The following is a 72,089-nucleotide window of genomic DNA, read 5'->3' as shown; positions in this document are numbered from 1 at the left end:
TGGTGAAAATGCACAATGGTCCGAGTAAAGCCACTCTAGAAAACAGTTTTTTATATGTTTACTCCAATCCAGACATTCCACTCCTATATATTTACCTGAAAAAAAGTGAAAACATATGTCTACTTTCACACAAATGCTACAGCAGTTTCATTTATAAAAGCTAAAATCTAGAAACAACCCAAATATCCATTATCATCATTTAGCAGGTGAACAGATAAATAAGTGATCATACCTTCATACAATGGATTACTACTCATCAGTCAAAAGAAATGAACTATTGATATACCCAGTAACATGGATAACTATCAAAGGCATCATGCTGAGTGAAAAAAAAAAGCCAATCTCAAAGCTTACATGTTATGTGACTCCATTTATATGGCATTCTGTAAAAGGAAAATTACAGGGACACAGAGTGGTTCAGTGGTTTCCAGGCCTTTGGGGGAAGAGAGGCTTTGACTATTTAGGGCCAGCACAAGGGGATGTGTTTGACTTGCTGATACTGTTCTGTGTCATGATTGTAGTTGTAGTTACTTAAACCTGCATATGACTTAAAAGTCCTGGAACTATTCACCAAAAAAGAATTAATTTTTGGTTTCCAATTTTTTTTTAATTTAAGCAATTTATTAAAGCAGAAGGGAATATCATTTAGGTTAGAGGAATATTTCTTGGCTTCATGTCAAAGGTGAGGTTTGTGTAGATATTGAAGGATGGGCAAGATTGGAATATATGAGAATAAATAGTTTTTGGTCTAGTGATTAGCATGAAAAGTGATGAGACTAGGCATGATGTATTTGCTGGACAGGGAATAAATATGCCTTGGCTATTATAGGAGATGGTAGCCAGGAAAAAAAGTTGTGGGCTATAATTTTGAAGTAATTCAGAAGCCAGGTTAAAGGACAGAAACAAAGGGTCCTACATTAGACCTCAATTGCCTAGATTTTCACTCCATGATCCAAAGGATAGATAATAATATACAACATTCTCTAGTTTATATGACTATATTAATGAAATCTCCCTCTAAGATTTTATTTATTTATTTGAGAGAGAGAGAGAGAGACCATGAGAGGGGAGAGGTCAGAGGGAGAAGCAGACTACCCACCGAGCAGGGAACCTGATGTGAGACTTCAGGGACTCCAGATCCTGGGACTCCAGAATCATGACCTGAGCTGAAGGCAGTTGCTTAACCAACTGAGCCACCCAAATGCCCCTGAAATCTCCCTCTAAAACACTAAAATAACTTATAATTTCAACAAATATAAAATATAGTTCAGTTATGACACTCACTGCAAGCAATTACATAGTTTGAAAAACTCTGGGTCATTCAATTACTTGTAATTTCCCATATACCTTTTATTCCTATTCAAGAAGACATCTTGGAATTTTAGTGACAGTGATGCTAATCAGGATAACATTGAATCTAGCATAGGTCATAAAAAGATAAGCAATTTACAAACCTTACTACCTTGGTGAATTTGACTATGCTTTGTAATAAGCTACGAGCAACACCATTTTCGTTTATCGAAACCTTAGAATGAATTTTTAGTCTTTTCAGCCAATGTGGAAGAAATATGGCATCATTCACACTGCCAGTATGGCATTTATTCTACCACTCAACTCTGCTGGTTTTAAGTGGTGAATAAAGCAGATGTGGAAACCTCATGAAACTCTAAGTCTAGTTAATGAATGGTTGGGTCATGGTTGGAAGAAATCAAGGCTAGGAAATACAGAGGAAAAGGGAGAAAGAAACTCGTGCACCAGGAGGTAATTTGTATATGGATGGCTATATTAGTCAAAATTCTTTTTGGTTGCAAATTAAAGAAACACAACTCAAGTTAGGTTATTCAAAGGAAGGATATCACTGAATCCTGTAACTAAATGTCCAGAGCTGAATAGGAATGCTCGGCAAATTTCTCCAGTACCCTAGCTCACCTTTCCACTCTGCTTTCATCTGTGTGACCATTCTCAGACTGTCTCTTGTCACATAGGTGCTAGATGGCTACTAGCAGCCTCATGCTTCCCTCCCACCAGCAAGAGAACTTGCTTTTCCCAACTTTTCCAGAAATCACAGGGCTGGCCCTATTGTCACAGATTGACCCATAAATCATGGACCCATCTCTGGACCAATTCCAGAAGCATAGAGAGAATTGTGGGTTGAGTGGCCAGGGCCCACCCATATGTCTCCTCCTGGGCCAAGAGCCCAGAGTCATTCAAATTTGAACTGAGAGTGGGAAAGGGGAGATTTGTCAACTGAAATCAAGATTTTGTACTTGGATGGGGAAGTGACTCATGGCAAGCAATGCAATGGAAAAAGGAGTATCTTAGAATGGAATTGATACAGATAGGAGGCTCAGATCATTCTAGATCCCTTAATAAGAGTCCAGAAAAAACCTTAAGCTGGGAGACTTTTATTTCAAAAGTCTACTCTTTACAGGTACTCATATTATGAAAGTTTTTTTATTCCCACATTTATCTCAGGCTTTAATATGCTTCCGAGTTTGGTTCTTTACTGTTGTACGTCAGAACTGCAGAATTAAGACCTTCCCCAGCTGATTGGTTAGGGGAGTCATTTATTGTCCAGGGCAAAGGCTCCTGAACTTGGAGCCTGATGATTTGCATCTGAGTATCTCCACTTCCCGAACTCTCAAACCCTCATGAAAATGAAATTGGTATGAAAATCAAAGGAGATAATAGGTAGAAAAGCACTTCACTGTTTCGTGTAAAATTTTAGCAGAAGACACTAGTGTGGGTGGCTTCTTACAAGTTGGTCTTGCATTATCAGCCCTATTATGCACTCTTGGAGGGAAGAGTGTGATTTCTCATCCTGTCTAGCATCCCAGAAGGCCTACCACAAACCTGGGCAGACAGTAGGATTGTCCTAATTTCTTACTGAGTAACTCAGTGAGTAAGTGAAGGAAGAAATGAATGACTTTGGGCTTAGATTCCAATACAAATTCCTTAGAATGATTCATTTTATCATGATCAAATTTTTTAACATCAATGGGTAAAGATAAAAGCCTGATTCTCTGATCTCTGGAAATATTGTGTGCAGTTCTGGGCACACCTTTAAAAGACATGAAGAAACTGGAGGAAGTAAGGAGGAGGACATCGAAAATGATCAAGGAGGCAAGGGCAGGAGTGCCATCCAAGGATAGATCAAAATGGACCCCTTTGTTCTGGAAATGTAAAGGTGAGAAAGAAATGATCAAAGTCTTTGAAATCCTGGGGTGGGGGGATGGATGGGTAGAGGAGATTAACCCTGCCCCCAACATCCCTTAATGCCCACATCACAGACACAATTGTGGGGTCAATCCAGTGTGGTATTTCTCTGGATTTTAAGGTAGTTTGCAAATTAACAATCACTTTTGAACAGGCCATTTTCAAATCTACCTCAGAAATGAAGTTGTTTGAGTTACTTGGACACCTGAATTCACTGAAGACAAGGCTGAAGAGGAGCTTGTTCTAAAACCAGTTCATCTGTTCATCCGCAGAGGAGCATACGGACAGGGCCAATCGCTGAAGAAAAACCAACAGGATCCTAAAACTTGAGGTACTCAGTGAACAAATATGTTTGAGCTTTCACAAATGGGAGGAATTAGGGAATGTTATGCCCGGGTTTTCACGTCTGAGAGACCACCAAGGAGCCAAGCACTGATGCAAGGGTTTATTTGACAAGCTTAAGCTTGGGACCAAGTATACCTGACACAGTGGAGTAGGAACATGGACCCCGAGGTGACATGCTTAAGCTTGGGCCCAAGTATACTTGATGCAGTGGAGTAGGGACTTGGACCCCAAGCTTAGTTAAGGCAGGGGTATATATGGGTTCCTGTTACTAAAGCAGGGTAGTAGTCTCTGGAACCAAAGCAGGGTGCGGCTTCCTGGAACTAAAGTAGGATGGGGGTCTTTAGAACTAAAGTAGGGTGGGGGTCTTTAGAACTAAAGTAGGGTGAGGCTTCCTGGAACTAAAGCAAAGTAGGGGAAAGTTCAGCCCTTGGGCACAGGGGTCTGAGATGGTTGTACTTATGCTAAGGCTAAACCTAAGGTGGGATGGCCTTGATTTTTCTCAGCCTCCACAGGAACTGCCCATATAAACTCCTCCTGGTGAAATGGTAGGCTCAGTTTCTCCAGGGAGACTTCTGCAGCCGTCAGGTTTGCTGGCACATGACCCGTATCTGTAGTAAGCTCAGGACCTTGACATCAGAGTGGAGTTAAAGTACTGGATTCATGACTTTATTAGTTACGTCTCCTTTTGTGGCAAGTGATAAATGACCTAATTCAAATAGGCTCAAACCTAAAGAGAATTTTTGTTTCAAATTCACGCAATTGTAAGGACTAGGCAGGGTTCAGATAATGTCAAATTGAAATACTTCTCTCCCTTCCTCCTCCACATCCTCCCCTCTTTCCTTCTTCTCTCCTTCCCTCCCTCTCTGTAACTCTCACGCTGAGCTAAATTGTGTGTGATGGTTAATTTTATGAGTCCAGTTGACTGGACTAAGGGATGCTCAGATAGGTGATGAACACCATTTTGGGGTATGTCTCTGCGGGTGTTCCCAGAAGAGTTTAGCATTTGAATTGGTAAACTGAGTAAAGCAGATGACCCTTCCCAATGTGAGAGGGAATCATTCACTCCTTGAGAGCCCAAATAGAACAAAAAGGCAGAGGAAGGGCAAATTCACTCTCTGCTTGAACAGAGACATCCATTTCTCCTGTCCTCAGACTTCAGTGTTCCTGGTTCTCGGGCTTTTATATTCAGACCAGGACTTACACAATCAGCCTTTTGATTCACAAGGCTTTGAACTTGGATTGAATTGTACCACTGACTTTTCTGGTTCTCCAACTTCAAGACAACAGATTGTAGGACTTCTCAACCTCTATAACCATGTGAGACAATTCCTATAATAAATCCCCTCTTATATATCTGTGTCTATGTCTATATCTATATCTATCTAACCTGTTGGTTCCATCTCTCTGGAAAACCCTAATAACTCTGCCTTCTTCTCTGTTTGGCCCATAAAAGGTCATGGATTATTCTTAAATAGCCTAGCAAATGAACAAAATTAGAGCTTTTTTTTGTCTAGCAATTGTAATAAAAGTCCTAGGAGTGAGTATCATGAGAGTAACTGTCTCACATGTCCATCCCTGTGGTCAAAAGAAAAAAAGAAAAAAGAAAAAAGAAAAAGCTGACCATGCAGACCTGAGTCACAAGCTGATCCTTGAAACTGAGAGTGTGACCACCTCATTTCAACCATATGGACTTGAAGGCAGAGACTCCAAAGGAGAATCTAAGGTGTTAGCAGAAGAGAAAAGGAAAATAGGTCAAAATGAAAATAGAAAATGGCAGAAGTACATTTCAGTAGATGAGCAGTCCCAGCATCTCCCCTGAAAAGGAGTTTTCCAAGTCCCCATGCAGATTTTGCACATCTTTGTGAGCCGTGCTCCAAGAGATACCTCTCTCAAGAAGCCACCACATCACCAACCTCAGGGCTCCCTCCTTTGTCTGAATTCCAGTGGTACCTGTTTGGCAGCATACCTTCTCTTTCCCAGGAAGGTCCTCAGGGGTGGGGACTACATGTCACACTCCTCTCAGAAGACCAAAGCAACTTGAACTAGAAGAATTCAGAACATACACTGTGTACCTGGAAAATAAGCCCCTTTCTGAAGAGGGAAGTGGATTTCAACTTGAACTAAAGACGGGCTTTGTAACAGCAGAGCTCCTCAACAAGACGACGGAATGTGATGCTGCAGTGAGCAATGCTAAGTCCCCCTCTCTGGATGGAGACACAGGCTGACCTCTCCGTTTAAGGGCAATGGCGGGGACCTATGTATCAGGTGAGTATTTGAGCCTGATGACATTAGGTGTGGTCCCATGGAAAAGAAGGTAAGATAGGGAGTTGTGTACCTTAAACTGATTGGAGAGTGCCCTTGGGAGAATCACATATAGGACAGTGAGGGAGGTTGGATTGAACAGAGTGAAATGAGTCTTCAGGTAAGGACTTAGTCATTCCTAACAGGAATTCTGGAACCAGGAATTCTGGTTCTTCAGAGCTATTCCAAATTGAGACAAAATGCTGACATTAGGCATCAACCAGTCATCGGTTGTTAGAGCTGCCCCTTTTCCCCACCCCACAAGGATAAGGCAGTTTCCCATTCCCAAGGGCAACTTCCAGTGAGGGTTGCAGCTGCAAGCCAATGCAGCAGGCATTTGCAGCAACTGGGGGTTGGATATGTTGGCCTTGAAGAGGGGATGTGGATGAACATAGAGTACCCATTATATATTCCATCTAGCCTAAGATATTGTGAGATGTCCAATTGCTTTTAAATCTTAATGTGAGTTATTTGGCATTCTCAATCTCCAAACTATTCCTGCCAAAACTTAGAACCAGATGTAAGTGGAGTTTTGTTGCATGATCAGTTGCACATATCAGAGTGGAGAAAATAAGAAAATAAATGGAAAAGTTAGACTCAATCACATACCTTAAAAAAATCACTGCTACTAAAAATAACTCCTTCCAATCTGACTTTGAGTCCTTCAAGTGGATCCTCCAGTCTTCCTACCAACCCCATCTCTCATTTTACTGGTTAAGATGTAACCAACAGAACAACTTTTTAAACACTGAGAGGCTCTGGTACAAACAACAGCTTGGTCACTGTCAGAGCCATTGCCTAGCCAGAAAGGCCACAGTGCCCTCTGACACCAATTTATGTGCTATGCTGAAAATGTTCAATAGCAGGGATTGAGGGGGGGCACTGTACAGGGGGAGGAATACTTACTTCTTATTTGTAGCATTCACCTATTTCTGTGGATAAACACTTCTACCATGGCAATTCAAGCTACCAGTATGACATTGCTGAACACAAAGCTGAAAAGATTTGTACGCAATCTCTTGCAAGTCAAGACAAGCACACTACCCACTGGTATTAACTCCAGGTTCAGATTTACCAGCCAATTGGGTTGAAACACTGTGGTGTGGTTTTGAAGGATACCTAAACCTGTGGTGATAGAATCATTTAAAAAATAGAATTGATTTGCACTGTGATAAAGACACGGTCTTATTCTGAGAATTAACTTTTCCCAGTCCCAGCCATATCTTTGACATTACAGTGATGGGTATATATGCAGATTAATTTCATAATGCTACCAGTCTAAGCTAATTTATTGCCCCAAGAGCTTCAACGCTATCTTTGGGTAAAGTCCCATGGAGAGAGAGAGAAAGCATTTATTACTCAGCTCTCCTGCTCTCTCTCTCTGAGCTGGATTTCTCTCTTCTAATCTCTTTGCTTGCTCATTTCTATCCTATTACCTATTACCTCTTACCTTTTTCAACAATGATGTTCAAATCCAACTATCCACTTGACTCTCAATTATATCATTCTTCCGGGTCTTTTAGGTCTTATGATTCTATACCCTGGTACTCAAGTAGCCAATGATTTGGTCCTTTATTTATTCATTTAAGGGACTATTTGAAAATACCAGAAGAAGGCATGCATGGCTCAGGCCTGTCTGTCAGGACATGTTTGAGGAATATTGGATAGGAGCCATACAGATGTCTTCTATGAGGTCTGTCTTAGTCTGTTCTGGCTGCTATAACAAAATACTACAAACTGAGTATCTCATAAACAAAAGAAATTTAGCTCTCACCATCCTAGAGGCTGGAAGTTTATGATCTAGGCCTGGTATGTCTGGTGAGGGCCCTCTTCCAAGCCACAAACATCTTTCTGTGTCTTCACATGGTAGAAGTGTCTAGGGATCTCTGTGTTATCATTTTTATAAGAGTACTAATCCCATGCAAGAGGGCTCCATCCTTAATTACTTCTCCAAAGCTCCACTTCCTAATACCATTGCCTTGAGGGCTGGGATTTTAACATACAAATTTTGGAGGGACGCAAATATTCAGACCACAGCATCTGTCCCTGACTTCCCCCCAAATTCATGTCCTTCTCACATGCAAAATATGTTCATTGCATCCCAACAACCCCCCCCCCAAATCCTAACTCATTCCAGCATCAATTTAAACATCTAAAGTCCAAAGTCTCACCTAAATATCCTCTAAATCAGGTATGAGTGAGGTTCAAGGTATGATTCATTCTGAGGCAAATTCCCCTCCAGATGTGAACCTATGAAATCAATCAAATTGTGTGTTTCCAAAATACAATGGTGGGACAGGCATAAGGTAGACACTCTCATTCCAACAGGGAGAAAGAGGAGAGAAGGAAGAAGCAATAAGTCCCAATTAGGTGCAAAATCCATCAAGGCAAATAACAATGTCATTTTTAGAAGGCTGGGATTGGTCATGAAGACCATCTCCCAACCCCATTTTTTAAGACCCTCCAATAGAAAATGTTCTTAACCTCCTCAATCCAGACTTGTCTCATTTTGTCTCTGTTCACCCATCTCTACTGCCTTTTGAGGAGAAAAAAAAGGTCTATACCTACTCCTTACCTCATGTGTCCAGCCCTTCTTAGCACAAGTCTGGGTATATGATAGGCATTCCCTGAAGGCTTGCTAAATTGCACGTAACTATGTTCTTCTGGGCAGAAGAAAGTATTTGATGAGTTCCTAACAATGAATTGCCTTTTTCCAGGATCTGATTGACTACCCAGAGAGGCTGAAGATGGAAGGAGCACCTGCTATATGCATTCCTTGGGCAGAGCTCATCTTTCTAGATGCAGGACCCCTGGGGAAAGAAGTAATGCAGACTTCCTGGAGAAAGCCCACATTCGCTCATCCTCAAACCTGCTGTGCAAAAGCTACGTGGGGACCCTGGGGCTAGCCCTCAGATGTCCTCTCAGGATTGCTCCCTTCTCAGCACAGCCAGACATCTCTGCCTCTGGTGTGGTCTGAGCTCTTCCTAAGGTCTGGGACAATAACCACAGTCCCCAAAGGATTTTCTCCTTTATTCTATCATATCACAGACAAAGTCATTCCTTAGATGTCTTTTGTGGATTGGTCTTTGCAGTTTCTGTTTCGTCTCACCTCTGTTTATTATGACTTGAATATAGAACACATGAGACGTTTGTAATCCGTCGTAGGCAGTCACTGGCACAAACACTGCAGTGTTGGAGACATGATAGAAAGTCCTCAGAAGAGGGGCTTCACCCCACATTGGAAGGCCTTCAAGGGAGTGATTCAGGAGGGATTAGAGACAGGATGCCAAGAATATTTCAAATTGTATGGGCCTTCTTGGGTGAGAGAATGCAAACCAGTGGCCTGCAGGCTGGATCCAGTGTTAGATAAGTTTGACTGACTTCTCCAGTGCTTTTCTTTTAGCTGAATTTCTTGCCAACATTTAAAAATCAAAATATTGCAAAAATATTCAATATTCCACTTTGTTTGAAAGTCAAATCTGACAATGCTGCATATATATCCCTCAAACTAAGAAACGCTGCCTCCTTTAAATGAGACATGAGATCTTAGCTTCACCGCTACCTCATCTGGCCCACTCGCTGATTAACAAGTATGATGTCTTCATGTAAGTTGCTCTGGATCTTTCATGGAGCTGTTTTCTGTCCTAACTATTGTCCTTCTTCTCTCCACACATGTACACTCTTCCCTTTTCCCCTTTCTGAGATTTCTTTCTGCTTCTCGACCACAATGCTGTCCAGGGCTAAAGCAGCCTAGTTTGGGGTTGGGCACTGTCAGTTAGACCTTTTCCTTGGATCTCCTGTGGTCATTCCAAACACCATAGACAGAGGGGAACTCACCATTTTCCACAACCACGCTTGTCTTTCTCCACTAACTCCATCTTTCCAGACTCAAAACCTGGAAGCCATCTCTTTTTCACCTCCTGCATCAAGTTATTCCCCTTAGATTTGTTACTGCTATCTCTCCTCAAGGTCTCCCACCTTCCCTACAGCCTGTATGCTTGAACCAGCCCTCATTCCCTCTGATCCAGACCCCAGGCTTGGTCTCCTACTTGCTCTTCTCATCTTCATTTCCCTTCTGCTGACAATCATTTTATTTTTATGTACTTTATTATCGTACTTGAGTCATGTGATTTCCCAACTCACAAGCTTTAGATGGCCACCCACAAGGTACAGAATTAGGTTATACTCCTTAGGAAGGTGTTCAGGCCTCTTTACAGTTTGTACCCAGTCATGCTTGGCTTTCTAAAGGCAGGAAAGGGGAAGCCAGAAAGAGCTGAGCTATGACATAAGTCAGACTTTTCTTCAAATTCCAGCCCCACTGTTCAACCTCTTTGTCCTCATCTGTAAAATGGGGATGCAAGGCTCTAAACTGTAGTCCCCCATTTTATATCTTCCTATTAGAATCCTACCCATCTTCAAGACCCATATTTCATTGAAGCGTTCCCCCTTTGGGCCAGTATATGCCCCTCTAGAGCAAGGGTCCACGAATTCTTTTGGTAAAAATATTATAGGTTTTTTTTTTTTTTTTTTTTGAGCCATGCCGTCTCTATTCTAGCTATCCAGTGCTGCTGTTGAAACACAAAAACAGCCACAGACTTAAGCAGATGAATGAGTATGGCTATGTGCCAATAAAACTTTATTTATGGACCCTGGGATTTGAATTTCATATATTTTTGCCTGTCACAAAACACTATACTTCTTTTGACTTTCTTTCAACCATTTAAAAATATAAAACTCATTCTTAGTTCATAAGCCATACAAAAACAGGCAGGCGGTGGGCCAGATTTGGTCCATGGACCTTAGTTTGCCAACTCCTACTCTAGAGTAATTATTTATAATTATTCATTCTTATTTATTCTCTCTCCCCCCCCCCATGTCTTCCTCTCCTACAGATGCTGAGCCCCAAGAACAGCCATATATAAACTTCTCCACCACCCAAGCCTAGCATAGGAAAACCTTTCTTCAAAACCTCTACACTTAACCCCTCTGCTCTAGGACACTGCTGCCAAGTTCAGGCAGCTCTCAGAGCCTGCCACTGCCATCATGGTTTAGGTACACTCACAGGAAGCATAAATGACAAAAGAGAAAACATGTTTTCAGGAAATTTCATTTTCTCATCAACACTAGGAGAGAGCTGAGGGAAGGGTTTCCTCTAAACCCTTCAGATATCAAAATCTTGGTGCCATATTTCTGAACTGCCATCCAACCCACCACCTGGAAATGCTTTGTTATAGACTCTGCTACCTCCACCTCAGCCTGCAGCCCTGAATGGGCACGGATTGTCATCCTATTTTTACAGCTGGGAATCACTGCTGATCGAGGTTAAATAACGTTCTTAGAGGCTCAGCATGCCAAGGAAAGAAAGCTAGTTGTCTATGCAATTTTTTCCTCTCCTAGGGCTAAAGAGTTAGAAGTTCATCCAAGACTACAAGCAATTAAGTTGGGCTTCATTTGCTGAGTCTGGGGCAGACAGCCTGCTCTGCCAGGAGGGTGTTTTTATCATAAATTCTCCTCTACCCTGGGGTTATGCTCAGCATTTCCCTGGGCCTTCAGAACCCAACTATACTTACTCTCTCGGCCTTCCAAGAGTTTAAAACACATCAAACCATTTAATGCATCTTTACTGGCTCTCGAGATAGGAATACTTCATTTGCCTTTCTGGGATAAATCCCCCCTTTCCTGGTGATGCTACCTCAATTTTCTTTTGGAAGAACAACCTCTTCCTCATGCTTGGTCCATCGGTTCATGTAGATCTCATCTTGCAGTTTCAAAAGGGACTCATGACTCAGTCCTGACAATCAAGAATATGACATCCCCCTGGCCCCTGGGATCAGCTCCTAAATGGAGCTGACTTGAGTCAGCAAACTGAGGTAAGACTGAGGGTTCTGTGGGAATTACTAGCAAAGAGAAACAGCCTGTACACTAGCTGCTGAGCTAGGAGGACAGCAGCCTGGTGTTGCCAGGGCCATCTTGTGAAAAGTAGATGCACAAGGGCAGAACTTCAGGGCAGAACTTCAGGGCAGAGGAAAAGCAAGATATCACCTGAATTTCAGGAACCATTTGTGCCTGAAGCCTAACCATCTGCCTTTTAAAGAAACTTTGGGTTCTTCCTCTGGTCGGAGAGGGTTTTAAGGCCTCACACCTCTCCTTTTCTCTAAGCCTGTTACCCTCACTTTCTACTCCCTCTCATGTGACTTCCTGTGTCTTGAATTCCCCTGAGAATGCTTCCAAATCCAGTGCAGACCTTCAGGCCCAGGGCATGTTTTATGGAGCACACAAGGGATCCCACAAGCATCTGCCTTTCTCTGAATTACCATATCAAGACCGGACTGGTCCAAAGGAGATGAACAGAGGTGGATGTATTCAGAATATCTTTGGGGATTACAACAAAGAGGTTTTAATGATGGATTATACAAATATGAGACTTTGTGTGGCACCAGTGTTTTTTGATCTTGTCAGGTCCTTTTACCCTCTGTTGCCATCATTTTTCTCCATTTAAATTTCTACAAAATCAAATGCATGATATATATTAAGGATGTCTCAATTCCATCCTCATTAGCCTATGACAATTTCATGTCCTGTTATTTTATGTATATAATAAAGGGACACAAATGAAAATAACAATGACTCAATATCCTCATCCACAGTAATGAAAGTACTAAAAGAATTCAGTAAAAGTGAATATTATATGTTACACTATATGCTTAGAGCAGTGCTTAGCACATAGTAAATGTTCAGTAAATGCTAGCTATCACTACTGTTCCTATTATCACTAGCGGTACTACTACTATTTCTTCATATTAATATGATCATAAATTCAAACCTTTGAATTTATGCACTGACTTATGTGACAAGAATCACATAAAGAAATTATCCTAATGATCTAGACTATGACCATGTTAAATCTTTTATGTCTTTTCAAAATGGGAACACAAAACTTAAAAGAAGTCAAGATCCTGAGAATACAGAAATGTCAACTAGATGTGCTAAGAGTTAAGAGTCTGTGCCTATAATGTGCTGACCCAATGGGATGCTTGGGGAAGGAGTGGCTCGAAGACTAGAGCAGGGATGAGAAGTCAGAAGATTTAGTTAGGAAGTTTGGGGGTGGCAGGCACCTGAGACAGAGAGAAATGGTACCTTTCTTGATCTCAGACTGAACTGATAACTGACTACAGCCCTAGAAAATGTTATTAGAATTGCAGCACCAGTGGAGTTCAAATGCATTTTTAATATCTTCTAAATGCTTAATTTGGTTTTGCTGGAGATGTGTTTCATCATTCCCTCCTGCCCCTTAATTAAGCTAATGACTTTATTTCTTTTCTCCTTTCTGATCAGCTCATAACACATTTCCCAGGCTGGCCTCCCTCCTCAAGCCTGTCGTTTTTGATCTGGTTATTAGCTCTCCAGCTCACATTGTTTTCCATGTGTTGGAATGTTACTGACTGAGACTGATCCATTCAGGAGGCTCAGGGGCTGGAGGGACCCCAGCTGGTCTTGTCCCTCCCACTCTTACAAAGAACAAAATCCCTTACATGTGCATACCACCTTACAATTTACTAAGCACTTGCATATCATTGCAATTTATCCCCAAGAGAAACCACTGAGGCTGGCATTACTAACGCTACCATTTTACAGAACAAGAATGTGAAAGCTAGAGACATTAACAACTGGCCCAGAACAAATAACAAGAAGGTATTAGAGCCAAGATTTCCTACGCTCTGGCCAATGCTCTTTGCTCTTCCTTCAACACCACTGTACTTACCCACACATCCTCCATTGAGCCCATTGTGATTTTCTAGGCACTGCAGGGTGCACACAGTCATGGTGTCGGCCATCTAGGGTGTCTCAAGAGGGTCAGAGAAGAGTCACTCCACTAGCTCTCTTGTCTCCATGGAGTTGCTCTTCGGAGGAATTCAGAGATGGCAGCTCCATCCATAATGGGGCAGTTAGAGGAAGTTCTGGGGATGCTTTGACTCTTGAGAATGACTTCATGGAAATTATTTGCCAGCTCCCCTCACCTGACTGAGATCCTCCTTTTGGTCTGGATAAACTGGGTAAAGGGTAGAGGGTAACCCCTTCAGAGACAGTCAGCCTCTCATCATTAGGAACCCCTGGAAACAAGCCCTTATTTACTTCCCTAAAAACATGTGATGATGACTCCTGTTTCAGAAACGTGGGATAAGTCAACAACGAACTGAAGGAAAATGCAAAACCTCTAAGGTTATTTTAACACACACCCAGTGGGCTATGCTAATTTAAGCAGCTCATTTACAGGTGAGGAACCTAAGTCTGCAATGCGACAAGTGACTTGTCCAAGATCACCCATCTACTTAGAGACGGTTATCTGGAAAGGGAACATCTGTAGGCATAAAGGATAAACAGCTCTTTACACAGGGAGATGCCCTGTAAAGGTGGATGGATTAGGTGGATGGAGAAGGCAGATGGATTAAAGTGTTCTCAGATAACTTACATTCTTCTGCTCATTACCACAGCAAAACTGCTTTTCTTTATTATGAAGATGGAGCTGCAGAGTTCCCAAGGAGACACACTGGTTGTAAGAAGTCACCAAGAGGGAGCAGAAGTCTGTGAGCACATCTATTTGTTGGACCAGATGAGGGTCCGTGGAAAAAGTTTGTAGCTGGTGGGCCACTTGTGGACCCCTTCCACCCTCCCCACCATAGCCCCTTCTCTTGATGAAAGTGGAGCCTTCAGGGCAGTGGTCCCTGGGCTCAGGAGGATCCTGACAGTTTCTAAAAAGGGGTGGGGTGGGGATTTAAAGAGACTTAGGAGGCCAAGCATGAAGCAAAAGAAAAATAGGCTTAGACCCCTGTGCCAAAAAGTTCAGAAACAGAACAAAAGGAAGTCAAGTTCCCCCAGGCTCTAGAAGAACGGTCAAGCTGCCACTCAGTATGCAGAGGTCGGGCTGCCACAGAGAATGAAGAGACTTGGCTGGAGATTTCGCTGGAGAATCACAGTCTGAAAATGCTTCTTTCTGGCCATCCTGGGAGTCTCCCCATTTCCAAGCTCCACAAGAAGCTGAATGGGCTCTTTCTCCAATGAACTGATCACTGTGTCCAAGCTAATTACTGCCGTAATAACCAGCCTCCCACAGATGGCAGATTGAGCACAGAGAAGGCAAGTGGCTGGTCTCAAACTGCAGGGTGAGTCAGTGGTAGGGACAGAAATAAGGCTGAGTAACCCGTAGCCTTTCCTTTTGTTGCTCTGGCCAAGAAGCAAGCCCCGTTGGAGCAGCTGCTAGTTCTGGGGGCGGGGGGGGGGGGGGGAGGGCTGAGCCAGGGAGGGGTGACGGAGTCAGGCCTGCCCCACCCCCTCTTCCAGATCTGCCCAGGTGAGCTGTGGCCTGCAGATACGCTGTGCTCAGGAGAACCTGCGTGCTGCAGGATAATATTAGCTCACTTTTATTGCCTGGGGCTGGACACCCTCCAGCAACTTGACTGTAAACCTTTGATCTGCTGGGCTTTGGGAGCTGCAGATTCCCACACAGTCCATGGGGCAGGCTGAGAAAGGAGAGGCCTGGAGACAGAAATCTGACTCTGCAGCCACGTCCAAAGGCAGCACTGCTTTGAAGCAGTCATGTTAGCAGAGCAGAGAGGCACCGGTTCACCATCACCTTCTCTGAGGCCCAGTGCTGTGCATGCTATACTCATGATTTCCTGGGTAATACCTATAATATTTATTTTTTTTAATTTTTCTTCAAATTAATTCACCATCTTAAAACTTAAGTATTTATTTTGAAAGAAGTTACAGAACACTTTCATAAGTAGAAAATTAGTACCACTTATTTTTTTAAAATCAATATGAGAAAAACAAAAGTCCTTGCTAGATTTTAGCCAGAAGTTTCCTGCCAAGGGCTTTGCTCCTGAAGTCTGATATGATAAGATATGCTAGCACTCTTTCCTTGGCATAAGAAGAGGAATTGAAAGAGAATTGTGGAGACTATGAAACCATGTACCACCTAAAACCAGCAACCGTCTCACCTGAGTTACATAGACCACCCCTTTGGAGACAATGAACTGAAATCAAATGCCACCTCTGCCCCTGACTGCTGATCTTTGGCTTCCCCCAGTCCTTAGCTCCTGAATCCATCAGCACTTTCCACCTAATGTTTATGCATATGCATGTTCTCTTTCTCATGAAATTGAAAACTCCCTAACTTCTAGTCAACCCCTAATATCTACTTAGAAACAGGTGTTTTTGTCTAAATAACCAGAGAGACATCCAGTAAGCAAAAAATAAGCGTTTGGCATTTTTCTTGGATTTGGTCTGGTTCATCCTCAATTTTCCCAGGGGGGGAAAAAAAAGCACAAGAACTTGCAGCACAAACAGATCTATTGGTGGATAGTCACAGGAGACAGGTCTAAGGAAGAATTGCTTCTATCAGTTGGATTGATTGGGAATGGGATCAGTTACCATGAGAGACAGCGAGCTCCCTGGCACTGAGAGTGTTCAAGTGGAAGCTGTGAGACCTCTTACCGTGTATCGGGTTCTGGATGAGATGCAGAAGTGCCTTCTGGCCCTCAAATGGCATAACTCTCAGCCTCTGGGCTCCCAGCTAATTAACTCTCCCAATGTTAGGAGAAAACCCTGCATGGCCAAGTTTGGTGCACACATGAGTGTGTGCGTGTGTGCATGTGTGTGTGTGTGTGTTCACATCTCTGCGCATCTCCATAGGGTCACTTGTGCCTTTAGGTCTGGCATTCCCTCATCTGGCAAGGCCAGATTAACCCATTGCTGGCAGGCCATGGGATCCCATGTTCTCTCTTGGCTGACAAGCTGCCTCGCAGAGGCCCCAAGGGGTTAATTAAGTTTTATTGAACCAGAGTTTATTGCAGCTGGTTCTTGTCTCTCTCCTTAAACACCTCTGCTTCCTGGGAAGCCAGAGTCCTCTGGGACAGTATTTTCAACGCTGTTTAGTTTGCCTGTAACCTATATTTTATTTTATTTGTTTTTCCAGATACTCCAAGGAGAGGGTGGATGAGGTCATTCCCCAGCCCCCAACCTCCACCCTGCTCTTTATATCTTGGTGACTCCATTAAATCAGGTTGTTTAAATGGAGCGCAGATGTTGCCGATTTTTCATATAAAGGAATGCATATTCATTTACATAAATTTCAGTGAATTATGGCAGTTTGGGTTTCACACTGAGTGTGTATTTGTGTGTGTTACACAGACTTGCCTGGCTCACTCGAGCAAAGCACCGTCAGAAGGTATAACTAGGAAATCCTTCATATCCATGCTGTGTGATTTTCTTGCTTTATTTTATTTTCGAGGCTACCAATCCTGCTCCCGTTCTCTCTAATAGCTTAATACGATTAGAGATTTCCTCTAATCACTGCAATGTGTTTCAGCTCTATTAAAGATTTATAGGAAAGCTTTATGGAACACACCTTTTTAGAATTCAGAAGGATTTTGCGGGTTATTATTCATAACATCTGCCACTTACTGCAAAGGGCCTTAAAGCACCCCTTTAATGTGTATTTAATGCTTCTGATACAATATAATATCAAATAAGACGTGCTTTATTATGGCGGCTGTGTTTGTGTAACCGTGCGGAAGCTCTGCCGCTGTTGCAAGCCTGAGGTGGAGGGTTTATAATGGCCATAAAATCCTGCATAGAGCTCCGCGGCATTTAAGGACACACAGAGAGGAATGGTGTTTTGTTTTTTCTTCTTTAACTTCGACTCGGCGCAATGTGGAGAGAAGCAGTTTGGCAATTTAAAGAGCCACTGAACATAATCCAGAAATAAAACAGTGGTCCTTGGAGAAGTATTAAGGTCAACTATTGTTTAAAGACAGACCTTATCAGCCTGCACGCGTAGATCTACACGGTAGCCAGTCTGGGCCAACAAAGGCTGTGGGGTTCAGCTGATTCAGCTAGCCGTTTCTCTGACCAGGAGAACACACCACACCTTTCTTTACTCTTTTCCCATTAACCTGACATTTGTTCTAAATAGCATCTCACCCTCACATTTGAATGTAGGGAAGATGTGCACGGTATGTATGCCTTTAACCAAAAATGTGTGATAACATTTATCAAGATGCTAACAATAGTTGCGTTATGGTGGTGGGTTGATTTTGTGGAGCTGGAGGCCATGTAGCAGAACAGAAAGAATGCGGCCCTGGAAGAAAGTACAGCTCAGTTTCTTACCAGCTGGAGGGCCTCACGCAAAGCATTGACCTCCCCAAACCTCGACTTGTACATCTATGAAATGGGAGTAATGTCCAGAAATGAAGGCTGTTTAATTAAATGAAAAAATATATTCAAAGTGCTTAGTAAAGAATCTGGCACATTGCAGGTGTTCGGCATTGTGTCCTATTTTTGTAAGGCGTTAATGGTATTTTTTAAATGAAAGAAGTACATCTTGAAATTCTTTTAAAGAGGAAGGATATCTATAATTGCCTGTCAGAACCTTGGACATGCAGGTGAGGACGACTAGGACCACACTGAGTAGACACAAGTGCATTTACAAGCTGCACAGGCTGCCTGAACTCATGATGTCTCTTAAGTTTGAAGGAGTACTCTAACTAGGCCCCAGAGCCTTAGGGTTCCCAAAGCAGGACACCATCAAATGAACCTAAACACCCTCACTTTGCAGAAAGGAGGTCTGGGGTCAAGAGAGGGGCAGGAAATTGCCCCAAAAGGGAGGAAGGGTGTATGCAGGGGCAACTGGGTGGCTCAGTCAGTTAAGTGTCTGCCTTTGGCTCTGGCCGTGGTCCTGGAGTCCTGGGATCAAGTCCAACGTCAGGCTCCCTGCTCAGCTTGGAGTCTGCTTCCCCCTCTGCCCATACCCCTGCTCAATTTCTCTCTCTTTCACTCAAGCAAATAATAAAATCGTAGAGAGAGAGAGAGAGAAGTGTGTATGCAACCCACGACTCCCACTTCCCTCTCAGAGCTGTCCCACCACCCTGATTCCAGCCAGAAGCAGACAGTAGCTCTCATGGACTTGGAGCCAGTACCATTTCCCCTCAATGGAAACACACTGGAGTAGCTAGCACCTCAGAACCGCTTTGTTTCTCCTTGCATTTGTTTATCCCTGTACCCACTCCTCTGTGGTGGGATCAACCCAACAAGCCCCGTGATTCAGGATATGTGGGTTCCAGAGGAAGACTGCAGCTACCCAGCCTGCGGGTGTGCCCAGGGCCATTTGCTGGGGTTGGGTACCACAGGCAGAAGTGCGTGTGTTACTATACTTGGTAATTCTGAGGTTGGAACTCCCTGAGTGCCCGCCGGCCAAATTTGCTGAACACTTGACTTTCAAACAGCCCTCATTACAGACCCGCAGCCTTCTCCTTTCTGACGGGTTTGGAGTAAATATGTAATAGGGGAGTTTTTAAGCCAGTTCTGTAAAGTGCCGTCTGTGTCTGCTGTTTGGTTATTTTATGTGGTCATCAAAGCTGTTCTAGGGATGAGACAGAGGAATGAGGGGCAGGGTGGGGGTGGGGCAGGCATTGATCAAGGATGTTTGCATCCCGTTCTGCAGAGTTTAGTGACCAACCTGGGTAAACCCGGAGGGTCTGCAAAACACTCATTCACATATAGGTTATGTTCCCACATTCCTGGGACCCTCAGAGACAGCAAGGTCACCTGAAAGGGAATGACTGCTCTGAAATTTTTTCTTTTTCAAAAGTGTTCTTTCACTGCCGAAATTTTATTATAAAAATAGTCAAACATACAGTAAAGCTAAAGGAATTTTACAGTGAACCCAGTGAATTTTATCTAGAGTCTATCATTAACATTTTACTAAGCTTGCTTTATCACATATCCATCCATCCATCCATTTATTAATCTATCTTATCTGGGGGATATGTCAAAGTAAATTGAAGACATCATATATTTCCCTCTAAATAGTCCAGCATGGATTTCATTAACTGGAATTCAATGTTTGTTTCCTGTTTCTGTTTTGATTGTAAAATTTATGTACAAATGAAATGCACAGGTCTGAAGTGCATTGCATGAGTTTTAACAAATGTGTTCATCTGTGTACCCCAACACCTTGCCATCACCACCAGAAACCACCCCCTTTGACTCTTCCCAGTAAATTCTTACCTCCACGCCCTAAGAGGCAGGCACTGTTCTGATTTTGCCCCCATTGTAGATTGGGTTTGTCTGCTCTAGAATTTCCTATGAATATTTATATAGTGCGCACACTTTCATTTTATTTTATTTTATTTTTAAAGATTTTATTTTGTTTTTAAAGATTTTATTTATTTATTTGACAGAGAGAGATCACAAGCAGGCAGAGAAGCAGGCAGAGAGAGAGAGAGGAGGAAGCAGGCTCCCTGCTGAGCAGAGAGCCCGATGCGGGACTTGATCCCAGAACCCTGAGATCATGACCTGAGCCGAAGGCAGCGGCTTAACCCACTGAGTGACCCAGGCGCCCCATAGTGCGCACACTTTTAAAAAAAATATTTTATTTATTTATTTGACTAACAGAAATCACAAGTAGGTGAGGGGTAGGGGAGCAGGCTCCCCACTGAGCAGAGAGCCCAATTCGGGGCTTGATGCCAAGACCCTGAGATCATGACCTGAGCCGAAGGTAGAGGCTTAGCCCACTGAGCCACCTGAGCACCCTAGTGCTCACTTTTATGAGCTCATCCTAGTACACACTTTTATGTAAGGATTCTTATACTCAAAATAATGTATTTGAGATTCCTCCATGTCACTGCATGTGTTGGTAATGTGTTCCTGTTCCTCGCTGAGTAATATAGCATTTAGTGAATATTCTAGTATGTTTCTATAGTCTCCTGTTGATGGACACCTGGGCTGTATCCAGTTATGGCTATTATAAATAAAGCTACTATGAACACTTTTGTACGATTCTTTTTGTGGGCACATATTTTTGTTTATTGTGGGACAGCACTTAGAAGTGAGATCACTAGGTTGCAGCATGCATGTTTAGTTATATGAGAAACTGCCAACACTTTTCAAAAACTAATTATATCATTTTATATTCCCACTGACCATATACGAAGGGTCAAGTTGCCCCACAACCTTACCAATATTTGACATTGTTGGTCTTTTTAATTTTAGCTATTCTGATCAATGTGAAGTGCTACCTCATTTTGGTTTTGATTTGCATTTCCCTGATGACTAATGATGTTGCCCATTTTTCCTGTGTTTATTAGCCATTCATAGATCTTCTTTTGTGAAGTGTCTGTTCCAATCTTTTGTTCATTTTTAATTAGGTTGTTTGTCTTTTTATTATTGAGTAATGAGTTATTTATACATCCAGAACACCAGTCCTTTCTCAGATATATATTATGACCACATTTTCTTGCCTGTGCCTTTCTTATTCATACACTTCAGTTTACCTTTCGATGAGCACTAGTTTTGATTTTGATAAATTCGAAAGATCTTTTTTCTTTTATCAAAATTGCTTTTGTGATCTGTTTATAAACTCTGTGATTACTTTTCCAAACACTTTATGGTTTGGGCTCTTGCTTTTACATCTAAGACACATCTTGGATTAATTGTTGTGCATGGTATGAGGTAAGAATTACAGTTTTAATAAGAATATGGAGTTCTTCCAGTATAATTAATTGAAACAACTTCCATCTCTCCATTCCATTGCTATCCTGCCTTTGTTGAAAATGAAATGGTTGCGTAAGTGTGGGTCCTCTATCCCATTTCATTGATCTGTGTTTCAACCACTATGCCAATATCATGCTGTCTTTATTACCCTAGCTTTATAGTAAGTTTTTTTTTTTCCTTATAACTAGGCGGGCATGGAGCCCAGCATGGAGCCCAGCAAGGGGCTTGAACTCATGACCATGAGATTGAAACCTGAGCTGAGATCAGGAATCAGATGTTTAACTGATCTAGCCACCCAGGTGCCCCACTTCATAGTAAGTCTTAAAACCAGGGAGCAGAAGTCCTCTGGGTCTGTTCTTTTTCAAGACTATTTTGGATATTACAGATTTTTGCCTTTCCATATAAATTTCAAAATCAGCTTGTCAGTTTTTAACAAAAAAGTTAAAAAGTCTGCTGGGATTTTGTTTGCAATTGCATTGAATCTTCAGGATGATTTGAGGATAATTGACATCTTAAGAGTATTGAGTCTCCTCATCCTTGAATATGGTATATTTCATCATTTCTTTGGGTCTCCTTTAATTTCTCAGCAATGTTTTCTAGATTTCAGTGAGGAGGTCTTGCATATCTTTGTTAAATTTATTTCTACTTTAAATGGAATTTATTTTTAAAATTTCATTTCTAATTGTTGTAGTATATAAATACACATTTGATTATTTTTGTGTGTTAACTTTGTTCCCTGAAAACTTTCTAATTTCATTTATTAGTTTGGCAGTGTTTTTATGGATTCCTTGAGATCACCTATATTGAATCTTTATACCTTTTATTTCTTTTTCTTGCCTGTTTCAATAGCTAGCATCTCCATGGCTATACTAAGCAGCAGTGGTAGTGGTAGGCCGATCTTACCTTGTTAACAATCTTAGGGGAAATGCATCAAATGTTTCATTATTAAGTAATTTCATCATTACAATAACTATAGGATTTCTGTAGCTGTCCTTTATCAGGTTACAAAAGTTATTTTTTTTAAGAGTTTATTTATTTGACAGACAGGGATCACAAGTAGACAGAAAGGCAGGCAGAGAGACAGGGAAGCAGGCTCCCTGCTGAGCAGAGAGCCCTACGTGGGGCTCAATCCCAGGACCCTGGGATCATGACCTGAGCCGAAGGCAGAGGCTTAACCCACTAAGCCACTCAGGCGCCCCATAAAAGTTATTTTTGATTGAGAATTTTTTTTATCAGATATGGGTTTTGAATTCTCAAATGCTTATTCTGCATCTACTGAAATGATCATATTTTTTCCCTTTTATTCTATCAAACCAGCCTTGCATTCCTGGGATAAACCCCCACAGAGTTTTCTGGTAACCTAGGATTTCCCTTTTATAATTAATAAGAACATGATTTTATACAAATTTAGGTATGAAAACCAAATATCACTCTTGGACATACATAGAAAATGAAAATATAAGAGGCACAAGTTGATTGGACATTATTATGATAATTTTCTCACATTTAGAGTCCAAATCTCATTGCATTATTTTTCATCTCTGAACCATTCATTACCTCTGTTTTTCCAGAGAGTGTTGTCTTCTGTGCCATCAGGAGGATTGTTGATACAGAATTTATTAAAACCATGCTCCATTATTATCTTGAGGATTTTATTCCAGGCTGCCGTCACCTCTGCTGCAAGCTTTGATGGCATGCACAAACACTGACAGCCACATAATGACTGCTGTCTGCCAATAGCAATATCAGACACATTATGATTTGGAGAATGCTAAACTGTAAATAAAATGTAGATCTTAGAACAGTTTGAACACAGTAACAACTTCAATTTTTCCCTATGTCACCACAGGGATTTGCAGTGGAGAATTTCATTTATTGCCTGACACATTTCTGGTCATGTTTGAAGTTTTATAAGGAGAAAACATTACTTTCATGATCAGAAAAAAATTTTCTAAATAGATGCTTTTAAGAAAGTTAATTAATAGGGGTAGTTTATAATTTTTAATGCCTGCTTTTAACTTCAGAAGGTTTACAAATAAAGGGGAATTTGGAAGATCATCTAGTCCATTGAGCTCATTCAACAAACGGGAATATTGGCACTTGACTGGTCAACTAGACTTGTAAGTTCCATGAGACCAGAAACCAAGAGTGTCATGATCACCACAAAATCCTTTTACCATCGCATTTCCTAAAATGTAGTTGGCATTCAATAAATACTTTCGGAAAGAATGGGTGGATACTTGAGGCTTATAGGATCTATTAACTTGTCAAAGGTCATGTGGAGGAGACTTACTGGCTGAGACTGGAATACAATTTATGTTCTCTGACTCCATGGGTCCATCCTTGGTCATCTACCATATCCAACTAAGAGAACAGTTGGCTTACTTAGGTTTTCTGGTCTTGCAAGATTATGTGTGTGTATGTGTTTGTGTGTGGTAACTTTGGGATCTTGCTATGTTCACCATGGATCTTGCCTGACATGGAATCAATTACAAGAGTCTAGACCTTGTTGTCATCGCATCATGGGAATGTCTGTCTCCTCCTTCCCCATACCATCTCTGAAAGCAAGTCGCAGATGCAGTATATAGTTATTAATCACTCCTGTTAGCCGGACTGCATCTCCGTGGCATGTTGTGCATTATTAAATTATGCCATCTTTCACTCTAGACTTGCTATGTTTAACTGCATAGAAAGAATTGCTGATCAAATCTCCCCAAATACATTTCCCCTGCTACAAATCAAGTCATTTATTTGAGCAAAAGTCACATGGCTAAATCCCGTGGATAATCAAAACCATTTAAAGCTCTGGTCCAGTCATCTCCAAATTATGCACCATGTGCCAACCACTTCCTCATCATCCCTCCTAAACACATGCATCTTCATTTTCTCCTTGCCTCAGTCCTTTATTGTTATCAAGGGCCATGCCAAATCCTCAAGCTGAACTCATGGTTGCCATGCTGCCAAGCACACTTGCCTCACCCTCTCAGCATGTCTTTCCCATTTCAGGAAGTGGCACTTTTATCCACCAAGATGCTGGAGCCATAGCCTGGGAGACATCCTCACTTCTGCTCCTTTCTTCAATCCACAGTCCATGAGTAAGTTATGTTTATTGTATTTCTAAAAAGATTTCAAATGTGTGCACCTCTTTCCATTCCTAACATTTGATTTGGGGCTGCCATGTTGCACCCAGGAGCTTCCTGTCTGAACTCCAGGCACCTACTCTTGCTCCATACAGACTTCTTCCTTCAACAGCCAGAGTGATCAAAGAACTCAAATCAGCTCATGTCATTTCTCTGCTCAAGACCCTTCAGTGCCTTCCTATTTCTCATGGAATAAAATCCAAACTATATACCACAGCCAACAAGCCTACATATGATCTAACCTCTGCCTAACTCTCCAACCACAGCACACAGGATTTTCTCCCCTCACTGACCATGCATCAGTCCTACTGGCCATTGGTTTCCTTGAGCACATCAAGTTCATCTCCACTCCAAGGTCTTAGCACATTCTTATTTCCCCTGCCTAGAAGGATGCCCTTAGGCTAGCTTTTCACATGGCTGGACCCTTGTCACAATTCACATATCAGTTTAAATGCCACTTCCTCAAAGAGGTCTTTCTGAGCTCTTTATACAAAGTCTTTCCAATGTCTCTCCTAACAGTACAATGTGGCAATTATTTTATGTGTCTGAGCATTTGTTTTTTTAATCTGTCCTCTCTCATTAAAATGTCAGTTCCTTGAAGGCAATACTTTGTATTGTGCAATGGTGGCACATTGCTTGATACATCCTATGCTCATATGTATACACCACATACCCACACATGCATATACCTATATATGTGTGTGTGAATAAATGACTAAAATCCCACTTTCCCCATGAAGTCTTCCCAGTCTACTCCACCTACATGCCTCTCTCCCTCCCTCTCATTTGTCCTCACTATATACAACATAAATTTCCACAACTCTATACCTTACCATTTTTATTCTTTTCCTGGCTACTTTTCATCTATCCAACATGATTGTGATTTTCCTTGTAAATGGGATTTCTAACTCCTCAGTCTGTAAACACTTATTTTCATGTAAACACTTGATGAAGTTTGTACACCCTACTTTGTATTTCAGTGACTTCTGTACCCATTACCTTATTTGTCAGTGGCAGAAACTCATCTAAAATTTTAAGCAAAAAAGACGTTTATTGATTCATGTAACTGAAAAGGCCAGGGCAGTGCCTGGATGGATTCAGGTGCCCCAGTAATATAATCAGGACCGAATCTCTCCCATTTTTAGGTCTCCAGTCCTCTGAGTTGGCTCCAATAGCAAGCAGGCTTTACCTGGTAGCAAGATGGTAGCCAGATGCTCCAGTCACAAATCCTCTACACTGGAAGATTTCCTGAATCCCCCTCCAGTTGGGTGGCATCAAATCTCCTGCTCTCCTTCGAGCTACCACCAAAGCTCTTGCTATCTCTGACCTGGTTTCTTCATCCACAATGGGGTAGGGTGCATCCCCACATCAAAGCCAGAGACTGGGCTGGAGGAAAAGGGAATGGATGCACAGTATGTATGTTTGGTTCACTCAGTAAACATTTATGGGGCCCTCCTGTGAACCAGATGTTGGAGATACAGAGATAAGTAAGCTCTCAGGTCTCAGCCTGGAGGAGTAAGTGAGAAAAACAGACAGGTGATCAAGCACTGAATTGTGGTGAGACAAATGGCTAGGCTAGGGGAACGTGACAGGGTCATTTGGAAGCTTACATGAAAGAGGAGAGCTTCAGGCAGATGCTGTCATTTGAATGGGGCCACAAGAAAGAGGAGGCAATTACCAGCCAAAGAAGGGAAAGGACCTATTAGGGCAACGGAATGAAACATACAAGTCCCAGAGATGTGAAAAAAGAAGACCTCGTTTTTGTTCTGGGCTTGGAGGGGGCATGAGCTTGGGCTCATCAGGAGTAGAGGAAAAGTTCCAGAACAAAGTTTGGTGCATAGTTTGCAAACTGGTAATCTGTACCCAAACCCTGCTTATACCTGTATTTTGTTTGACCAGCATAGCATTTTAATATTTTTAGTTTTCAACTTTTAAAAATTAACAATTATACATCAACCCCAGATACCCAGCTTCTCCTAAAACGTCAGATGTGGCATCATAGGTCCAAATTCCTTCTTGCCAGTAATCAGGTGAAAGTCACAATTACTGCCCCATGGAGATGGGATAAGTGAGCTTTATTCCTCCATACTCCTCACCCAGCTCTCTGCATTCCTTCGCATGACCTGACCAACCCTGATGAAATAACTTGACTCTGAATCAGTGAGTGTTTTGTGTGCCAAGCTAATGTATTTAGATTTTTTCTTACGGGCAATGAATATCCTCTGACAGTTTTAAAATAGGTGAATGTCATGACTAGTTCTTATCCATCTTTATATTTTCTCCAGCAATTAGCACAATGGCTTACACAAAGCAGGTGTTAAGTCATTACTGAGTGAATTAATTAAAGAAGGAATAAATCTTAAAAATTAATGAGTAACAACCACTTTGGAAAACTTTTTGGCAGTATGTACCAAAGCTGAATATATGCTAATTCATGACCCAGCAATTCCACTCCTAGGAATACACGCAGCAGAAATGCATATGTGTGTTTACTATAGGACATGAACTGGAATGTTCATAACAGTCAAAAACTGGGGGAACAAAACAAATGTCCATTATCAGCAGAATGAATAAATAAATGGTGGTATATTCACATAGTTGAATAGTAGTGTAATGCAATGAGATAGGATTACATAGAAGAAATTAGATGAATCTCACAAGCATAGTATTGAGTAAAAGAAACAAAATATGGCATACCTTATGATTCCATTTATATAAAGATACCAAAACAGGGAAGACTATTCTATCCTATTAAAAGTCAGTCTTATGGTTACTCTTAGGGAAGGGTTCACAGAGTAGGAAGGAACCCAAGGCGATTCCTGGGTGCTGTCATGTTCTGATTCTCGATTGGGCACTGTTACACAGGTGTATGTGGTTTGTGAAATTTTACTGTGTTATACACTTAGCATATGTTCACTCTCTTGTGTGGAGAAACCAGTGTACGAGTCCTTTCCTGAACAGATGCAATGTCCAACGTAGCTGTTGCTCAGTACGTTCTGAGTGGTCAATTTGGGTGAAATCTGTTCCCCTCTCAAAAACTATTGCTGGTAAGCACATCTTGTATTAATCGATTGATCTGAGAAAATAGAAGATACCTCAGCAGGATGGGGACCTTGGAAAGAAGCCATCTGAAAGAAAACAGCCAGATTAGAACAAGAAGGAAGAGACCATAACCTCTGAAGACTGGCAGACCCTGGACAGGACCACTAGGCCTCATTAAAGAGCTTGGCGCAAATTAATGCTCTTCTAGAATATTAGGAAAGACTGGTAACTCATTTAGAGATCACACCCTGCGTGAAGAAAAAGAAATTCATCTGGTGCCCAGGGAATCGATTCAATAGAGTTCTCTCGAGTACCTGTTAAGAACAAAGCCAGCTGGATCTGTGGGTATAGCTGCAATGGGAAGGGAAGAAACTGCCCTCCGGATTCTCATGATACAGTGGGAGAGGGAGGCCTGCAACTAGGCCTGTGGATAATTGAGAAGCAGTGAGGAGGGACATGCAGGTTACTCCGGATAACCATTCTGATTTAAGGACGAGAAAGGAAAGTGGGAGGTGGTCTGGAAGGATGGAGTAACAGTCCCCCGGAAGTGATGGTGGATGAAAGCTTTCCAGGCTGGAGGGGTTATAGCAGCAAAGCTCTAACAGGTAAGGGATCATGTGTGGCTTCATGGGGGAGGCAGTCCTGGATAGGTGGAGATCTAAGTGCATGGAGCCCTGTAAGAGGTGAAGTGCGAAGGTCACAGAGGGTTTTGAATGGGTGTGTGGCCTTCATCCTACAGGCACTTGGTGATGGAGGGAAGGAAATGGGCAACACCATCCAATCTGTTTTCAAGAAAGATGAATCTGATTGTCTTAAGATAAAGGATAAACACAAATATGATTATAAACTCAAATGCCCAGAGTTCGTCATGCAGTGAGGGAAGAGGGCTAGGTGGTGATATTGTAACTGTTAGGACAAATGGGAACAGCTGCTCCATCATAACGTTGGGGCGATAGGGTGTGGTGGAGACTATGGTAAACTGGCGGTACATACATTCAGTGGGTCAGCCAATACTCAACTCCAACTACTGCCATGCAGAGATATGGGCCCTGTGTTATTCCATAGTCCAGTTTTGCTAGAGAAGCTAGGAATCTGAATGTTTATACATAAGCAGTCTATTCTGATTATTTTTCCGGAAGCATTTTGCAGCCTAAATGAATTGTATCTGAAGGCCTCTTAGGTCAGCAGTTGTGACCTCTGCGAGATAAAAACCCACTTCACTCCCATATTCCACTCCACAGTCATGTCCTAAGGCGTTCGTTTAAACACTGGATGGAAAGAATATCTCGTAGCATCCAAATACCTTTTTGCAACAGCCAAAAAGATCTGGAACAGCTGCTAACTGTTCTGTTTTGGAGACGTCTAGGGTATATTCGGGACAACATCGATCATCACAACGGTGCTTTGTGTGTCTGAGTCTCACCCATTTGTTATCTGCACGGCTGGGTTTTTTGCCGTCAATATTTTGGGTGAAGAGAGACATCTCCCTCTAATGACGCCCTAATCATTACTAATTTCCTCTGCATGGATTGTACACCATCAGGTGTAATGAGCACATTTGGTTTTAAAGCTCCTGCTACAAAGAGTTCTCAGGAAATGGTTCGGAGGCACGTGCACAAGCCGACAGGGGGGAGCGCAGGAACATCACCCATGTGGGAGAGAGTAGGAGGTCAGCAGGTGGCGAGAGGGCCCTGAAGCCAGGGCAGGACAGAAGCCAGCTGGATCTGAGCCCTCCCCTCACCCCCATAAGCTTCCTCTCACATTAATAATCTTAACTCCCTGATTTGCAATTAACCCAAAAGCTCTGTAATGATAATGGGATACGTGTGTAATTTGGTGCCAGAAGATGATAGATCAGCAAGGCTGGAATCTTTATTAATCTCTGTTTTGTCTCTCTGAGTGAAGTGGGGGCCACCTTACCCCATTGTCCCTGCACAGGGATTGGTGAGTGAGGCCTCCAGGTGGACCAGCCTGGGATGACTTAGAGCTGGATGGGCCCTGAATTCTCCATGGGAATGCTAAAAAATTGTCACGGCCTGCCTTTTCCCCCCATGGCTGAACACTGCAGTGTTTTGCTAGCCTGTATGAGCTCCTTGGGAAAATATGAAATCATTATTTACAAAACAAGAGATTTAAAAAAAAAAATCTGTATCTGGGCTTCTTTAGACAAATGGAAAGATCTAACAATCCCAGGCTCACATGCCCAGGGGGGCTGAAAGACTGGGGGCACATGCTGGCTATTTGTCTTGGCCACCATCTGGCCTACTTTACCTGCATACCTGCCTGGACCCACAGGCAGATGTGTTTGGAATAAGGAGCCCCAAATTGACCTCAAACAGGGAAAGGTCTCCCCTTGACCATCCCAGGTCTGAACCTGGTTCTTCCCAGTTTCATGTGCTTTGCTCTTATTTGGGGGGAAAAAAAAGCATCAGAAATGCTTTCTTGTCCATAAGTCCACTGGGACCTGGTCTTGCTCATTTGTCAAAGCTCTGTGGATGTCTGTCCTGGGACTCAGGTATAGGGCTCACTGGGGAAAGGGTCAGACGTATGTACAACCATTGGACAAGACTGGAGAGGTACAGACTGATGAATGTCATGAGAGGCCTGAGGGCTTAACAGCATCATCAGGTGCCAGGACAGCAAATGGACCTCGCCTGGAAGGCTTGACCAATTAGTTGTGGCTACCTGCAAGCAGTCCTAAGACTGAGATAAGGCTCAGGAGGAAGGAACTCCAGGATTTCTAAACTCGGGCTGCCCTGGGCACAGGAAGAAGGAACCGGAAGCCACAGACCATGTGTTTGAAACCCCCAATCCAATGACAAGAGCAGCAAAGTGAGACTCCAAAGACCTGGGTCCTGATCCCAATCTCTAGAACCTCCTTGTCATATGACCTGAGCATAAGGTTGCCAGATAAACCATGGAAGTGGAATTACAGGTAAATAAATATATCCCATATGCAATATCTGGGACATACTAACACAAAAACTTCTTTGCGTCTCTGACATTCAAATTTAATGGGGCATCCTATATGGTTATTGCCAAACCCACCTTGCCTTTCCCTCTCTGCTCTTCAGAGTCCTCATCTATAAAACAAGGAGTCAAACAAGGTTAGGGATTTAGCTACAGAAGCTTCCTTCGAAACTGAAGAAACTTAGAAGCCGAAAATATAACACAGATAAAACTGAGGCTGCTCTGGTAGAAGATGGGGTGGAGGTGAGGACCCCAGGAATCATTACCAACTTTCACAGAAATGCCTCTATGATTCCAAGCATCACACAGTGAGACAGAGCTCACCTTAAGAGTAATGATAGCAATAATAATAAAAATATTATTTTACATGTAACATTCCCTGGACACTCCCGCTGGTCGGTCACTTTGCATATATTACCTTTGGAGTCCTTACAACAACATGACATATAAGTACCATAATACTCCTACTCAACAGATGAGAAACCAAAACACTGAGAAATTTGGGAACAAGCTCAAGCCTGAGGTGGAGCCAGGGTTGGAATCCAGAGAGTGTGATTCCAGAGCCCATGCTCTTAACACCAGAGAGCTATCTAGAAATAATGGATTCATCTACAACTCAAGTTCTGTGCCTCCCAGCTACTGGGAGCGGGCGAGCAGAGATGAGTGACCATCTTTGAGTCTTGCTGGGGTGGTTTATTGATCTCTCTTTTGGGTAAGGGTTAGACTCAGCTAATCTCCAGGGTCCCTGCTCCAATGTCTTATGGATCTATGGCTCACAGGGATTTTATTGATAGATATGAGACCTTGATCTTAATTCCCAAAGATTTAAAAAAAAATTAATAAAACCCTTCCCTAATGACCAACCCCATTCATTCCCATAATGATTAGTTGGTAATTACTGTCAACCCACTAGGAATCTTAATACAGCTTCTTTGCCACTTTGACTTCTCACACTAAATTATAATTGTGTGTAGAGAGACCATTAATTGAGGTTAAATTGCACTTGTCCTTGCTGGCAGTGGTTGCCATAGCTACGTTTCTTTGCCCACCCTCAATCTGGAGTTGGACTGGACAATCCTGAAAGTTGCCAAGAGATGCAAAAGCATTTAGGCTCATCTCAGGGACATTTCCAGAGCAAAGGAGTGTGGTCCCGTCCCAGTCAAAGGAAGAGAAGGAGGAAAAGTGGAGAAACGCTTCAGAAAGATCAAGACCCACAGAAGTGTTAAGGCAGAAGCCTGCCAAATAACCTGCCATCTGACAGAAATGGAATCAGAAAGACCAAGACCCAAATCCCATCTCTGCTGCCTTCCCTATGACCTTGGATAGGTTGTATAACTTCCCTGACCTCCGTTTTCTCCTCTCTGATACCTGCCACACACAGAGAGTGAGACATAATAATTCACTGACATGGCATAGATGGTATGCCGAGCCTGTAACACTCACTTGACTGATGACAGTGATTTTAATCATTCCCTGGGAAGGCGCTCAGGAACCCAGGGTCCCCCACCACTATTTTCAATTCTCTGCATGAATATGGTTACAGCTGGGATCCTTTTCAGCTCTGATATTTGGGGTTCCCTCTATCTAGAGCCAGGGCCGCAAATCAGAGGCCTCCAGAGACCAGACAGAAGATCACTGAGAGGTGCAGGCCAGTTCCAGGTGTGAGTTCACAAAGCCAGTGATGACACAGGGGCCCATGGTAAAACCAAGAGAACACACATCCCACACCTCAGCTCTGGCTAGCCATTGCCATTTGGTGATACAAGTCTGGTCTTCTCAGACCCTCTCATTTTTTTTTTTTTTTCAAGACAGCCAAGAAATAGGAATATTTTTTGGAGATGGAATTCCCTGATTCTTCAAAGTTGGAAACTCATTTTTAATAATTCTTCAGACCAAACAAGACATACCTTTGGGTTCAGTTTCACTAGGAGACCCTCACTTAGCAACCACTGATCTAGATCATTAAAGGAGGCTGAGAATTGTTTTTCTTAAAAAGACATAAAGGAAGTAAAAACACTGAGGGGTATGTGGAGATGTTGGCCCAGGGATGTTTATACCAGCCCCACGGTTCCAGGTAAAGAATCCCTTTACTGCTCATTGAGACCGCACTGCAGATGAGGCCCTGAGCCTTGGACTTAACCACTATGAAAAAGGGGAGGGGGGAAGGGGTCCAAAAAAAAAAAAAAAGGAGCATAACCCAACATTGTCACTTCTGCCATAACTCGAGCCTTCCCACAGCTCTAGAACCGGGAGCCCAGAGCCTCCCAGTGCAGCCCATCTGGCACCACCGCCATCTGCATCACTCTTTACATATGCACACGCACACATACACACAAAACACACACACACAGAAATGCCTACATGGAAACAGACACACACACACATACAGACCCTCCCATGGACACAGACACACACGCAGACACATACATAGACATAAGCACACAGAGATACCTGTGGACACATCCATAGACACACACATATAGAGACACACACACACACAACTCTTGACTGGAGAGGCCAGGAGGAAGGGTAGGCGTGATGGAGAAGTCACATTCTGGGTTCCCACTGAAATGGAACTGATGGTCGTGGAGAGAAGCACCTGTGTCTTATCTATAGGTCAGTAATCCAACTCCAACAGGTTCAAGGAGTACAGGGAATAATTGTGCCATTTCACCATAACCTAAACACCCAGGAGTGCTCAATCTTATCAGAATCTGTCTCTCCCTGTTTCTCAGCTTTGCTTTTTTTTTTTTTTTTTTTTTTTCCTGTGCCTTTCCCTATCTTGGAAAAAGAGAACTGGCTCGATTCTTAGACAACGCAGCCAACAACAGCTTCAGGCTCACAGCCTACCAGCTTAGAACCCCAGCTGAAAAAAAAAAATTTAAAAACACTTCTTTCTTGGTGGTTCCACAAAAGTCCTGACTGTCACCCTCGTGGTGCCCACCCTTGAGCTGGGGACTGAGTCAAAATGGATAAGAGTGGAAAGGAGTCAGGTACCTACGTGAAAAGTGAAGAAGGAGGAATCATGCTGAGCGGGCACAGACCACTGATGTCCCCAGCAGCACCCCACTGCACCTGCTGTGGCTTGACAGTCCTGGGATCCTGGCTGTTTTGTGCTGTTCTCTGATAGAATCTTCCATGGCTCTCCACACTCCAGGATCATCTCAACCTCTGTTGTTTTCCACTAATCTCATGACAATTCAGCTGCAGCAATGTTTCCAAATAGCATGCCCAAAGGGCCCCCAGCCCACCCCCAGCAAGGCCCCTCTCCTGCTTGGGCTAAAACCCATGGGTAACTAAGTCTGTGAGCCCTGCAGCCAGTCTGCCTCAGGTTAGAGACTGGTTTGTATACTGACAAGTGGTATGACCCTGGACTCTGATTCCACAGCTAAAATAGGGGTAGGGGTAATGATAGTACCTTATAGGTTGTTGCAAGACTAGGAGATAGTTTATGCAAAGTGGCTTAGCATGGTTGCAAACAGCATTTAAAAATATTAATTGTGCAATAATAAGAAGATAATAATAATACTGAGAATATTTCCACCCTGTACACCCCCTCTTCAATTTACTAAGTAAAAGGTTGAAAGCCGTATTACAAGAGAGCAGGTAACAAGCATCTCTCTGTCTCCTGCTGCTCAACCCAACTGTTTTTTCCACTTCTCACAGGTGGGAAATGGCCTGTGTTAGGAACCGGAAGGGGGCCCTTTGCCAACTGGCTGGGCATGCTGATGCCAACATCTCCCCAGGTGCAGCAGAGGAGTCCAGGAATCTGTGTCTATGGCAGCACATGTGGGGTCTGCAACCTGTCTGAAGAGATGCCTTTCCTTAATCTCAACCCAGCATATCACCTGTAGCTACAGAGATACCAACAGACCCCCCCACCCTTGCTGACCTCGTAGAAACATCCAGTCCTGGGAGCTCCCCTGGGAGGCTCCACAACCCTGCCCAGTGCCCCTGGCCCCTGCCATAGCACTGACCACTCGCCGCTGCCTAGTGGCCTGGTTCACGATTTCCAGGAGGCAGCCGAGGCATAGGGTGCTGCAATGCACCCGTGATCAGGGGGATTGCAAATGAAAGTCCAGCTCCCAATAGACATTCATCATCGCAAGCCTCCCTGGGTGATTGCAGCACTACCCCCACTGCCCCACCCCCTGCCACTCTCCCCTTATAATCACCACGCAGAACTGACCATGCTCCTCCGACCGTCCTGCAGTGGCTCCCAGTGAACCCGCCCAGCCCTGTCATCCCACGCTCCATGAGGTCTGGCCCCCACCATCCCCTTGTCATCCGCAGCCCCTACTGCTCCTGCCACGCCTCCTGACGCCACACACCTGGCCTGGTTGAGCTTCCGGGACATTGACCTTGCTCTGCCTGGAACATTCTAGAGCTGTCTTCTCATATCTGTCCCCAGAGAAGCCACCTCTGACCACGAGCTCTAAAGCAGCTCCTTCCGCGCAGCCGGTCATGGCTTCCATCTGCTGCATTCCCTTCGAACCCTTTCTCATAATCTGTTTTCGCCTTTTTATTCAATTATTAACCCCCTGTCTTCCATACTGGAGCACAAGCGCTGTCTTGGAAACTGCTGTGTCCCCCAGGGCATAGTACAGTGCCCCGAGGCGTGCAGCAGACGCCCAAGGCCTATTCGTCAAATGCACAACTCATACTCTACTAAAAGCTGTCTGTCGTGTGCCCTGAACCCAACTTTCACGCTGACTTGCAGTTTTCTTTTTTACATAAGTTCTTCAGGGTCTGGGTTCAGGATGCTATTCCTCCCTGGACACTAGGCTGTAGAGGCGCCCTGTTACCTTCCCATCAAAGCCCTTCACAGCACCATACCTCTGGGCATCCTCCACTCCCCAGCAAGGCCAAGGTGCAGACCCAGGGAAAGCTGCCCAGGGCTGGCCTCAGTGTAACAGGAGCCCCAGAGCAGGGGGCAGATCTTGGCCTTAAATATTAACGGCTCATAACGAAGGGAAAATGAAAGCCCTTTCCCAGGAAACACATTTGTATACTGTGATTTATAGTAAGAAATATTTCTGTCCCAGTTTCTGGCACAGAGCTCCTAAAACCCTTGGAATTTCCTAGGCATAGAGAGCAGTAAAGGTGTCTTATCTTATGTTAATGAGGTGACTTTTGGAAGCACCGAAGGCTGGGGGCCTGTTGCCAGTGGACCAACCACGTGATTAGCAGGTTGGAACCTTCAGTCCTGCCCCACTGAGCTCAGGGGAGGGAAGAGGGGCTGGAGATGGAGTTCATTCAGCAGTGGTCAATGATTTAATGAACCATGCCTGTGTAATGCAGCCTCCATAAAAACCCCACATGGATGGGGTTTGGAGAGCTTCCAGGCTGGCGAACACGTGAATGTTCAGGGAGAGTGGTTGTGCCTGGAGAGGGTGGGGAGCTTCCCGCAAACTTTACCCTGTGGGTCGCTTCCATCTGGCTGCTCCTGCGTTATATCCTTTTATAATAAACTGGTAATCTAGTAAGTAAAATGTTCCTCTGAGTTCTGGGTGCCACTCGAGCAAATTAATCCAACCCAAGGAGAGGGTGGTGGCACCTCTGACTTATAGCCAGTTGGTCAGAAGCACAGGTGATAACCTGGACTTGGACTTGGCATTTGGAGAGGAGGGAGGTCTTGTGGAACTGGGCCCTTGGCCTGCAGGATCTGATGCCATCTCCAGGTAGAATGAGATTGAATCACAGGACCCTCAGCTGGTGTTGGAGAATTTCCTGGTATAGGGAAATGCACATGCACACACATTGGCCTTGCTACCGGAATCTTATTTTCACCTGAGCGAAGAAGCAGTGCACCATTTGCAGCAAGGGAGCTCAATGTATCACAGCATAGCAGTTAAGACTAGTCCTTTGCTGACTCTGAAGCAGCAGGAGACACAACAATGCATTGTGTGGGCTTCTTTGCACCCCCAAGAACTGCCAGACCAGACTCGTCCTTAACCCCAGCAAAAGACTACAGCTCCACCATAGCTCCAGAGAATCTAGAGCCAGACCATGTGGCCTCAGATCTCAGTCCTGCCATTCACTAGCTGGGTGTTCATGGGCAAGAAACTTAACCTCTCTGTGCCTCAGGTTCATCACATGCGAAATATATATAAAGAGAATTAGAATCCCTGCCTTCTTAGGGTTTTCCACAAGCAGCAAATGGGTTAATATGTGCAATACATTCTTAAACTTAACAGTGTTCCAAGATTCATTGTTTATGCACCACACCCATTGTTCCATGCAATATGTGCGCTCCTTAATACATTTAAAATAATATCTGGATGACAGTAAATCCTCAATATATGTTAGTGCTAGTCCTGGCCTCAAAATAGGAGAGATGTACACTGGATGGAAGGAGCCTTGAAAAAGGAAATTTCACAAACACCAGAGTTTAGCTAAAAGTTAGACTGGTCTCAGAGCAGAATAGAGAAGCAGGAAATGTATGATAATCTTTTGTTTTGACTCCTCTTTAGGGCTCAGGACCCCAGATCCAAGTCTGATTTTGCTTTCCGCTGAGCCTGGCTCTCGGCAAATACCGTGATCCCCTTGCAGAGTTCTTTCTAACAGGCACTGCATTCAAGGGGGCCATGTTCCAAGAATCCTATGTGCTCACACTGCACACCCACAGGGAGCTCCCATCTCTACTGGTTGACCTGTACTCATACCCATTGCTCAGCCCAAACCAACAAGTTAAAGAAGGCTTCCTTGTCTTTCCCCCACTGCCTACTACCATTGATCTCTCCTCAGCTTTTCCCTCTCCAATGTGGCTCTCATTCCATTGCCCCTGTATGCTGGGTAAGTGTCCCAGCTCCCAGAAGGAGGTCAGAGCATGTGGTATCTAACAGTGGCCATCCCACCATCCATACCAAGTCTTCAGGGGCTGCTCACACCTGCAGCCTGGTCTGCCTTCCTCTCACGTTGTAAATTTCCCTCCAGGGAGCCCCTGCCTGCTGTGGGGACACAAACTTTTCAGACCATTTCTCTCTTGTTGACGATCCTTCTGCTTGGGAAGATTCCACCTCAACTGACTCCCCAGACGATGCTTCCTTCTTCGAGATCCAGCTTAAGCACCTTCTCAACCAAGCGTCCTCACTGCCTGACCTTCAGCACCACTCTCTCTGCTCCATTTCCATGCACCAAAAAGTTAAATAATTTTATGCTAGGATCATCTTCCGCTTTCGACTGTGAGGTCTCCTCGCATCCGCTGCAGGTCACAGGGCCTTTGCACTTGCTATTCCTTTTCCCTGAATACTCTTTCCCAACTCTTCATTTTGCCAACTCCTTCTCACCCTCGAGCTCTCCATCATACCTCATGTTCCTGAGCTTCTTACCAAGATTCAGTCCCTCGAAAAAAATAAAATAAAATAATAATAAATTTTTAAAAATAAAAGATTTAGTCCCTTGGTTAGACTATGTTATGTGCTGAACTGTGTTTACTAAATTTTGTATTTGAGTGTGACTGTCACTGTATTTGAAGACAGAGCCTTCAAAGAACTGGTTAAGTTCAAATGAGGCCTTTAGGGTGGGCCCTGATTCAACCTGACTGGTGTCCTTACAAGAAAAGAAACACGAGAGAACCATGGGCAGAGAAAAAAATGAAAATAAAAAATAAAACAAAACCATGTGAAGACACAGTGAGAAGCTAACCAAGGAGAGAAACCCTAGATGAAATCAAACTTTCTAACACCTTGATCTTGGATTTCCAGCCTTGAGAACTGTGAAAAAGAATATGTGTTGTCTGACTCACCCCAGCTTGTGGTATTTTGTTACAGAATTCTATTATTTTCCTTTACCCTGTAAATACTCATTTGTGGTATTCACCTCTGCTGCTCACCAGTGTTTCTGGTCCTCTATCATCCTGAAACATGGAAGGATCAGACTTCCCAGCTCCTGGTGTTAGGAGTGTGTATGTGACTCACTTTTGCCAAGGAAATGCAAGTGACAGTGACACATGTCACTTCCAAGTAACAGCAATTAGGAGGTCAAGCCTAGTTCTCTGTGATTTCTCTTCCTCTGTTGTGACCATCAGGGAGCTTGTGTTGACATGGAGATGCCACGGTATCAGAGCAACCAACACAGCTGGGACAGTGGTCCTCCAGACCTCACCTGGACCTGCAGTAAGCTTGAGTGACCAAGAAATAAATTTCTGTCATGTTAAGTCACTGAGATCTTCAGTTTATTGTTGAAATACAACCTCATTGTTCTGGCCGGATACAGTATGCATCTGCATTTCTCTACCAAGAGAATGTAAGTCCCATAGAGTAGGTCCTTGTCTCCTTTGTCCCTCTCTGTATCACAAGTGGCCAACACACTATTTGGTACATAGTAGCTGCTTAGTAGAATTTTGCAGAATGACTGAATGTGGGTTCCCCCCCCCCCCACAATGCCCAGGACAAGACTTGGTACTGTTCATGCTGAGTAAATGGGTCTCAAACTAAACATAATTGAAAAGAGGTGGGGCTTCTCCCCATGAATGCAGATTCCTCCCCACCCCACTGCCACCCCAGATGCCCACCTTAACTCCTCCCCAGAGTCAATAAATTGTCAACCACATCACAACGGTCACGGAGGTGTTTCAAGGGTTCTTGGACGCCCACCTCGTCATTTGCCATTTGTTATCTCAAGATTAACAGTCTGGTGGGTTTTGCTGACACAGTGCTTACACCGTGCTGGGTAGGGACAGTGTCCCAACCAGCAAGACAGACACACCTCTTCCCCTGCTGTTGACTCCACTCAGACAGAGGCAGTTTTGGACTCCCACAGAGTGAGGAAATGGGGAGAAAGCCAATAGCCTGGCACGTAGCTTTGCCTCTCTGCTGCCTCTCTAAGACCCCCTCCTGTCCTGGACTGAATATGCCCCTCGAACAGTGTCATGAGAGAAGCGGGTGTCCTTCAAGGCCGTTATGAGTCCTAGACATGTAAGCAAAGCCAAAAACTACGCTGTGGTCCCCACATCCCTGCCCTAGCACACTGTAGGTCAGGGATGGCCAAAAGGTTTCATCTCACATGTCAGCTCCACTAATTCAAGGAGGCTTTAGGAAAGGTTCTGAGGCTGACCCAGTCAGAAAAGCTTCTGTCATCAACTTGCAATGTCTGCATGCTTGTGGGGTAGTGATGGAGGGAGGACAAAGCCATGCATGCCACACTTCTATCATTCCCATTGTGAAGACTCTATAAATGTTGACAGAAGTCTGTAAAATACGAAGTTTTTCCCAAAACAGCCAAAGGATGCTTAAAGGAAAAAAGCCCTCAATGGGTCTCTAAGTATAAACTGAGAGTCAACTGTGCACCCAGCTCACTACAAAGATAGACAAGGGGATGGTCTCTGCCCTCAAGGAATTTCTGGCTTACTCAGGACACACACACACACACACACACACACACACACACATCTGTGGTATTCACCTCTGCACACGTGCGCGTGCGCATGAACAGACACACACACGCACAGCAAGGGCTGAGGAGCTGAGAGCTCTTTGTTCCTTTTCAACAAGGAGAACAAAAGCCACTGGAGGTCTGCTATTTTGTGAGGATGAGCAGGGCGGACCCCAGGGAGAAGCAGCCAGACAGGAGGTCCTGATGTGCTTACCTACACAGCTGAGACTGGATTCCCCCTCTCCGGAGAAGGCATTGCCTGATCACAAAGAAAGGGATGGAGAAGTGCTGTATGCAAAATACTCAGCCATTTACAAGCCATCTTCACAATATTTGCCGTATTCCTGTACCACCTCTGTTTTTATGCACTTAATAATTTTTGTAAATCAACAACCTTTTGACCTCCATGCACTTATTTTTGAAGATGAACTTTATAATACTCCAGTAAATGAAAAGACAGTATCACTCACCATTAATAGAAGGTCACTGCCAAACAACTGCATTAAATAAATTGCATGAAAATAAAAATATTCATCTCTATGCCTCCTGAAATCACTTGTATGACATTTTGGGGAACATTGGTCCAAAGGAAAGACAACTAGACTAAAAATCAAAATAGCTGGTATATGTCCTGCGGCTGCTCTAAAAATTATGGTCATTTATTAAGAGCTGTCTGTGTGTCAGGCGTTGTGTACATGTCTCCTCCAGTCCTCATGCCAGGGAGGTATTAGAATATTCATTTCTCAGGTGAGAAAATTGGGTCTCCAGGAGCTTAAGTAATTTACCCAAAGTGCCAGAGCTAAGAATCCTCAGAACTGGAATTTATGCTCAGGTCTGACCGACCCCAAGCCCTGGGTTCCTCTTACAATACCACTTTGACCTCTCTGCTCTCCTGGCCTCTCTGCTTCAGTGTGGTCGTCTGCAAGATCCCGGTGCCAGACCAGATGCTCTCGCAGGGTTTGGGACTCCAGAGGCTGATGAGCCTGCAAACCAGGGAGCACTCTCACCTCTGGTCTAAGTGAAGCACTTTGTTTAGAAATACCCAAGCAGGATTAGACAGCTGAGGGAATGATTAGAATGTTCTGATTAATAAAGGCTGCTGGCATGATTGGCATGATGGACTATACGTCTGGAAGAAAACAAAGTAAGACCTCTGTCTGACACTATTTACCACAAGAAACTCCAGATGGACTGACAATTTAAATGTAAAAAAGACAAAAAAATATTAAACATTAAAGTTACAACCATATCTATTGTCTAAAGGTATTATTAAGTGGAGGGAAAAGCAAGCTGCAGAGAAATCTGCATGGTAAAAATCCCACTTGGGGGAAAATCGCAAAAAAAGAAAAAGCCCAAGTAAGAGTATATATGTCTGTAATTATCTGTAAAGGCTTGGAGAAAAACCTGGAAGCACAGACACTGGGCAGTTAGCAATGATTACCTACCTTATGGAGGGGAAGGAGAGGAGGATAAGGAGTAAGAGAAGGTATAAGAAAGAAAACGAAAATGTTCATTACAAACTAGAAAAATTTATCATAATAAGTAAAAATATAAGATACAAAATATTATCTACAATATCACTGCAAATATTTACAAATCAAGTAACCACGTGGACAAGGGTCATCATGTAACAAGGAAAAAAACTGATTTGATCCGATAATACAATTGTGGAAAATTTTTGTCTTAGACTGCTGTTGTTGCATTTTTTTGCAACATTGTAACAGGTATTGTAATTAGGTATTGCAATGCCTAAAGTCACTAGAAGTAAAATTTCCCCAATATTCTGGATATGTCCAGAAAATAAGAAGTTATTTCCTGTCCACTGCCTGGAGCACTGTTGTATGGTACATCCAAGCAGGGTGAGCACAGGCAGTTCTGAATGGTAAGGCTAATATTCTCTGCATTTACCCTTTGTCTGCATTTCTACAAGATTTTCCAAATTAAAGAAAAAGCCCCTCATGAACTGTGGTGTCATCTACAAGGCCTTCATTTTAGCCATTTGATCTGGATTCAAGTGAGCGTGGAAAAACTGATAACAAAAACTCCTGGATAACCATGCTCTCATTGGCCAGGTTGGAAACATGGTTTTTGGTTGCTTTTTGATTTTGACTTTTCCAAGGCACCCCCAAGTCTGACCTTAATAAGGCGGAGGCAGTCACAGTCCTCTTTAGCTGGGAGAAATGAAGGTTTTTATCTTTTATTAAACACTGGCTAAAAAGTGATACCTCAGAGAGGCAGGGTTTAAAGAAGCAAACTGATATATTTTCCTAATTAAACCATTAAAAACCTCATTTAGGTGTAAATAAGGAAGGCCCATTAAATCTTAATGTACAGCCTGCGGTGTGAGCTTGGCTTGTGTGCTAAGTGCCTAGGTCCTGACCCCGAAGAAAGTGATTAAAAATAGAACTCTCACCAAAGCACTGCATAGCCTCTACCAGAACCTCCAAATGAGGGGAGTCCTTGCTCCCCAAACCGAACCCAACACACACACAGAACACAAGGAAGGGAGAGTTATTTCCCCTGGTGATTCCCTCCAACCTCCTGGCCACAAGGTCAGGTCAGAGCAGCTTAGGGCCTCAGCTGGGGCCAGAAGGGGCCCTGGACAATCTTCAGGACAGCTTGGGAGTCCCGGTGGTTCTGAAATGGAGCACAGCTGTGTGGATTCTGGCACAGCCCCTTGCTGTCCTTAGATGACCGAATGTCCCCAGGCTGGGGTTCACTCCGCTGATAACACAGGATGGGGCAGCAGGCAAGCTCTGTTCACGGAATGTAATGAGGATTAAATGAGATCATGTGTATGAAACCAGCTACTGCAGGGTTTGGCATATTATATATGCTCATTAAATATTTTAGAAGCCGTTTCTGAAAAATAAAAGTATACTAAAAATTCTTAGAAAATATGCAGGAAAATTGGAACAGTGGCGTTCTCTAGGTGGTTTTGATCTATTATTACACGTCTGTATTTCCTATAAGGAATTTATATTACTTGTGAAGATTTTAAAAGTACTTGAGAGGGGCACCTGGGTGGCTCAGTCTGCCTTCAGATTAGGTCATGACCCCAGGGTCCTGGGATCGAGCGCTGCATAGGACAGGGCTCCCTGCTCAGCAGGGACCCTGCTTCTGTCTCTCTCACACCCCCTGCTTGTGTTCCCTCTCTCGCTGTCTCTCTGTCAAATAAATAAATAAATATTTTTTTAAAAAGTTAAAAAAATAAAAGTACTCCGAAGACCTTAATTTTCTGCCAACCATCAAGTCTTTTTTTATTCTTATTTCAATTTAAATTCTAGTTAGGTAACATACAGTGCAGTATTGGTTTCAGCAGGAGAATTCAGTGATTCATCACTTACATACAACATCCAGTGCTCATCGTAACAAGTGCCCTCCTTAATGGCCGTCACCGATCTAGCTCAGCCCCCACCCACCAGCCTCCCACTCTTGATATGAGGCTACTACTACTTATTCTGGGAGATTTGCTTTTTATGCTGTATACACTTTTGTGCCTTTTTAAACCATGTGCATACATTTGCTTTTTCAAAAGTGAATAGAAGAATGAATGTAGCGATTAAAAATGAAAATATTTTTATTGATAAGTAGGGAAAATAAGGCTCTGAGAGATAAAATGAGTTGTCAAGCTGCTAAGTGAGGGCTCGGTCCTCCCAGCCTAGGTTCTTTCCCCTCAGTACAGTTTTACTTTGCACACTACCCTCTTGAGAAACATTTATTAGAAAAAGAAATTGACTTGTTTCTAGAGAGAGATGGGTCATCAGGGACATGGAAAATAACACAGGTAAGTGTGGGAATTATGGGGGAGGCTGTGCATCTGCCCAAAAGACTGTGAAGAAAAAAGCCACCAGAGGCAGAGGGTGCAAGTACATCCAGTCATGGGATTCACGAGTTATCGATCGGAAGAATTATTCATTTATTCAACAAATAGGTATTAAGTGTTTGCCATGTGCAAAGCACAGTGCTAGAGACAAGAGGTGAACAAAGCAGACTTTCATGGAGCAGCTTAGAGTCTAGTGGGGGAAGCAGCAAGTAAAAAGTGAAAATGAGGGGCGCCTGGGTGGCTCAGTGGGTTAAAGCCTCTGCCTTCGGCTCAGGTCATGATCCCAGGGTCCTGGGATCGAGCCCCACATCAGGCTCTCTGCTCCACGGAGAGTCTGCTTCCTCCTCTCTCTCTCTTTGCCTGCCTCTCTGCCTACTTGTGATCTGTCAAATAAATAAATTAAAAAATCTTAAAAAAAAAAAGAATTGCCTTATAAAAAAAGAGTGGAGGGAAAACAATTGCAGAAAGAGGAAATTGCATGGATGAAAATCATGACACAAGAATGGGTATAAAGTTTCAGTTTATGCAAGATGGGTAAGTTCTAAAAATCTGCCATAAAATCTTGTTCTTATATATCAATATCATATGGTGTGCTTAAAAGTTTATGAAGAGGGTAGATCTCATGTTAAGTGTTACCTTCGTGAAAAGTGAGAGAAAGAAAGAGTGGGAGGGAGAGAGGGAGAGAGGAAGGGAAGGAGGAAGGAAAAAGGTAAGGAAAGGAAAGTTTTCCAATGGCCAGCGTGGTTGAAGGGTACTGTGCTTGGAAGGAGGATGGGGTGAGTCAAGGATAGGAATTGGAGCAGCCACAGTAATTTGGAGATTATCCCGAATGAAATAAGGAGCTATAGAAATTTTAAGCAGGGCAGTGATATCACATGCTGAGAGTGGATTCAAGCTGGGGTTACAGCCTAGAACCCGGGAGGAGGCTTGCTGCAGTCCACCCTATGGCTTTGGGGATGGAGAGAAGGGGTCAGATGCACAATGTATTTAGGCAGCAGAACTGGCAGAACTGGTTGCTGGAGTGGTTACGTAGTTGAGTGGGGGAAAAAGAAGAATCCATGGTGATTTCCAGGTTACTGACATGAGAACTATTACAGAGAAAACAGATAGAAACTAATGGAGGGCAAAAATAACACTCTGCTTTGGGGTTCCTAAAACAGCTGAGATGCGGTGCAGAGTGGCTGAGGGTGCCTGAGCCTACTGGAGAGAAACAACAGCCCCCAAACGAAAACCCATCATGGGCAATTTAATGAGAGCAACAGCAGAAGTCCATGGAGGCAGCTGGTAGATGCCGGGTGGGTGCAGTGGAACTGCCTTCATGACCTTCTAGATCTGGGCCTTTTGTATCCTTAGATGCATTCAGGCCCCCATCACACAGCCTGAAGATACAGGAAGTGACAAGAACTAGAGGTGGGAAACTCTCAGTCTATGAGGGTACCATCTAAGTACTTACTGATACCCAACATGCTCCTATGCCTTTGGTAGAGGATGCAAAAATTCCAGACCTCAACTTAAAATCCTTTCAGAGAAGCAAAATACATGAAACAAGGAGTCCCATCCAGATCCATCTCTGCTGAGAAATGATCTGTTCTATGCTCATTCTCTCAATGAGAACGTGGGTGAGGTGCATACTAAGATATTTCCATCTTGTAATCAATCTTGACTTCCATCTCGTAATGATTCCTGTGTTTTACCAGGACTGAAGTTAATGTTGTAAGTCAAGTATGACCACCACTGGGTATTAATTTGCCGTGATGGAGATTGTGGTTACATGGGAGGCCCACAGTCTGCATACCCAGGATGTAATTCCAGGGTCCAGGAAATCACAAGTCTTATAGAGTCAAACCCCATTGTACTATCACTCCTCTCTCTCTGTTTCAGCCACATCAGTCTTCCTTCAGTTTCTGGAAAGTGCCAATTCTTTTCTGCCACAGAGCCTTTGCACATTCTTTATCCTTCTTCTCTATATTTTCCCTGATCTCTTATCCCACTCAGCCCCTCTTAACTTCAATGGTCAGCCTGAACCTCACTGTCTAAAGAAAGCCTCCAAACATTCTCTTTCCTCCCAGAAAGGATCTTTTGTTAGTGAGCAGTTAGAGGACTCTATCCTATTCTTCACAAGGATTTTCCAGTTCCCAATAAAACACTGATAAGTGTGCATATTTCATCACTGTCTATCTCCTCCACTCATCAGCAAGTCCCATAAAAGCATAAAGAAAATCATTTTTTGTTATCCCCATATCAATGTCAAGCCCAACAGGCCCTTAAAAAAGAATGAGATGGAAAAGCATTGCATGCTCATGGATCAGAAGAATAAACATTGTTAAAATGTCTATACTTCCCAGAGCAATCTCCACTTTTAATGCCATCCCAATCAAAATTCCATTGGCATTTTTCACAGTGCTGGAGCAAACAATCATAAAATTTGTTTGGAACCAGAAAAGACCCCAAATTGTTAAGGAAATGTTGAAAAAGAAAAGAAAGCTGGGAGCATCACATTGCCTGACTTCAAATTTTAATACAAAGCTGTGATCACCAAGACAGCATGGTACTGGCATAAAAACAGACACATAGACCAATGGAACAGAATAGAGAGTCCAGATATGGACCTTCAACTCTATGGTCAAATAATCTTCAACAAATCAGGAAAAAACATCCAGTGGAAAAATGACAGTCTCTTCAATAAATGGTGCTGGAAAAGTGGGCAGCTATGTATAGAAGAATGAAACTCGAATATTCTCCCACACCATATACAAAGATAAACTCAAAATGGATGAAAGACCTCAACGAGAAGCAGGAATCTATCAAAATCCTAGAGGAACATAGGCAGTAACCTCTTCGACAATGGCCATAGCAACTTCTTTCAAGACACATCTCCAAAGGCAAAGGAAATAAAAGCGAAAATGAACTTTTGGGACTTCATCAAGTTCAAAAGCTTCTGCACAGCAAAGGAAACAGTCAACAAAACAAAGAGGCAACCCACGGAATGGGAGAAAATATTCACAAGCTACACTACAGACCAAGAGCTGATAGCCAAGTTCTATAAAGAACTCAAACTCAACACCTGAAGAACAGATAATCATGTCAAAAAATGGACAGAAGACATGAACAGACACTTTTCCAAAGAACACATAAAAATGGCTAACAGACACATGAAAAATTGTTCATCATCTTTAGCCATCAGGGAAACTCAAATCAAAACCACATCAAGATACCACATTACACCAGTAAGAATGGCAAAAATTAACAAGACAGAAAACAACAAGCATTGGAGAGGATGTGGAGAAAGGGGAACCCTCTTACACTGTTGGTGGGAATGCAAGTTGGTACAGCCACTTTGGAAAACAGAATGAAGATTCCTTAAGAAATTCAAAACAGAGTGACCCTATGACCCTGTAATTGTGCTACTGGGTATTTACCCCAAAGATAGAGATGTAGGGAACAGAAGGGCCATATGTACTTCCATGTTCATAGCAGCAATGGCCACAGTCACCAAACTGTGGAAAGAGCCAAGATGCCCTTCAATAGACAAATGGATAAAGAAGATGTGGTCCATATATACAATGGAGTATTATGCCTCCATCAGAAAGGATCAATACAACTTTTGTATCAACACAGATGGAACTGGAGGAGATTATGCTGAGTGAAATAAGTCAAGCAGTGAGAGTCAATTATCATAAGGTTTCACTTACTTGTGAAGCATAAGGAATAACATGGAGGACATTAAGAGAGGAAAGGAAAAGTGAATTGGGGGAAATTGGAGGGGCAGATGAAGCATGAGAGACTGTAGACTCTGAGAAACAAACTGAGGGTTTGGGAGGGATGGGGATGGGAGGATGGGTGAGCCTGGTGGTGAGTATTAAGGAGGGCATGTATTGAATGGAACACTACTGGGTGTGGTGCATAAGCAATGAATCTTGGAACACTGAAAAAAATAAAATTAAATTAAGATGTTAAAAAAAAAAAGAATGAAAAGAAATGAATGAGTGAATGAATGAGTAAATGAATGAGTGAATTCTTTCATGGCAGCCTCTGTCTTGGATGTGCTCAGTAGTCTTAGCACTGGTGCCATGTCTCTTTGTGGTCCCCTAGAGCAGTCAGGCAGGGCAGCTGAACCAGAGCAACTTGGGAGGTGCTTTCACAGTGGGACTAAATTTGTCTCACCAGTGTTTGGAAAGGACTTTCATTTTTCTTCCATCCACTCAGGCCAGAAATGAGCCAAAACTTGTGCCAAAAGGTGATTGCAGGGATCAGTGCCCCTGAATGCATGATACTGAACAATTCCATCATTTCTGGCTGCTGATTCTAGACCAGTGACTCATGATGGGAGAAAGTGCTGGATAAAACCTTCCAGTGGCTATCCTACTTCTGACAAGCTCTGAACTGACATAGGATCTAGGACATCAAAGTAGGCAGGCTCCCCAGTTTGAGCCCTTTATCCAGAGCCAGAGATCTTCCTTCCAGTGAAGAATGCTCTTTTACTTGTGCATTCTTATCCTTGTCTACAAAATCCCAACAGCTTTGCCCATTTGTCTTCGGTCCCTCTGTGTCTCCAACACCTGCTACAATCTGCCAGTTTCTAGCACAGGGCAATGCAGAAGCCCACCAGGCATATAGTGAAGCCAATAACACCAGAAAATGGGGTGTGAAAACAGATCTCATCAGAACACAAACGGCAGGCCAAAACATTGGGAAATTTTTCTGGAGGAGGTGGGATTTGGATGGTATTTTACAAAAGAGGGGGAATCAAAAGGTGGAAGAGGAGGAACAGAAGAGTGGTCTCAAGCCTGTGCTGGTGTAGTGATTGGTCCAGGCTTGACAGAGTGACTGGAAGGTTGTTGAGAGAGTGCTCTGCTTCACTGTTAGAAGCACAAGGAAACCAGCCAGTGTCCTGGGGAGAAAGATGATTTTCAGGTGGCCCAGCAGGTTGTGTCTAAGCCATTTTTGGAGTTTGGGGTTGTGTCTGCCTTCATGACAAAGTGAGAATGGTGCTGGCCACCTCCATTTCAGAGGCTGTTTTGGTTTTTTTCTTTCTTCTCCTTTTAATGTCTGGCTGACACTCAGAATGCTCCACTGTGCTCTCCATCTCACTTGTCCAAGCTGAGTTGTAATCTTTCAAGAGCCAGCTGCTCGTCACATCATAATCAAACCAAGATGGATGGAGGAGGAATGCAAACAGCATCCCACTGGCTTGGCTCAGAATCGGGCAGCCTTCCCTAGTGAGAGAGACAGATGAGAAGAAGCTTAAGTAAACCTTCCTTTCTCAGATTGAGTGAAACTAATTCTTTTATTTCTACTCAGTGTATTCAAGTAGAGAAAGCCTGGAGCCAGGGACTAGAACCCTACCTTCTCACCCTGAGTTCTAGTGCACTTTCCAGCAACACGGCCTTAGACATATTGTTTAATTTCCTAAATCTTTCTCTTCCCATCTGTAAAATAAGGTGAAAAATACCTAGTGGTCCAGGAAGCCCTCTCTGAGGTGATATTTGAGCTGAAACCTAATTTCTGCTGAGATGGTTGACTGAATCTACAAGTCACACATATAATCTCTTTAGCCAGTGGTTGTCCAGTCATATGCCCGTTCTCTCCAGAGCATGCATTCTCATTTTTTATAATAAGGATAGGCTGATGATTTTCCAGATCTTCAAATTCTCATTCATTTTTGGCTAACAATTCCTTCTGCGGTATATTCCTTTTCTCTCACATTTTCCTATAAGCAGCAAGGAGAAATCAGGTCATACTTTCAACACTTTGCTTAAAAATCTCCTCAGCTTAATATCCAAGTTCATCACCTCCAAGTTCTAATTTTCACAAAGCAGCAGAACATGATTCAGCCAGGTCAAGTTCTCTGATATTTTATATCAAAGATCACCTCTCCTCCAGCTTCCAATAATATGTTTCTCATTTCCATCTGAGACTTCACCAGAAGCAAGTTGATTTACATTTCTAGCAACAGTCTCTTCAAGATGATCTAGATTTTTCTATCATGAACCTCAAAACTCTTCCAACCTCAGAGGATCCTGGGAAAATAGCAAATACATCTCCAAACCTAGATGAATCTGTCCCGTGTAACTATGTTGGAATTCTGGAGTCTACTGAAGGCTTGCAATGCCCAGGGGAAGATTTAGATGGTTAATTGCTGTTAATTTCAAACAATTTCAGCAATTAGCTCAGTAGCCTCTACCCACCACCCACCTCAAGTCCACGCTAGGTAGCTGTGTACATGTCCCTAAAGCAGCTGACAACCAACCTGTGGGAGCTAGGGTAGGTTAAAAAAAATCCTGCCTTCCAAAAATTGGGGATCTATACTCTGAACCTTGATTACTGCTTCTTATCACAGAGGTGCAGACAAAGGAGGGTGGCCATCATTTTTTGCACCTCCCTGCGTTGTGGCAAGTCCCTCTCCATTTGGTTGAAGTGCATGCCAGAAGGCTTAAAAGGCTAATGTCCTTATCCTCTTTTCATTTTTCTCCTTTCTTCCATCTAAGAGCCAGCCATCAAAGACTAGGACATTCAAAAATAACTGTGTTTATTGGAAAAATTAGAAAGTGATCACACATGCCTAAGGAAAGTTTCGGAAAAGATATGAGAAGACTTTAAGTTTACACTCCAGGCTGAGCCTTTCCATACTGACAGCTATACCAGTCAAAAGAAGAAGGGGGAAAAAAAAAAGCAAACTCTGAGGACAGGGAATATTCTGATTTCCAGAGATACCATATTATTAGACTCAAATCCCCAGTTTTCAATAAAAAATCACAAGGCCTACAAAGAATCAGAAAAGTATGACCCATTCAAAAGGCCTAATGGCAGGTATCCTAGACAAGGATATTAAAGCAGCAGTCATAAAGATGTTCAAAGAACTAATGGAAGATGTGGAGAAAGTCAAGAAAATGTTCTATGAGCAAAATGGAAATCAAAATCTAAAAGGAAACAAAAAAAGAAATTCTGGACGTGAGAAGTACAATAACTGAAATGAAAAATTTACTAGCATGATTCAAAATCAGATTTCAGCAGGAAGATGAATCAGCAACTGAAATACAGAATAATGGAAAATATCAAGTTTCAGAAATAGAAAGAAAAAAGATTGAAAAAAGTGAACAACACCTAAGGACCCATGAAACCACATCAAATGGACAAACATATGCACTGTGAGGGTCCCAGAAGAAGGAGAGGAAAAAGGGCCAGAGAGAATATTTGAAGAAATAATAACTGAAAACTTCCTAAATTTTGGAAATCCATGAACATAAACATCTGAGGAGTTCACTAAACTCTGAGTAAGACGGACTCAACGAAATCCACACTGAGACACATTATCATCAAATTTTCCAGCCAAAGACAAACTGAGAATCTTGAAAGCAGCAAAAAAAGAAGATTTTCATCACATATAAGAGATATTCAATAATAAAGTCAACAGATTTCTCATCAGAAATTTTGGAGGCCAGAAGACAGTGAGCAGATATATTTAAAGTACTAAAAGAAAAAAAAAAAAAAAAAAACCTGTCAAACAAGAATCTTATATCCAGCAAAATGGTCCTTCAAAAGTGAGGAGGAAATTAAGTCATTCCCAGAAAAATAAAAGCTGAAAGAGTTTGTCACCACAAGACCTGCCCTGTAGGGAACGATAAGGAAGTTCTGCAAGGTGCAATGAAAGAACACTAGGAAGTAACTAGAAGCTTTATGGAGAAACAAAACTACTGGTAAAGGTAAGTACATCAGCTTACAAAAGCTAGAGTTATTGTAAGAATGCTCCGTAACTGCTCTTTTTGTTGTCTGCAGGATTTAAGGGATTAATACATTTAAAGAAAAAAAACACAATTATTAATCTAAAAATTAGTATTATTGTAACTTTGGTTTCCACCTACCAAATCTTGTTTCTACATATTTTAAGAGACTTGACTAATGCATTTAAAAGAATTATTAGTAATTTTTAAGGCACACAATGTATAAAGATGGAATTTTGTGACATTCACAATGGAAAGAAGTGGGGATGAAGCTGTAAAGGAGCAGAATTTATTGAAGTTAAGCTGATATGAATTTAAATTAGAGTGTTTTAACTGTAGCAGATTAAATGTAATCTCCATGATAACCACAAAAATAATAGCTAGAGAATATACACAAAAGAAATGAGAAAAGAATTTAAGCATTTCACTACCAAAAAACAACTAAACACAAAAAAAGACAGTAATGCAATAAATCAAAGACTAAGTCACAAGGGAAATTAGAAAATACTTAGAGGCAATGAAAATGAAAACAACATACCAAAGCTTATGAGACGCAGAAAAAGTGCTGCTAAGGGGGAGATGTGTAGCTAAAAATGCTTACAAGAAAAAATAGGAAAGGTTTCAAATAAGCAGCCTAACTTTACAATGTAGGGAACTGGAAAAAGAAGAACAAACTAAACTCAAAGCTATCAGAAGCAAGGAAATTGTAGATTGGAGCAGAGATAAATGAACTAAGAAGAAGAAAAACAATACAGAAAAATCAATGAAATCCAAAGTTGGTTCTTTGAAAAGCTCAACAAAATTGACAACTCTTTAAGTAAATGGACTAAAAACAAAAGAGAGGACCCAAATTACTACACTCAGAAATAAGAGTGGGAACATTACTACCAATTCTACAGAAATAGAAATGATTATGAGAATATTATGAACAATTTGGAATACTATGGCAACAATTTGGATAACCTGATTAGATGGACACATTCCTAGAAACACAAAATCCACCAAGACTAAATCAAGAAGAAATAGAAAATTGGAATAGACTTATAACCATTAAAGAGGTTGAATCAGTAATCAAAAATCTCATGACAAAGAAAAACCCTGGATTTGATGGCTTCACTAGAGATTTTGTCAAACATTTAAAGAACTTATACCAGTTCCTCTAAAATTTTCTAAAAAAAATGAGGAGGAGTGAACACTTCCTAACTCAGTTGATAGGGCCAGCATTAATTAATAGGACAGCCAGACAAAGGCACTAGAAGAAAAGAAAACTACAGACCCAATATGACTTACAAACATTAATCTAATAATCCTAAACAAAATACTAGCAAAATTAATTCAGCAACATATTAAAAGGCCTATACACCATGACCATGTGGAATTTACTCCTGGAGTGCAAAGATAGTTCAACATACAAAAATTAATCAGTATAATACACCACATTAACAGAATGAAACAAAAAGAATAGATGATTATCATAATCAATGCAGAAAAAACAGTTGACAAAACCCAACACCTGCTCATGGCACATGCACTAAAAAAACTAAGAACAGAAAAATAAATAGATAAACAGAAGCATCTGGGTGGCTCAGTTGATTAAGCATCTGATCATCATGATCCTGGTGACCTGGTATCAAGCCCCACATCAGGCTCCGTGCTGATCAGAGAGTTTGCTTCTCCCTCTGCTCCTCCCCACTGCTCATGCTCTCTCTTGTTCATTCTGCTCTTTCTCTCTCTCTCAAATAAATAAAGTATTTTTTTAAAAAAGAAAAAACAATACAATAAAAGCCATTATGAGAAACCCCCAGGGAACATCATACTCAATGGTGAAAGACTGAAAGCTTTTCCTGAAAGTTCATCTTAATCAGGAACAAGACAAGGATGCCCACTCTTACCACTTTTATTCTTTTTTAAAATTAACATATAATGTATTATTTACCCCAGGGGTACAGGTTTGTGAATCATCAGGCTTACACATTTCACAACACTCACCATAGCACATACATCCCCAGTGTCCATGACCCCACCACCCTATCCCTACCTCCCACTGTCCAGCAACCCTCAGTTTGTTTCATGAGATTAAGAGTCCCTTGTGGTTTGTCTCCCTCCCAATCCCATCTTGTTTCATTTTTTCCTTCCCCATCTCTCAAGCCCTCCCCACCATACCTCTCAAATTCCTTATATCAGGGAAATCATATCATAATTGTCTTTCTCTGATTGAGTTATTTCACTCAGCATAATACCCTCTAGTTCCATCCACATCATTGCAAATGGCAAGATTTCATTTTTGATGGCTACATAGTATTCCATTATACATATATACCACATCTTCTTTCACCACTTCTATTCAACTTAGTGTTGGAAGCTCTATCCAGAATAACTAGGCAAGAAAAAGAAATAAAAGGCATTCAAATTGGAAAGAAAGAGGTAAAACTGTCACTATTTGAAGATGAAATGATATATAGAGAGAAAACCTTGAAGACTCCACACAAATAAAAAACTGTTAGAATTAATAAATGAATTTAGTAAAGTTGCAGGATACAAAATTAACATGAAAAAATCTGTTGTATTTCTGTATACCAACAACAAATTATCTGAAAGATAAGTCAAGAAAAAAATCAAGTATGATTTTCATTAAAAGGAATAAAATACTTAGGAATAACCTAAGAAACCAAGAAAGCTAAAGTTTGTTCATTAAAAACAGTAAGACATTGATGAAAGAAACTGAAGACACAAATAAATGGAAAGATATTCTGTGCTCATGGATTGGAAGAATTTATACTATAAAATATCCCAACTACCCAAAGCCACTTAGAGATTCAATGCAACCCCTTTCAAAATAACAATGACATTTTCCACAGAGCTAGAGCAAAAATCCTAAAATTTATATGGAACCACAGAAGACTATCAGCCAAAACAATCTTGAAAAAGGACAAAGTCAGAAGTATCATGCTTCCCAATTTCAAACTATACTACAAAGCTATAGTAATCTAAACAATATTGTGTTGACATAAGAGACACATAGATCCAAGGAATAGGATAGCGCAGAATAAACTCACACATATATGGTCAATTAATTTGACAAAGGAGGCAAGAATATACAATGGAGAAAGGATAATCTCTTTAAATGATGTTAGGAAAACTGGACAGTTACATACAGAAGAATGAAACTGGACCAGTATCTTAAACCACATACAAAAATCTACTCAAAATGTATTAAAGACATGAATGTAACACCTGAAACCGGAAAACTCATAAAAGAAAATATAAGCATTAAGGTCTTTGACATTGGTCTTAGCAATGTGTTGGTTTCTTTGTTTATCTGACTCCAACAGAAAGGGCAACAAAAACAATAACAAACAAATGGGACTAAATCAAACTAAGAATCTTCTGCAGAGTGAGGGAAACCATCAACAAAACGAAATGGCAACCTGCTAAATGGGAGAAGATATTTGTAAATGACATATCCAGTAAGGGGTTATCTCTAAAATATATAAAGAACTCACACAACTCAAAACAAAAAATGAAATAATCCAATTTAAAAATGGGCAAAGTTTCTGCATAAACGTTTTCCGCAGAAGACATACAGATGGCCAACAGACACATGAAAATTTGCCCAACATTACTAATTATCAGGGAAATGCAAATCAAAACCATAATGAGATATCATCTTACATATGTCCGAATGGCTATTAGCAGCAAGAGAAGAAATAACAAGTGTTGGCAAGGATGTGGAGAAAAGAGAACCCTTTGCATTGTTAGTGGGAATGTAAATTGGTACAGCCACAATGGGAAACAGTATGGAGGTTTCTCAAAAAATGAAAAATGGAACTAGCATATGATCTAGCAATTCCATTTCTGGGTATCTGTCTGAAAAATATGAAAACACAGATTTGAAAAGATACATGCATTCCTATATTCATTGCATCATTATGCACAACAGCCAAGATAATGAAAACAACCCAAGTGTCCATTGATGGATAAATGGGTAAGAAAGATGTGATGTGATACACACACACACACACACAAACACACACACACACACACATTGGGATATTACTGAACTATATGAACCATATAAAAGAATGAAATCTTACTATTTGCAGCAACATGGTTGGACTTTGAGGGCATTATGCTAAATGAAGACAAACATCATATATCAATCATATTTGGAATCTAAAACAAACAAACAAACAGAAGCAAAAAAAAAAAAAATCCAGTCTCATAGATACATAGAACATATTGGTGGTTACCAGAAAGGAAGGGGGTTAAGGGGGTAAATGGGTGAAGGGGATCAAGAATTATAAACTTCCAGGAATAAAAATAAATAAGTCATAGGGATACAACAACCAGCATGAGGAATACTCAAAAATATCGCATTAACTATGTATGATGTCAGATTGTAACCAGGCCCACTGAGGCCCATTAAGGTGATCCTTTTGCAATATATACAAAGGTTGAATCACTATGTTGTATACCAACTAATATAACGCTGTATGTAAATTATGCTTCATTTTTTAAAAAAGTAGAAATAAATGGAAACACATCCTATGTTCATGGATTGACAATTTAATATTGTTAAATTGTTAATGGTACCCAAAGTGGCCCATATATACAGTGTAATCACTATTAAAACCCCAAAGACTTTTTTTTTGCAGAAATATATAAACCCACCCTAAAATTTATATGCAATGTCAAGGAACCCCAAATACCCAAAAAAATCTTGAAAAAGGAGAACAAACTTGAAGGACTCATGCATGTGGATTTCAAAACTTACTTCAGTACTACAATAATCAGGAAAAATAAAAAAAATAAATAAATAAAATAAGATGAAAATAGAGAGGGAGGCAAACCATAAGAGATGCTGGACTCTGGGGAACAAACTGCCCTGCTGGAGAATAGGTAGGCTGGGGGGCAGGAAGAGGTAATTGGGTGATGTGCAATAAGGAGGACACTTGATGTAATGAGCATTGGTGTTATATGCAACTGACGAATCACTCAATTCTACCCAGGTTACCAATAATACAATACATGTTGAATTAAATTGAATTTAAATAAAGAATTTCTCATTTTAAAAAAACTTCAAAAAAAAAAAAGAGTACTAGCATAAAAAAAGACATACAGACCAATAGAAGAGACTAGAGAGCCCCGAAAAAGACCCTTGGTTATACAGCCAAATGATTTTTGACAAGGGCACCAAGAATATTAAATGGGGGGGAAGGTCTCTTCTGAGAAAACTGGATGTCCACATGCAAAATAATGAAGTTGAGCCCTTACCTAACACCATATACAAAAATTAACTCAAAATGGACATAAGACCTACAAAATAAAACTGTCAGAAGAAACAAAAAATGGAACCAAAGCTTCATGACATTAGATTTGGATATGATACTAAGGCACAGAAAACCAAAAAAAAAAAGAAAAAAATAGACAAATTGGATTTTATGAAAATTTTAAAATATTGTGCCTCAAAGGACACTGTCAACTGATGAAAAAGGCAACCCACAGAATGGGAGAAAATATTTGTAAATCACATACCTGATTAGGGATTAATACCCAAAATATATAGATGACCCCTAAAACTCAACAACAACAATAACATCAAAACAATACAAAAATGAGCAAAGGATTTAAACAAACATTCCTCCAAAAGAAACCTACACCAATGACCACTAAGTCCATAAAAATATGCTCAACCTCACTAATCATTAGGGAAATACAAATCAAAAGTTCAGTAAGATACCACCTCACACCCAACAGGGTGGTTATTGTAAAAAAAAAAAAAAAAAAAAAGACAAACAGAAAAAAACAGTGAGGATGTGGAGAAATCATAGCCCTTATGTATCATCTATAGAAATGTAAAATATTGCAGTTGCTGTGGAAAAGTTTGGCAGTTCCCCAAAACAATAAAAATAGAATTATCATATGACCCAGCAATTCTACTTCTAGGTAGATTCACAAAGGAACTGAAAGCTGAGATATTTGTACACCCATGTTCATCGCAGCATTTTTCACAACAGCTAAAATGTGGAATCAACCTCAATGTCCAACTGATAAGCAAAACATGATGCATACATACAATGAAATATTATTCAACCTTAAAACGGAAGGAAATTCTGACACATGCTGTAACATGGATGAACCTTGAGGACATTATGCTAAGTGAAATAAGCCAGTCACAAAACAAACAAACAAACAAACCAGTGCAAATACTGTATGATTCTATTTATTGGAGGTACTTAGAATAATCAAGATCCCTGAGACAGAAGGTAGAAGGGTGGTTATCAGGGGCTGGGGGTGGAGGAGAGTAATGGGAAGTTATTGTTTAATGGGGATACAGTTTCTGTTTTACAAAATGAAAAAAGTTATAAAGATGGATGTTGGTGATTGCCCCATAACATGAATGTATTTAATAACATGGGACTGTATACTTACAAAACACTAAGATGGGAAAATTTATATTATGTAGATTTTACCACAATAAAAAAAATTAAGAAAAAAAAAACCCCAACACTTCTCCAAGTTCTGTCCAGTACTTAATTCTAAAGCCACTTCCACTCATTTTTAGATATTTGCTACAGCATGTTGGTGCATGGAGGCATCAAAAACAGGATGGAGAAGAAAAATAATCTTGAATTATATTCACATTTGGAACTGGGATAAATTGGTAAATATTCATGCCCTTTACTAATGCGAGAAGACTCAGAAGTCAGTCAGGGTGTGGCTGTTAGACATCCATGTGGAGAAACAAGCCCAGTGTTCAGAAATACAAATGTGAAGTATGTGGGAGAATTCTAGGTTTAAGATCTATATTCAGGAGTCATAGCACACGGTTGGTAATAAGGACATCTAGGGAGATGCACTTCCATAGAGAAGACAGTCAAGGACTGACCTCTGCAGTCTTTCAGTGCAAAGCACCAGCCAAACAGACTAAAGGGAAATATCAAATAAGGTCAAAGGCACACCAGGAAGCCAAGTGTTTTAAGAAGGATGGAGGAGTCCACTGTATCCCTCCGATCATCAATGGTATTTTTTTTAAGGCTTTTAATAAATTTTTTTATTTTTCATCAATGGTATTTTAAGGAGAGACTGAGTTAGGTAACATGAAGAGGCAAACACTGGCTTAGGAAACATCGGCTCATCGGTAACCTTGACAAGAGTCATTTCAGTGGAGTGGTGGCGGTGGAATTTTGAGCACTTGTGGGTTTAAGAGAGAAGAGGAGGTAAGAAAGAAGTGATAGCATTTATACATAACTGCCTTTTTTAAAAAAGATTTTATTTATTTACTTGTCAGAGAGAGCAAGAGAGAATACAAATAGGGGAGGTGGCAGGCAGAGGGAGAAGCAGGCTCCCTGCTGAGCAAAGCGTCTGATGCAGGGCTCCACCCCAGGACCCTGGGATCATAACCTGAGCAGAAGGCAGTCACTTAACCGACTGAGCCACCCTGACGTCCCTAAATAACTACTTTGAAACCCTTTTCTGCAAGGGGAACAGAGCATTCAGATAGTAACTGGGAGAAAGTGATGAGTGAAGGAAAGGTTTCTAAGTCTGGGGTCCATAAGTTGTCCCAAGACCCTGAGATAGAAAGGTGGTGTCAGAGACTTAGACAGAGGGTGAGCAAAAGCCAGGAAACCGTTCCATGGATTAATACCAGAGATTTCCATGGAGGTCTTGGTGTCCACCAAGGACAGGGAGAAGCCCTGTGGAGAAACGAGCCCAGTAAGCGGGGACACCTGCCGTGACTTTCTCTTTTCTGTCTTTACCCAGGAGCCTGACAGGAAGAGGAGGGAGAGGTGGAAAGAGGCAGAGAGAGATCAAAGAGCCAGGAAGAGAACAATTTAAAAGGAGAAAGAAGAGAAGTACCAGAGGGAGCTTTCAGTCTGTCAGGACTGAAGCCAACCTGTGAGAAGACAACTTTATTAGACACTTGACACCCCTCTCTATCTCCTGGTTGGTTTACCTGGTCAATAAGTTTACTTTCCTCTGGAGACTTACAGGTCATTATAACTTCAAAAAATGTTTAATTTAAGCAAATTTCTTAGAAGAATTTCTCTCTCCTGTGTGTGTGTGTGTGTGACTGTGTATGTTCTCTCTGTTTCTCTTTCACACATACATTACTCAGTACATGTGGTATAGGGGCAGATGACCCTAAAATCTGCTTCAGAGAAATAACCATCACTCATCTCTAGTCAGAAAGCATATTCCATTTTCTAGGCCACGGTGATTAGTTCAGACAAGACAGGTGACCAATACAGGTTTCCCCCACTGTCCAAAGGTGGAGTTTTCCTATGAAACATTTCGTAAGCCAAAACAAGATAAAGCAAAACAAACAAAAAACAAACAAAATTACCATAAATTTATATGGAAAACTTTTTGAACCTTCCCAGACCCCCAAATAATATCTCTTGGGCTTTTCTAAAACCTTAGGACACATCTTGCTAATGGCTACACAAAATAAACCAAGATAAAACACAGATGCTCACAGACACAGCTCAAAGCTGTGGCAGCTGGACGTTGAGTGTAGTTCCCAGAGAAGGAGCTTGGTGGTGGAGCTCTTTGCTGCTTGGGGTTTGTGCTGTCTCTGTAATGGCTTGCTGGAAAACAAATATTGAACACTGGTTTCACTTTTCACCCTTTCTCATAAAAGCAAAACTCCTCTCGATTTGTTTTGGTGTGTGGTAGATGTTTTGTAAAAAGCAAAGTGGCATAATGCAAACTTTCAAAAGGCAGGGGGTACCTATAGTGGTCCAATAAGATTCAATCTTGGGACTTTAGTTTGAACTACTGGGAAAGAGGCTCTCTTCTTCCCAAACAGGTTGCCATGCCGGGAGAACGCAAGCCTGAGGCTACCGGGCACATGTCTCCACCACCACAGGGGAATAGCATGCTTGAGAACGAAGTAAAAAAGTGAAAGTAAAGCTGAGAGATGAGATTAACCCAGGATTAAGCCTCAAACTTCTCAGTTTTGTGAATAAATAGCTTTTTTCCCCCTTCCCCCAGACTCAGGTCCATTTGAGTTGGTTTTCTGTCACTTGCAACCAAAGAGTCCTCACTAATGGAATCACCAAATGTGCATAGCACAGACCTAAGCAATGCAACCTCAGAATCACTGAGGCAGGCCAGGACAACAGCCTTACCTGGTTAGGCTTCAAGCAAGATGGAATGAAGTCCAGATGCAGAGGAAACTCCAAGACCAGCTGTAGACAGCCTGAGCATTTCACAATGTACCATGTATCTTTTCTTTTTTATTTTTTATTTTTTTAGATTTTATTTATTTATTTGTCAGAGAGAGAGAGAGAGAACAAGCAGGGGGATCAGCAGGGGGAGAGGGAGAGAGAAGTAAGCTCCCCACCAAACAAGGAGCCCAGTGCAGGACTCGATCCAAGGACACTGAGATCATGACCCAATCCAAAAGCAGATACCTAACTGACTGAGCTACCCAGCATCCCTGTACCATGCACCTATTCTCTTTTTTATTATTAATTTATTTTTTATTAACATGTAATGTATTATTTGCCCCAGGGGCACAGGTCTATGATTCATCAGTCTTACACAATTGACAGCACTCATCATAGCACATACTCTCCTCACTGTCCATAACCCAGCCACCCTATACCTATCCCCCTATCCCCCAGCAACCCTCAGTTTGTTTCTTGAGATTAAGAGTCTCTTATGGTTTGTCTCCCTCCCCAGTCCCATCTTGTTTCATTTTTTCCTCCCTGCCCCCCATGACCCTCCACCTTACCTCTCAAGTTCCTCATATCAGAGAGATCATATGATAATTGTCTTTCTCTGATTGACTTATTTCGCTCAGCCTAATACCCTCTAGTTCCATCCACATCATTGCAAATGGCAAGATTTCAATTTTGATGGCTGCATAGCATTCCACTGTATATATACGCCACATCTTCTTTATCCATTCATCTGTTGATGGACATCTAGGTTCTTACCATAATTTGGCTCTTGTGGATATGGCTGCTATAAACATTCTGGTGCACGCCATGCACCCATTCTGCCCAGAGAATCCATCCGATTCTCTAACAGCCCTGTGAACTGTGAGGAAACCAGATTCTGCAAAAAAGAAAACTGAGTACCAAAGAAGGGATATTACTCACTTCAAAGCCTAGACCCCAACCTAAATTTTCTGACTCTGAGAAGAGTACTCTGCAGGGCTATGCCACTTTATGTGGCACCTTTGTGCCAACTAATAAGACATGCACTGTCTAGGAACTCATGGTGCTGGAAGAGACAGGCACTCCCCACCCTTCATCCCAGTGCTGCTGTGCAGGACCAACTCTGTGCCCTCTGGCTCTGGACCTTGTTGCATACATCATATTTCTACTCTGCCTCCTTCCCCTTTCTCCCTTCTCTTATGTTCTGTGTTTTCTTTCCTGTCTCTGAGCCTCAAAGAGCCCCTACATAAAATGAAGCTGGGTGAAACAAGGACCTCCACCAAACTCCCCCATTGTGATATTCTGTTTCTATGCCTCAGGTGAGATGGAAAGAAGCAGACATGCATGAGAGGGGATGTGAACATCCAACTGTACCCCAAAAGTTTCCTTTGTCATACTTACAATTGTGTCTTCATCCAAGCCCCCTAGGATTAAGCCATTGAAGAAAATCACAGTATGGAACTATTTGACTACTATATACTTGATGTATATCGCTCTATTTCATCTGAGATATGTGCTATTATTTCTATTTCAATGACAAAAGTACCAAGATCTGAGAAGTTACATGTCTTACGTAAGGTCACACAAGAAGCAACGCTAGCTCTGGCTGCTCACAAAGCCATAATCCACCAAAACTATCCACCATAACTCCCAACCAACATCCCTTGACCCCACTATATCAGGTTCCACCTAGAATACTCTAGAGATTCGGGTCATTGAGTTTGGTAAGAAGAATGAAAACCACACTCCAAGCAAAGAAAGGTAAAAGTAAACTATTACCATACCCACCAGGCAAATTGGAGTGAAGGTGTGGAGGCTCTAGCAACATGGCCTGGCACTAATGCAGAGAACACCCCCCTCACACACACACACACACACACACACACACATGACTCAACACAAGCTGTGTTAACTGCAAGCAAGTCTCTTCCCTTCTCTGGGTCCCAGGTTCTTCGCTTGCTGGCAGGGATACCAAGCTATTTCTCTTCTCAGCAGACATTGCTATCACAAGGTATGAAGAGATGATCTGTGTGACCAGATACCATGCAGGTAAAATGTCCTCAGCCTCACTGCACCAGGTCAAGATTCTCTGTGGGTACTGACAGCCTCTCTGCTGTCACCATGGCTTTAGGTCCACTTTTTAAATTGTTGGCCTGCATCATGAAGCCACAGAATTCAACCAAGGATTGCAGTTATGCTGGAAGGAAAAAGTACTGTCTCCTTCCAGAAACTCCTCACAAGGGTAAAACTACATTTGCCCTTGTGCCTTGTTTAGAGGTGAAGCCACATACTCAATTATGCTGGCCTTCCCCTCTCCCTGTGCAGGTACTGGGTGAGGTTAGGCTGGGGTTATTGATGCAACGTTCCTATTTTAAATGCAAAACAAAAGAGACATCATTTGTCTTGAATGCAAAATAAAGTCCCAGTGCATTTTTCAAGATGCTGATGCACACTTGGTCTAGCATTTGTTTCTATGGCAAACACAAAACAAGCAAAAACCTAGCAGGTTGGAGGTGGTTGCTCCTTTGTGAACACAATCAAACAAGCTCTAAGAAGGTAATTTCTAATTTGCTTTTGTGTTGAATACTTAAATTTATATAAATAGTGCTGGAAATGATACCCTTGTGTTCTTGCAATATTGTGTCTGATTTCTGGGAAATGAACTTCTCCAGATTTCAAAAAATTAGCAGTAACTTAATATGAAATGCAAAATATTTAAAGTGTTCTTCTTCAACATTTTTGCAGTTGCTGGGATAGCAGTGATCTTTAAAGTGGCCTGTTCACTAACGCCTCACATTTGCATATGATCAAATCATAAATATCTACTAGAAAGCTCGTGGCTCAAAGAACCTGTACTCAGCCTTCTAATATCTGCAGCTAATTTCCTTTCCACAATAGGGTTGTCTTTCTTTCATCTGGAAAAAGAAAAAGAGAAAAAGAGACATTATTGAATCATTAGAATAATTGGTCCCCAATAAGTAAAATTTTCTTTAGATGATTAGATTAATTCTATAGGGGGAAAAAAGATAATTTTTCAGTAAGCTCTGATGTCTTAGTTCATACTGAAAGAAATGATCACTCCTTTCTCCACCCACTCTCTTTATTGCACACAAAGACAGACAGCAATAATTTGCTTTCTATTAAGGGCAGATCTTTAATTTCTCTGTGTTCAGGATATGGTGCCTTGGTTTCTGAGGCTTCTTATCAATGGATGCCTGGGGCCAATTCCCCAATAATGCTGGTAGGAGAGAGATAGGGCATGGCTCTCAGTAGACGTCTAATAATTCCCCTCCCAGTCCTCAAAGACAGGAGGCAGCGGGCAACAATGCAATGTACCACTTTCATTTAACTCTTCAAGTGTCTACTAAGAAAGGGACTGGCCAACACTGTCTCTTAACTGTAGGACAGACAAATAGGAGTGGTGGCTTTCACATATGCCAAACTTCTGTGGGTCAGAAACCCAAGTTTCTGTAGGTCAGGCTCAACACAAGCTCAAGATGCATGAAGTTATTAGGCAAGTGGGGGCCCATTAAGAGATGGCAGGAGAGTGAAGTGGCCAAAACCCACAATGACCTGAGTTTCTATCTCATTTCCACCTCCTAACAGCTATGGGATCCCGGGCAAGTGGACTAGTGTCTCTAAATCTCCTTTTCTGAAAAATCTGAATAACATCCTATTGCTTCCATCAGAGGTAAGGTGATATCACAGATATGAGTGCTTAGCACATGGTGCTGGGTATCCAATAAGTGCTCAGTAAATAGCAGAAGACACAACCGGATCAGAGACAAAGAGGATGAAATGAGCCATGGAAATTTTCTTAAAAGGTACAGACTTTAAGTGATAAGGAGTAGCTGGATTTCGCTAAGCAAAATGAATCCCTTCTAGTGTATGGAGAATTGGACCAAAGGCATAAATGGGCTATGGGGCCTGGCCCACACAGAAGACACTAAAGAAAATGAGCCAACACCCATCCTGAAGCCTCCTGAACACCACTAACCCAATGCCATTAGACTAGGTGGCTCAGGGAACCAGCTGAGTTCTACCACTTGTCTATTTGACATAATGACAAAAGCAAGATTGCAGCAAACAAAATTTCCAGAGCATTCCAATTTGGTATACACAAATGGATTTGAATTAGCATAGGACCTGCCTATTAGCATAGGAACTTAATAAGCCTGTATTTGTAAATGACATTGCTCTCTCCATTACTCTGGAAAATAATGAATAGAATAGGGGTGCCTTGGTGGTGCAGTCAGTTTAAGAGTCCTACTCTTGGTTTCAGCTCAGGTTGTGATCTCAGAATCATGAGATTGAGTTCTGTGTCAGCTCCACGCTTGCACAGAGACTGGTTAAGACTCTCTCCCCATCTCCCTTTGTCCCTCCCTCCAAATAAGTAAGTAAATAAAATCTTTTAAAAAAAAATAATGAGTAGAATACCTTGCAAATTAAGTATAACATCCATTCACTATAATGACTCAAGATACTAGTATTTTTGCTCCTCTATCCACTTAAGAGAAAGATGCAGATAAAAGCCACAGCTCAGAGCTAACATTTTGGTCTTTTTAGAATAAATAAACTTACACAATTTGTTCGGTGTTCAATTAATATTCAGTCAATTATCACATATTCTTCCCACCTCAATTCTTGATGAATAGGAGCTAATATTCAAGATGAGAATTAAGATCTTATTGTATCCTTTGGTGTGAGACAAAGATTCCACTAAGGCCACCAGACTGTTGTTAAAGCAGGGAATGTTTTCATGTTTTCATGGAATGTTAGAGTAGGAAGTGACCTGGGAGTTCATCAAATTGAATCTCCTCTTTTACAGATGGGAAAACTGAAACCTAGAGGTGTGGGAATTCTTATTCAAAGCCAGAGAGCAGGTAAAACAGAGCTAGCACTCAAACCCAGGATGCCTGACCCTTGTTCACCTCATGTGTGCAAAAAAGGCCATTAGTAATAAAATTAAACCTAACTTAATAACCAAAGCCAAAATCATTAGATTAGATTGACATAAAGATCAATAGATAAATGATAGAGATAGAGAGATGATAGATGGATAGAAATATAGATAGATAGATGATAGATTGATCAATCAGAATCTACATGACTCATGTTCCTGGATAATCTAAAGTTTATCTACTTATCACCCACTTCTGTTTAATGGGCAGTTTCATTCTTCACCTATGTCCTAATGAAACCATCCCAAGTCTTTTTTCCTTTTTAAACGGTTTCTAATACTGACTCACAGTTTACAAAGCACTTTCATTATCTCACTGAGAAGCCAATTCTTTGATCCTAAACCATAAATGGCTTTCATTATTTGATAACATATCCTAGGCAAATCCCAGAACCCTGTGAGATTATAAACCCTGTTTGGGCAAGAAGTCTGCCACTTCCTCTTACATCCTCCAGAGCTGAGACCCCAAAATAGTTCTGTAGATTGGCTGCATCAGAATTACCTGGAGAGCCTTCCAAAAATGCCTATTTCTGGGCTCCACTTGTGAAAACCCTGATTCAGTAAATCTGAGGTAAACATCTCTACAAAGTTCCTCATGTGGTTCTGAGGATTAACTAGGTTTTTAAGCACCCCACACTGGCCTAATATCCCACAAGCCCTCAATAAATACCTGCTAAATGACCTTTGAAGGACAGATTCAAGTCCTTTCATAAAACCAACAATTTTCCAGATATATGAGAGGTTTTTGGAGCAACAGTTCTGGTCTGAAGACTGCAGGGCATTCTCCTGTCATTTTCTTATTCAAAATTGTAATGGAATTAATCTCCTTTTTGGGATAATTTGTTACAGACTGTGCAGGTGGATGACTAGAAGATATTTAATCATTAATAATCCAACAGAACTTAGTTCCAGTATGATGTAAAGGTATTAAAAATTACTTTTGGATCATTTGATAAATAATGTCAAAGAAAGAGGGAGGAAGAAGATGAAAGCTCGGGGAAGGGAGGAGCATTGCTTTGCCAAGACCAAAATAAATTGCCCCTACTCTATTATGACAACTGCTTTGCCCGAGAGAGTTGAAAGGAAGATCATAAATAAAGATGTTCATGGCCAGAGGCCCAGTATCTGCCTGGAAGTCAATGGCCAATGTTTAGGCACGCCTTCTGTGGTCCATGCCAAAGCTTCAAACACATTACCTATAACTGGAGCCACCAAGGTGACCCATGCTAAGATTGATATATCCAGATGTTGGGTGTGGTCATCTACATTAACAACTTATACTAACAATGAGCAGATGTCTTAAAACAGAGAGCAGTTCATGTAAAGATTTACAATTCTCATTACTGAGTGAACCCAGAATGGTAAGAAGATCCCAATAAAAACTCCCAAATCTGAGTTCTAAGCCTTAAACATGGTCAGATAATTTGATTCAGGGCAGGGATAAGGGTCTTTGGTCTACATCGGTGGAAGAACCAGCTTGTGTTGTCCAAAAGAGACACTAGGAGGTTGAACTTAGAAACAAGTTAGTATTCTATCATGCATATGGATAAGGGCTGTCGCAACTTGACTGATGACAAAGACAACTTCTGAGATACATATTTTTTAAACCTGCTGGCCTTTTCTTGTCTCTAAAATAACAATATCACAAGAAGAGATGAGCCAACTGGCGAACATCCATCAGCAAGTGGTCCCAATGAGAACTGCCTGTGCTCTTCCCCTGGACAATGTGACACTCTGCTCCCCAAACTGCCTGTTCAGCAAACCTTTCAACATCTGCGTGTCAGCACCTCAATACAGCAAAGTCATCCTCAGAGCTAGAAAGAAGTTCAAGGAATATGGATGAAAATGGACTTGGGAACCTCTAGACAATGGACCCAGAGGATTCATATTATTTTGTATGTGTGCCCTTTCATGCACAACCAGAAATAAAGTAGTAAGGAGCAAACAGCATTTCCTGAGATATTTATCCAGTTGGATTCATGTTAGATCACTAATAAAAGGACTCTCAAATTTTTTGATCATCCTAAAAATCATAGAACATTAGAAAAGGCATGCTCTTAGACAATGTCTAAAACTTGACATTTTAGGCAATCCTCTCAGTTGATTAATGGGGAGACTAAAACCACGGAATTTGGGTGTCTAGGTGAGTAACTAGAGAAAAAGCTCATTTGAGAATCCCAGCTTTGTAAAATGTTGAATGTTCTTTCACATATACCATGAAAGAGAAAATTATGATGGATGGATGGATGGATGGATGGATGGACGGACGGACTAATCCCTGGCCTTAGTGCATGAAAAAAGGGAAACATTTGCAGAAATAAAATCCACCATGGGAGCTTGGATCAGCAGTTTCTTCCCTTGATCACTCCTTCATCTCCTTCAATTGCCTTAATTCTTCCATAATTAAGGCAAAGAAATTCAAAATGTAGAGGCCCCTAGACCCAGTTTTAATGTTCTTCTCTTTAATGTATATCCTCATCCCTTTACTGAGCTCATGCTGTCTCATAACATTCATCTAAATGTTGACAACCCCCAAATTTGTATCTCCAGCCTGGACCTCTATCCTGAGCTTTAGACATACCCATCAGACTACTTTTGCAACATCTCCCCTTACATGTCCCAACTAGATTTCTGATCTCTGGTTTCCCATGCCTAATGCTCCCACATCCATATCCAGCTCATCAGCAAATTTTGTTGGTTTTACTTCAACAAAACAAGCAGATCTTATACTTCTTGCCATTCATACTGGTTCAAATCCTGGTCTATCCTACCATGTTCCCTCTGTTCTCCCTGATTCCAGCTCATTCCCCTTGGGGAAATTTTCAACAGAGCATCAGAGAAATCTTGTTAATATGTGAGGTAGGTCATGTCACTTTTTCTGATCCAACCCCTCTGGGAACTTCTCATTTCACTCAGCATGAAGGCTAAATTTCTTCAAATGAATCATTAAGCCTCATATGATCCAGCCACTTGTACCTCTCTTCCTCTACTCCAGCCACACCTGGCTCCTGACCCTGAACCTTTAAGCCTGCTCCAATCACATAGTCTTGTCTTTTCCCCTCTTTGCCAGAGGTCCTCTTTCCTCAGATTTCTACCTGGCTAACTTCTTCTCCTGCATGTTTTTATTCAAGTACCACTTTTTTGGTGAGAACTTTTCCAGTCATATTTATCATTACCCCTCCCACACTCAGAATTTCTTACCCCTTTCTTTACCTTATTTTCCTTCCATGCACTATGCCTTAACAGGAAGTCCAGGAAGTAGAAGTTAAATTGCTTCTAAAAATAGCCACTGTGACACCCTTGGTCTTCTCCTTTCTTTTCATGGAATCTACAGAAAGTTACCAGGCTTGACTTTTTCCACGTTTCCTTGGAAATCAGGCACTAAATCCAGAACAACGGGCTGAAATTAAAGATATTGATTTGCTTAAATGAAGCACATTTTCCAACACCTAGTTTAAAGGAGAAAAATCTCTCTCGATGCTGTCAAGACTCTACATTTTGTAGCCTTGAAATAAATGCCAGGAGAATGTCGTTCTTCTTTTCACTTGTTCCCTCTGTAATTTTTATTGTATTTTAATTTACCCTTTGTTATCTAACAGCAGCAGAAAAAGAAAATTCAAATAAAAATACCATCATGACTTGAGATCAGGTAAGAAGTGTCTCTCTCTCTCTCTCTCTCTCTCTCTCACACACACACACACACACAACCCTCCCCTAACCTTCACAAGTTTACGTATTTGCTCTTTCTGACTCTGAGACATCAGACTTGCTGTTTGGAAAGTGTGTCGGCATACGCGGAGATCCTGCCTGGGTAGTGGGAATTTAAGGACAAGTTTCTGATGATATTTGCCATCTCCTAGATCCACCCGTTCAAGGGCCCTTTCGGTTATTTATTGTTGAAATGACTCTGCAATCACACAGTCATAATTGCCATAAACAAACTGGCTGATCAATCACTCGTGTTTTGTCATTATCATCTGGGCTCCTTTTCTTTCTGTTTTTCACACTTTTCAATTCATTAAAAAGCATAATGATTCATGAATACCTGTCTCTTAGAATGTTCATCTTACATTTTATGTGACTGGACAGACATTTTCTCCTCCTGCTACTGATACATTTAACCATGTATCTCCCCAAGCGCTAACTTCTTTCTGGAATGATAATTATTATAACAACCTCTTGTTTGTTGTCCTACAACAGGATTTTCTACAGTGGGAGCTTCCTAACTGATCTCCTCTTGCCTCTTTCGGTCAACTGAGATGCCTTTTACAAAAGTAAATCAGAGGTTGTCTTTCGACTCCTAGGGTTGTCTCTCTACTGCTAGGAGCACTAGAGTGGATTCCACCTGAGATTACAACTAAATCCTAATTCCAACACCTGTTCCTCAGGTCCTGCATGTTCTACTCATTCGTTATTTCTCAAGGTCATATTCTACCTCTTTCCCTCTCATTTATTGCTATCCAGCCATGCTGGCCTTCTTTTCTTCTTCTAGCAAGCTTATTCCTGCCTCTGATCATTGCATATTGTGTCTCCTTTGCCTAAAATGCTATTCCGCAAGACACCATGGTTGATGCTTGCAAACCATTCAGGTCTTGTATCTTCCCTACAGAGGCCTTTCTTGACCAGCCATACTCCCCACTGCTCTTAGGAGTTCCCTTTGCTATATACTTTTTGTAAATTTTTTTTCTCTTTGTAGAATTTATTTCAAGCAAAAATTCTCTTGTTTGTTAACTTGCTTACTTATTCATTGTCTGACTTCTCAATGAGAAATTAATTTCCTCCAAAGCAAGGACTTTTCAAGCCTTGTTCTTTGTTGCATTCCTAACACTGCAACTGTTCCTGGCATGGAGTAGAAAACTCAGTAGAAATTTCTGGAATAAAAGAATAAATATGTGATCTCATTTAATCTTCACAAAAACTTCACAATCTTGACAATTTCAGATAATATGATGGAAGCTTACCAAACTTAAATTATTTTCCCAAGGCTAGTATCAGAGGTAACAATTGAGCCTGGGTTTTCAAACCACAGTTGTTAGGTGAGGACTCTGAGACTTTCTACCCCCCTCCATTTCCTCAGATGTTTAAAGAGATGCCCTGCCCTGGCCCATTTCATACAGATCCAGAACCACGGAATTAATGACTGAGAGAACACTAATATCATCTTCATTCAGTACTTAGGTCCTTTCTCGAGCAGAGTGCTGTCTATAAGAGCACAACTTCTCAAAGCAGACAGACCTACACCTGAATCCCATCTGAATGGCCTTCGATAGTGTACTTCACTCCAGACCTCAAGTCCCTTATCCTTACTTTCCAAGTGGGAACATGTCTTCTAGGGTTGCTTTGGGGGTTAAATGAGATAATATACAGACAGTGCCTAGCACTAGGTCAGGAACATGTAATGTTCAATAAAAATTATCTATTTTTAATGTTGTGGTCATGGCTAAAAATGTGGTATAAGGGCTAAGAGAATTGGTTCTAGCATCCTGCAGATCTGGGTTCCAATCCTACCACTCTACGGCATTGGGCAAACCGTCTGACCTCTCTGTGCTTTGATTTCTTTATTTGTACATAGGAGATAATAATAGTACCTGATTTACTGGTTTTTATGAGGAAGAAAAGAGAGCATAGCCCAAATCTCTGTCCACATAGGAAGTGAAGAAAACCTACCAGCTACTGTTGTCATCATCACCATCTCATCAAGTAAAGTGAAATAGTGGGGCTTTGACAAGGATAAGGAGGGAGTCTCCCTGCCTCTTCCAAGCCTTGATTCGGTGATCCTAAAATTTCTCCAGACCAGCCAATCTCCCTGCTGCTTCTCAGAGCTGAGACAATATCCCCTAGAATCTTCCAGGTCTGCCATTACAAGTTCACCTTCAGAGGGCAGAGGTAGCTGCCTGCTCCTAAAATGTCCATCTCTCCTTGAAATCACACCACCCAAACCCAGGTGCAGGAATGCACACACACACACACACACACACACACACGGAATCCTGCTTAGCTTTCAGAGGAAGGAAAAAGGCAGTCGCTGTTGATCTTTATGAAATTGCAGCAGTCTACATTACAGCTCCCACACACTCCCCCAGGCCCCTGCCTGCAGAAAACAAACTCCAGTTCATTTTTTCTTCCTCGCTACCAGTTGGACAGACTTTGAGGACCCTTTTAAGACATTTTGGGGTATTGTTTCCCAGCATATGTGGGCAGCATTACTACTTCCAGCCCCTCAGGACTACTTAACAACATCAGCAAAGCAATTAAGCCTGGTTTTCAGGAAAATGCCAGCGGCTCTGCAGTGTCTGGATGGGAGTCTCAGCCCAATTATTTCCAGCTAGTTGTGAACTGCGGAGAAGTGGACTTTACTTCATTAGAACTTCAGCTCCCACTGATTAAAAGTCGGCTGTGTTGGAGACAGTAAGGAAAAATGAAACAATTAAACTTGTCATCAATAAAATTGCTGTGTATTCCTCAATGCAG

The sequence above is a fragment of the Mustela nivalis genome (genome assembly GCF_964662115.1).
Source record: "Mustela nivalis genome assembly, chromosome: 18".
Taxonomy (NCBI): Eukaryota; Metazoa; Chordata; class Mammalia; order Carnivora; family Mustelidae; genus Mustela; species Mustela nivalis.
Note: the sequence above shows the minus strand (reverse complement) of the source record.